Genomic DNA, 60,948 nt, shown 5'->3' on the forward strand with positions numbered 1-60,948 from the left:
ATGTTCAGAAAGGGATGAAAGACTATAGGGTGTCTCTGCAGCTGTCTTTGGGTTGACTGCGTGTGCCAACACATTCTGGGAGTGTTTTTCTGTGTATGTGAATCACTCTCCTGCCTGCCTTGTTCTAGGCCTACGCCTGTGTCGTCTTCGATCAGGCAATACGATGCCTTCGTCAATCACCTTGACCTTATTTTGAACTGCTTCCAACAGGCAAAGGCTCTGCTTACCAGAGTCTGTAGAGACAACAATGTGTGGTAAGAGTTCTGATGTCTCACAGGCTATTCAACATGGTCAGTGGATGAGATAAAGGAGACAGTACACCAAGTCAGTACACCAAAAGTACACCAAGTCAGAGTTTCTGTAACATTCAGGTTAGCAGGGGTGTATTTTCTATGGGCCTAATCATAGAATTCCATGTAGAACTGCTATTAATTCAATAGGATCTCTGTAGACCTAGTCGTAAAAATGTGTCATTTAACTTTTAAATGCAATCACTTCAAAGGAATCCTTTACTAGGCTAACCTCGCACATTCATCCACTCACAACATACAGTGCATTCGGAAAGTATTCAGACCCCTTGACTTTTTCCACATTCTGTTATGTTACAGCCTTATTCTGTAACATTAAATTGTTTTTTTTTACCTCATCAATCCACACACAATACCCCATAATAACAAAGCAAAAACAGGTTTTTAGGAATGTTTGTACATAACTGAACTATCAAATTTACATAAGTATTCAAACCCTTTACTCAGTACTTTGTTGAAGCATCTTTGGCAGCAATTACAGCCTCAAGTCTTCTTGGGTATGACGCTACAAGCTTGGCACACCTGTATTTGGGGAGTTTCTTCCATTCTTCTCTGCAGATCCTCTCAAACTCTATCAGGTTGGATGGGGAGGATCGCTGCACAGCTATTTTCAGGTCTCTAAAAAGATGGGTTCAAGTCCAGACTCTGGCTGGGCCACTCAAGGACGTTAAGAGACTTGTCCAGAAGCCACTCCTGCGGTGTCTTGGCTGTGTGCTTAGAGTTGTTGTCCTGTTGGAAGGTGAACCTTTGCCCCAGTCTGAGGTCCTGAGCGCTCTGGAGCAGGTTTTCATCAAGAATCTTTCTGTACTTTGCTTCATTCATCTTTCCCTCGATCCTTACTAGTCTCCCAGTCCCTGCCGCTGAAAAATATCCCCACAGCATGATGCTGCCACCACCATGCTTCACCGTAGGGATGGTGCCAGGTTTCATCCAGACGTAATGCTTGGCAATCAGACATTCAGGTTTTATCACACCAGAGAATCTTGTTTGTCATGGTCTGAGAGTCTTTAGGTGTCTTTTGGCAAACTCCAAGTGGGCTGTCATGTGCCTTTTACTGAGGAGTGGCTTCCGTCTGGTCACTCTACCATAAAGTCCTGATTGGTGGAGTGCTGCAGAGATGGTTGTCCTTCTGGAAGGTTCTCCCATCTCCACAGAGGAACTTTGTAGCTCTGTCAGAGTAGCCATCAGGTCCTTGGTCACCTCCCTGACCAAGGCCCTTTTCCTACGATTGCTCAGTTTGGATGGGCGGCCAGCTCTATGAAGGTTGTTGGTGGTTCCAAACTTCTTCCATTAAAGATTGATTTGAGGCCACTGTGTTCTTGGGGACCTTCAATGCTGCAGAAATGTTTTGGTACCCTTCCCCAGATCTGTGCCTCAACACAATCCTGTCTTGGAGCTGTACAGACAATTCCTTCAACCTCTTTCTGAATAGTGCATTCAGAAAGAGGTTGAAGGAATTGTCTGTACAGCTGTACATGCATTTCCAGCCTCCAAACAGTGGTGTATGGAAAGAGACAAATGAGTGAACTGAGAGTCGGGAAGCAAGTTCAGGGAGTAAGTATTTTAATAAATAAATGAACCAATAAACACGAAACACAAACAACGCACCGACATCAAAACAGAGTCAATAACACCTGAGGAAAGAACCAAGCGGAGTGACAGATATAGGGAAGATAATAAAGGAGATAATCAAGGAGGTGATGGAGTCCAGGTGAGTGTCATGAGGCGCAGGTGCGCGGGACGATGGTGACAGGTGTGCGGGATAATCAGCAGCCTGATGACCTAGAGGCCGGAGAGGGAGCATACGTGACAGAGACATCTGTTGCACAAAACACCAAAAAGTTGAATGAGGTTAGACTTATGAAGGTCAGTGTTTGCATATACTTTACACAGTAAGCATAATTAATGACATCATCCACATTGAATGTAATCGCCTCAATCCCATTTCTGAACGCTTTTCCCCTGATCTCCACATGCATCCATTTTATTCATGGTTGTTCTTTTTTCTCTCTTTAACGATGTTTCTTTCTTTGCAATTTCAGCTGACTCATGCTCTTGATTAATGTTCAGGTAGGGAAAAAAAATACATTTCAGCATTTGATTAGCGCCTCTGTTTGAACGGTCCTGGCTAATCAAATTAAACTATGTAGCGTGTCTAGCTCCCATCTGGTTTGCTGGTTTGGGATTCAACCACACATTCTGATGATTCAGCAATTCATCACACTATGTCGTGTGTGTGTGTGTGTGTGTGTGTGTGTGTGTGTGTGTGTGTGTGTGTGTGTGTGTGTGTGTGTGTGTGTGTGTGTGTGTGTACGAACCATATCGACCAGACGTCGATGGTGACTCCATGTTTGTGAACACTTACCTGATGATAAGAGAATAGAGAACGAGACTCCAACAGTCCAATGAACCCTCACATATGGTCCTGTTTTTAACTGTGGTTTGGCTAAGGTCACATGCTCCATACTTTGTGGTTTTAACATTTTATTTTCATTAGCTTGAGGCCTTTTTCAGAAATACTTTGAGGGTAATTCTAAAGGGGAACCTTTTAGGTATTTTCATACAGAAAGCCAAAACTGTCAGTGAGACACAAACCCACAGAGATTATTCCTGTAACTGTTGATAAAAGATCAGTTATAGATGAGGGTCGGGAGAGTTTGTACTGGGTGCTGTCCAATATTGTTGTAATCAAGGATTCCCCGGGAGAGATAGCCGACTACCCGTGTTAAACATTGGCAATTTTAGATGTTTTAAGCGAAGAAGCATATTTCAGTTTATTGTGTCCACTATATTCCAAGCAACAACAAATTCACAGTAGGGAATGAGAATCCATCAGCTGACTTGCTACATTATCAACATTCAGTATTGAGGACAAATGACTTGACAAAGGTGCAATTACATTTGTTTTTATTCTATCAGATAATTCATTTGTTTGCTTTTTCAATTTTATAGTGTATTTATATATTGTAACAACTCTAAGAAATTCACATTTACACAATGCATTTTACACTAATAGGTAAGTACATGTAACATTCAGCTTTTGGGGGGGAGGGGTCTGAAATTTCTGTGGGGATTTATTATATCTTGGATATTACCATAGAGAATCACAGTGAATCCTCCTCATACATGGCATGTCTGTCCACAACCTCTGGACAAACTGAACATGTAAAAACATACTGGTCATGCTCATCACATATTGCCACTTTTGCACTGTAGGTAGAGTATATTGTGGTCGGTAAAATAGAACCACAGCAGATGGCATGTACGTAGATGATGCTATATGGATTTCAACAACATTAGTAGTACGTTTTAACCTATGGCCTATACTTCCTGAAACCTTCATTAACACTCAAATGATGAAACAAAACACAGATCATACAACAAGTGAGAATAAAAACGGAAGAAGAACAACAGAAAGTGTTCTGAACATAACTCAAACACACCTGACTCTGTACACAGGCACTTGTATAGCACAGTCTTTAAGTGTGCCTATTACATCTAATAAGTGCTAAAACAAGAAACCGTTTACAAAAAAATACTGATTTCAAAAAAGAGAATAATATTCATAACAAAAACAATAGAAGAACATTGAATGTTTTGCATATTTATGTCTGTAACGTTATTCAGCTTTACATTCTTATATTATCGCCCTTCACTCTACCAGTGTCCCCTGCTGTGGAGGAACAGTACAGATTGAGTCATACTGTAGATTCTATATTGACACCTATATTCACCTGTGAGACAGCACAGTGTTAGATTGGGCCCGTGGGGCCGCCAGCCACAGTGAAAGGTTCAGTTGTTCACCAGTCGTTGATGACAGTCCCTCCTGTCAGTCAGTGGTATTATGCCAATCTGTTGGTCCACTGGGTCCTACTGCACTTCCATTGTGGAGCAATATGAATCACACTGCTGTCAATAATATTGTGTGAAACACTGTGTGTGTAAAGCCACTGGATATGTCACAAGCAGAAAGAGGCCCCCAGGGGGAATATAGTGTGGGTGTGTTTTCTATTCAAAAGCCTCAAAACTCACTACTATGAGAGCGTCTTCCCTACTGTATCTTTGCTACGCCAGATTATCTCTCTCTCGCTCACAACACACAAACGTATCTCTGCTAATATCTCTACTTTGCTATCTACCTACATCTAAATTCAAGCACCAAACCACACCAAAGGGACCCTGAGTAATCGCATGTCCCTGGGAATCAAACCTGGACTTCAAAGCAGTACAGTTACAGTAAGCGTAGCTACATTGCTAACATCTAATACCTACTGCGTGTTCAGTATGCTGCGTGCCAATATAGATACATACAAAAGTGATCCAAGGCAACACATACATACAGTTTATCATCAGAGAGACTGTGTGTGTGTGTGTGTCGGGGGGGGGGGGGGGGGTGTATAAGTGCTTCAGATCACTATTGTGATACAGTAAAATGTCACTGCTCTCTGACACATGAGAGGTGAGTAATGGTAATGTCACATTGTTGCCACTTTAAAAGCGTTCTGTATGTCTCTGTGCAGTACAGAACAGAGGGATTCAGATGAGAGCCAGCTGACTGAGTGAAGCTAAATGAACCTGAAACCCTGAGGTAATTATACCTGCCTGTCAGGAATGTCTCCCTAATGGCCCCTGTGTTTACACCCATACCCCTACCATACCATACCGCAGCAGACACATTAGCGCCACCGCACACTCTTTAGCACACACACATATCTGCACGTGAGTGTGTGTGTGCAAGTGCTTGTGTTTATTTCAGTGAGACGGAAGTCTCTGACGAGTGTCCCATGTCTCCACTCATTAGCAAGTACAATATAATGGATAATTAAGGGGAGTCTTGAGTATAGCCTACTATACAGTGTTTGTATATAAACTGTATACTATTTCTAGACAACTCTCGCCAGGCTACCATGGAACAGCCTCGAATACTGATACTGCAGAGCCTCTTTCTGATGATGTCACCAGTTCCATTTTTGGCAGTTGGACATCACATTACGCGTCAGGTCAATGAGTCAGCAATGTTCAACAGTCCAAAATTGCTCCTCACATTGCATATCACAGCTCCTGGGGTAATGGAGCTGCACTGCTGAGGAGGCCTTGTAACTCAAACCACTAAGAGAGGCGGATGTGCCACAAACAGACATGAGAGAAACATCTAGAATCTGTTACATTCAAAGCATGAATCATTCCAACAGAATCCTGGAGTCCATGTTGGATGGAGAAAAGGAGTCAAGTGTGTCAGAAAACAGAGGAGGGGTGGTGTATCATGTTGTGGTGACAGAATGATGGAATGATCCACAGCCAATGAGAATAGGAGAGCAGTAATCAGAGGCAACAGTATAACAACAACACAAATGTGTCCGTCCCTGTACACCTTAGGAATGTCTGTGTCTGTGGTAAAGAAAAAGGATAGGAGATTTTGGAATGGGTGACTAATGCTGCATTTAGACGAGGGACGCAGAAACCATCATACAAGAAGAAAGCAAGCCAGCAGGACGGTATGTGTTGCTATGGTGATTTCGGTAAACAAACAGTGCAAATCAACATCCGGTAGAAAACAACGCTACGACAGACAACAAAAGTTTAAATATTTTAACTCTGGTGGCATGTCCTGTCTACCGTGACCTCAACGGCATTTACCGTCGTGCTCTCATTGAAAACAATGACATCCGGACACCGTCTACCTCGTACCATCTAAACGCAGCAGTTGTGTTGAATAGATAACAGTGGGATACTATCAGACAGGATCCCATGGAGGATTACAACAGGCTGCTGCTGAGGTCTGAGAAGACAGTCTGGGGGTGTGAAGGAGAGACTACTGCAGGACTTGCCCTGAGAACACACTAGGATAGGATAGGTATAGATGGAGGGATGGAAAGAGGGACAAATAGTTACACGCTGAGAGAGAGAGAGTACAGACAAGGGGAGAGAGGGGACAGAAAGTTTATCTACCTCTGAGGCACAAACATTTGATGATGTGAGTGAGTAGGGGGGAATCGGGGGGTGGATGAATAATAATTTTAGCAAATGGTCAAAGGAAGTTGGCAGTGAACTTATGGGGACACAGGATGAAACTCCTTCATGGGATAACATACTAACACACTTTTCATAATGATTGGTCCTCACCAGCTGACAGAAAAGATGGAGACCAGGATATCTAACACAGTGATGCTTCTTGGATTATGGGTGGTAGTGATATTGCAACTTTAGTGACTTGAGACAGAGGGTTGGTGTTAGGGTTGGTGTTTGGCGTTTGGCGTTGGTGTTAGGGTTGGTACTGGCGGAGAGGTTTAGTGTTCAAAGACACACTGGCAGAGTTGAGTTCTGTGTAGAGATACTGGGTCAGCCTCTGATGCTCCAGTCTGTCTAATAAGGGTCCATACTGGGACAAGAGGCCAGTCAGAAACCAGTGGCCACACTTGGTGAAAAGGGGCGATAATGTCGTCAACTTCCTTGTTGTATCCAAGAAGCCCACTCAGTCTGTACTCTTATACTGTATGTCCATTCCCACATCAAGGTTTCCATGGCAACCCCACTTCCCCCTCTCCTCCTTTTCCTCCTTCCTGTCAGCGGCTTCTCCTCTTCCTCAGACCTGGGGGGGAGGTGAGTCAGGTCCCCCATCCACCCTCACCACTGAGAGAGAGAGAAACATGTTAAAAACATATATGATCAGTGGTGAAGCATGCAGATGTTCTCTGGTCGTATGAAGTAACACAGTATCAGTGGTCAGCGGTCTATGATGCTGTGTCCACTCTGACACACTTTGCCCTGTAGGGGGCCTTGTGAGGTCACAAACTCATCAACCCCTCAACTGTTTCACTGAACTCATTACTACAGGGAGGGAGGAAGTGGGACAAATGTCCCCTTTTCCCACAAGCCCTCACAACCTGTTGTCAGTTGAGGGGTGCCATGGAAACGCTTCCGGAATGCAGAGGCATTTTTTAGAGGAGCTCCGAGCTCACTGGTTGTTTTTTTGTCTTGATCAATGCACCCCTGTGCCAGCCAGAAGAGAGCTCTAATTCTAAAGGTTCACAAGAAGGGCTTTTTTGTATCAACCACGCTATGACATCATCAGGCCTGTTTAAGTGTATGTGGTGCACACAGAGGCGGAGCTTCTGCTACAGTCTATCTTCTCTCATTCTACACACATTCCATTTTTTTTCTGAAATACTCTCTTTTTTCTCTGGCTCTCCTTTAGCTCTCGTTATTCATGTTGATTCTCTCCAGAGCACGTCATGCAGTCTGTGACTTGTTCTCCTTCCTGTTTAGACAGCCATCCTGCAGGCATGACAGACACTGCAGACATGCTGAATCATTCTGTCTTTTCATGATAGCAGCAAAATACTTGTGTTCCTCTTCAGGATCTCCACTTTGAATGGTTCATGCAGCCCTCCCTAGACTGCAAATGTTAACCTACTGAGTCAGTTGGAGGCTTCCCTGATAAATATTGTTGACACAGAAAATCTAATGGTTGCTTTAAATGGGAACCACTGTTTCACCCATTCCAATTCTAAGCTATTGACCAGTCTTTATCAGATTAAATTCTACTGGGCATGTTCAGAATAGTCGATCTAACAGTCGATCTTCCATTAGCATGTTCAGCCGTTGCTGATTTAATTTCAGCCCACTCCTAAGCTTTAAAGATAGCTGATTAAGACTGAGATTGAGATCGGTAGTGAATAGGCAATCAACTGCTCTCCTCTTAATGGCAAGAATGGAATACAGGAGACATGCTGATTACTTTATGTTGCCCCAGGGTCATTTGACCAGCCCTGACCAGCCCTAACCAGACCCCTCATACACTATCTGTCAATCAGCCGGCAGTTACATGTATGTCATTGCCTCTGGCACCTTGAGGCGTCTCACATTCCTCCTCACATTCGATGACCCTCTCTGTGATGGGATTTTGCTTAAAGAGGGACTGTGATTTGTGGTTGTCTTACCTACCTTAATTGAATGCACTGACTTTAAGTCAGAGCATTGGCCCTAATTACCAAAGTGTACATGTAAAATGTAAATGTGACCTGGCCCTAGCTTCTCTGTCTGATTGTCACACTGTACCCCTCCCACCACTGCCATCCCTCTTTCTTTTAGAACTGAGTCAATACAGACTCAAGTTATTCTATTTTACTCAATACAGAGGTCCTCACTACAATATGTTACATTTATTCATGATTAATACCAATAATGGATTAGCATTTATACGTATAGCTCTTCATTTAGTCTCAAAGTGCTTTGGACAACGCAATACGTCAGTATTTGTCCTGCTCTCTTGCTGTCTACCTCATCCACATCCCAGGGCTGCCTCCTCAACAGAAAGGGCTTTACTCCCTACTACACCAGCTTTCTACTGCACTAACTACTCTCCTACCCCACTAGCTACTCTCCTACTCTACTAGCTACTCTTCTACTACACTAGCTACTCTTCTTCCCCACTAGCTACTCTCCTACCCCACTAACTACTATCCTACCCATCTAGCTACTCTTCTACCCTACTAGCTACTCTCCTACCCCACTAACTACTCTCCTACCCCACTAGCTACTCTCCTACTCCACTAGCTACTCTTCTACTATACTAGCTACTCTTCTTCCCCACTAGCTACTCTCCTACTCTACTAGCTACTCTTCTACTATACTAGCTACTCTTCTTCCCCACTAGCTACTCTCCTACCCCACTAACTACTATCCTACTCTACTAGCTAATCTTCTACCCCACTAGCTACTCTCCTACTCTACTAGCTACTCTTCTACCCCACTAGCTACTCTCCTACTCTACTAGCTACTCATCTACTATACTAGCTACTCTTCTTCCCCACTAGCTACTCTCCTACCCCACTAACTACTATCCTACCCATCTAGCTACTATTCTACCCTACTAGCTACTCTCCTACCCCACTAGCTACTCTCCTACTCTACTAGCTACTCTTCTACTATACTAGCTACTCTTCTTCCCCACTAGCTACTCTCCTACCCCACTAGCTACTCTCCTACTCTACTAGCTACTCTTCTACTATACTAGCTACTCTTCTTCCCCACTAGCTACTCTCCTACCCCACTAGCTACTCTCCTACTCTACTAGCTACTCTTCTACTACACTAGCTACTCTTCTTCCCCACTAGCTACTCTCCTACCCCACCAACTACTATCCTACCCATCTAGCTACTCTTCTATCCTACTAGCTACTCTCCTACCCCACTAGCTACTCTCCTACTCTACTAGCTACTCTTCTACTACACTAACTACTCTCCTACCCCACTAGCTACTCTCCTACTCTACTAGCTACTCTTCTACTATACTAGCTACTCTTCTTCCCCACTAGCTACTCTCCTACTCTACTAGCTACTCTTCTACTATACTAGCTACTCTTCTTCCCCACTAGCTACTCTCCTACCCCACTAGCTACTCTCCTACTACACTAGCTACTCTCCTACTCTACTAGCTACTCTCCCAATGCACTAGCTACTCTCCTAACCATCTAGCTACTCTTCTACCCTACTAGCTACTCTCCCACCCCACAAGCTACTCCCCTACTCTACTAGCAACTCTCCTACCCTACTAGCTACTCTCCTACCCCACCAGCTACTCTCTTATCCTACTATCTAGCTTCTCTCCTACCCCACTAGCTAGCTACTCTCCTACCACACTAGCTACTCTCCCAATGCACTAGCTACTCTCCTAACCATCTAGCTACTCTTCTACGCTACTAGTTACTCTCCTACCCCACTGGCTACTCTCCTAATCTACTAGCTTCTCTCCTACCCTACTGTCTACTCTCCTACCCCTCTAGCTACTCTCCTACCCCACTAGCTACTCTCCTACCCCACTAACTACTATCCTACCCATCTAGCTACTCTCATACCCATCTAGCTACTCTTCTACCCCACTAGCTACTCTCCTACCCATCTAGCTACTCTCCTACCCCACAAACTACTATCCTACCCATCTAGCTCCTCTCCTACCCTACTAGCTACTCTCCTACCATCTATCTACTCTCCAACCCATCTAGCTCCTCTCCTACCCCACTAACTATTATCCTACCCATCTAGCTCCTCTCCTACCCTACTAGCTACTCTCCTACCATCTATCTACTCTCCTACCCCACTAGCTACTCTCCTACCCTACTAGCTACACTCCTACCCTACTAGTTACTCCCCTACCCCATTAGCTACTCTCCTACTATGCTAGCTCCTCTCCTACTGCACTAGCTACTCTCCCAATGCACTAGCTACTCTCCTACCCCTCTAGCTACTCTTCTACCCTACTAGTTACTCTCCTACCCCACTAGCTACTCTCCTACCCCACTAGCTACTCTCATACCCTACCAGCTACTCCTCTACCCCACTAGCTACTCTCCTACCCCACTAGCTACTCTCCTACCCCACTAGCTACTCTTCTATCTTACTAGCTACTCTCATACTGCACTAGCTACTCTCCTACCCCTAATAGTTACTTTCCTACTACACTAGCTACTCTCCTACTACACTAGCGTTGTACTACACTAGCATTAGCCCACTGCCCCTCTAACCTGGGACGAGCAGACTTTGATTGACAGTTTCCGAGACTATTGTTCAGGTAGAGAATGGGATCAGATTAAGGACAGAGGCACGATGATGAGAGATGAGTGAGAGGTTTGAGTCTCATTTAAATTTTAAACATCCCTCTGCCCCTTGAGGAAGGAATACTCCAGCGTAAAGGGGAAGGGGCCTCAGAAGGAAAAGACAGATTGCTATTTAAAAGATCACCAGATTGCACTGGAGAGTAGAGAAGACTTATTATAGATGTCTGTAAGTCTTTTGGGAGTTCTTACCCCAAGGCAGGGAGTCCTTTTGAGCTTGTCAATCAAAGCACAGGGTATCTTTTATAGATTTTCATATTTCACTTGAAATCTTAATTGACTTGTTTTGACTGGGTATGACACCGTCTACCAAGACTGCTGTGGGCTTTCAGTCATACTGTATGTGTAAAATATGGTTCATTTGAAAACGGAAATCCATATGATTTATTGTACATATTCTCACCCCCTTGGGTGTTTTTATATTTTAACAAGTCCCCATTTACTAGTGGAGTAGCCGCCCAGCCCACAGCATGCTGTGTGCAGTACTGTATTTTAATGGCTTCTGCGCCAGAAGACAGTGCTGACGCTAATTAGCAGACATTAAACACTGTTGCTGGATCAGATTTAAACAGGCAGGGGGATCGGGCCTGGCCTCCATCACACAACACCTGCTAATGAGCCAATCACACAAAGAGACAAGGGTTAAAGGGGCGGGCATCTACTCAATGACCCAATCACATGCTAATCCCCAGGAAAAGATGCCCCCTTTTCTCCATTATACTGAGGCTTTGCATTTCTGAGTGGGGGGAAATGAATAGAATTCCCACAACACAAAACAAAACAATAGCAGCATTTCCCAGGCTTCCCAGACATCACATGGGCATGGGTATGCATTTAGGTTGTGGGTAAGATCCAAAACAGCAGAGGTCCCGGGTCAGATCAGGTAATGGTGCATAAGTTAACTCACGATTCACGAACATAACTTTATAATTGTCTTCTGAACTACCTCATTACTACTTCATAACTTCTTCAGTTATGCATTCATAACTGCATAGAGAGAGATGCTGAGTCACTGGATGTGTGGGGCCCCTTAGGCTCTGGCTCAGCACTTAGGAGGTTGACGACAAAGCTCTCTCTATCACTCCTCTGAGTGGATAGAAACTGTGCCACGCCACTGAGACTCCAGAGAGAGAGATAAAGAAAAGGGGAGATAGAAAGGGAGGGAGAAAGAGTAGATATGTAGAGAGACACAGAAAGAGAGAGATAAGTTGAAAGAGCTAAAGAGATGGAGAGAGGAGTAAGTAGAGCATGGTTCTCCTCAGTATAAGAGGACTGACTGTGTCTCTGCCATGGATTTTTAAATGAAAGGAAGATAGGTTGCTCCAGGCTCTATAGAGAGACCACTTCACCTTCCTGAAGCTCTTGCTTTTGTTTTCACTTGTTCCGTTTAAAAAGTTGCTCTGCTCCTTCACGACCATTCATCATGTATTTCCCACAAGGCAGTGGTGCTGTCTCCCACCGAATACTGGACCACCCTGTCCTCTCTCTCTCTCTCTCTCTCTCTCTCTCTCTCTCTCTCTCTCTCTCTCTCTCTCTCTCTCTCTCTCAAATATCAAAGGCTGGGTCACATGTAGCATAGGTAAAGGGGTATACTGTACATTGGTAAAACACAGATATCAGATGTAAATTGTGTAGACTACTCATCCTTCCCACCTTCATAACCTCCCATGTTAAGACTTCTTTGGTGACATTTCCAAAGTCGTATCTAAGTATGTACACACAACGGGATAATATCTGAGACTCGCTATGTACAATAATAAAATATGTATCCTAAATTCACTTTGTTACCACTTTCATCTCTATATGCCTAGTCCAGCTAGCATAGAATCTCCATACAGACCCAACAGGTGAACACACAGACATACAGACTTCCATTACAGCATCTAGCTAAGTGTACAATGTGTGTTGTAGAGCTCACCTATCTGTTCCTGTCTGTGTGTCTGTGTCTGGGCCTGGGCTGCATGCTGCTGCTCCTGCAGACTCTGGCTGTCCACTGAGATGCCGCTGTCGCTGTGCAGCTTCTCCCCCTCCGGCGTCACCGTTTGATTGGCTGCTGTGACTTGGTGGTTGTTAGCCGGCTGTTTGTTCTGCTTGCAGCTGTTCCACCTGGGAAGGTGTGAACGGAGAAGAAGTGAGTCAAGCCCACAACACTGTGTTCCCAGAAGTGGTTTAATTGATGTGATACAAGTAATGGACGTTTTGTGATTGGGATGGTCATCAGGAAACGTGGAAGGGACGAGGAGAGATCAGTCATCAAACATCTCTGAAAGTCTTCCAGTAAACATGAAGGACCAGCAGGGAAACAAGCCTTCTGGCTTCATAGTGGTTTTATCCTCAGTCATTTTTACTGTAATGTTGTCTCTGGCTGGAACAGCCTCCTAGTCGTAATGATCCAATCTAATCAATCAGTCAATCAAGGCCTTTTAACAGACCGTGTTGGACCTGTTTATACAGTGGAAGGAGACAGATATTAAAGTAGCCCCGTAACTGTTTGTGTTGACGAAGTAGCCACTCGGATTTCAACTGGACTGCACTTTACAATCGATACTGGATTTGATGATGAGCTTGTTTACTTGGTACATGGTGTGTCTGAATTGGCGTGTATGTGTTGTGTGCAAATGCTTGTGTGTGTGAATGTGTGCGTGCATCTGTGTGCGTAATTTCTAATGTTAAATATGTCACTCACCTCTGTCAATCTTTTTACTTTGAGTGTGTGACCTTTGAAATGCATTATTGTGTGTGTGTGTGTGTGTGTGTGTGTGTGTGTGTGTGTGTGTGTGTGTGTGTGTGTGTGTGTCTGTGTGTGTGTGTGTGTGTGTGTGTGTGTGTGTGTGTGTGTGTGTGTGTGTGTGTGTGTGCGTGCGTGCGTGCGTGCGTGCATGTGTGTGTAATCATGTGGTGTAACTGGGTCAATATCTTGCCATTCCACAACAGGCCTGAATATTTTGGGCTCCCTGACTTTCTTTAGCCATGGGCTACATCACTCAAACACCATCCTGCCTGTCATTCCCCTTCCCTGACAAGTCAACCTCTCTGTCCTAGTTCACTCTCTCTCCCTCCTCCAGCCTGAGCCCACTGTCTGCATACATGTATCATCCTCCCTGCTTTGTCTCTGGTCCTATCTGTGTGATAGCTGCTTCTATCTGTGTGATAGCTGCTTCTACCTGTGCTCATATCCTATCTCCCTGATTTGTCTATGCTCCCACTCCATGGCCCCTCACCTTTTGAAGACGATGTAGGCCACCAGCCCCACCACCACAGCAGCCAGGATGGAGCAGTAGATGGGGATGAGGTTCTCGTTGAAGCCCGGTCTGATGAAGTGAGGGCTGGGCTGGGCCGTGGTGCTCTCTCCCCCCGGGGAGGGGCTGCTGGAGCTGTCTGGTGGGAAGATGTCTGTGAAAGAGGGGGAAGACCGGTCCACGGGAGTGGTGGGAGACGTGTAGGACGGGAGGAGAGGATCTAAGGAGAGTGAAGGAAGAGAGGAAAAAGGAGAGAATGCTATTATATAAGACAGGACACATGTGAATGCTTGTTCTTATTAATTGGAATGGCCGATTTCAAGTTTTCATAACAATCGCAAATCTGTATTTTTGGACACAGATTTGGCCGGACACAGATTTTTTCTAACACCTTTATTTAATATTTATTTAACTAGGCAAGTCAGTTAAGAACACATTCTTATTTTCAATGATGGCCTAGGAACGGTGGGTTAACTTTCTCATTCAGGGGTAGAACGACAGATTTTTACCTTGTCAGCTCGGGGGACACAATCTTGCAACCTTACAGTTAACTAGTCCACTAGTTCTAGTTCTCTTGCGTTCATTGCACACAGAGTCAGTATATGCAACAGTTTGGGCCACCTAATTTGCCAGAATTTTATATAATAACATTGAAGGTTGTGCAATGTAACAGGAATATTTAGACTTATGGATGCCACCCGTTAGATAAAATACGTAACGGTTCCCTATTTCACTGAAAGAATAAACGTTTTATTTTCTAGATAACAGTTTCCGGATTTGGCCATATTAATGACCTAAGGCTCGTATTTCTGTGTGTTATCATGTTATAACTAAGTCTATGATTTGATAGAGCAGTCTGACTGAGCGATGGTAGGCAGCAGCAGCCTCGTAAGCGTTCATTCAAACAGTATTTTCCTGAGTTTGCCAGCAGCTGTTTATGGCTTCAAGCCTATCAACTCCCGAGATTAGGCTAGTGTAACCGATGTGAAATGGCTAGCTAGTTAGCGGGGTGCGCGCTAATAGCGTTTCAAACATCACTCTCTCTGAGACTTGGAGTAGTTGTTCCCCTTGCCCTGCCAGGGCCGCGGCTTTTGTGGAGCGATGGGTAATGCTGCTTCGAGGGTGGCTGTTGTCGTTGTGTTCCTGGCTCGAGCCCAGGTAGGAGCGAGGAGAGGGACGGAAGCTATACTGTTACACTGGCAATACTAAAGTGCCTATAAGAACATCCAATAGTGAAAGGTTAATGAAATACAAATGGTATAGAGAGAAATTGTCCTATAATTCCTATAATAACTACAACCTAAAACTTCTTACCTGGGAATATTGAAGACTCATGTTAAAAGGAACCACCAGCTTTCATATGTTCTCATGTTCTGAGCAAGGAACTTAAACGTTAGCTTTCTCTCATGGCACATATTGCACTTTTACTTTCTTCTCCAACACTTTGTTTTTGCATTATTTAAACCAAATTGAACATGTTTCATTATTTATTTGAGGCTACATTTATTTTATTGATGTATTATATTAAGTTAAAATAAGTGTTCATTCAGTATTGTTGTAATTGTTATTATTACAAATAAATAAATACAAATCGGCCGATTAATCGGTAGCGGCTTTTTTGGTCCTCCAATAATCGGTATCGGCGTTGAAAAATCAGAATCGGTCGACCTCTAGTTCTTATAGGCAGATGGGCTCCGGCTAAGATGCTACCTGGAGAAAAAGGGGGAATGCTTCTAGAGGAGGAGGAAATGGGAGGCAAACTGTCACTCACCCACATAATAACCCAAGCCCAGCAGCACCATGACTCTCTCACCAGGGCCGCATCCCAAAGGGCACCCTATTTCCTACATAGTGCATTACTTTTGACCAGAACTCAGAGGGCTCTGGTCAAAAGTAGTGCACTATTATATAGGGAATAGGGTGCCATTAGGGACGCACTCCAAGTTCTTCTCTATATGGGACCATGACTGTGATCTCTGTACATAACATGACACACACCATGTGGAGTACCCGCAGTACAAAGTCAAGGGCTTTAGAGGGTCAGTGTGTTCAGCTTAACCTCTGGTGCTGCAGGCCAGGCCTGGGAGGGCAGCAGTAGGAACTCTCTCTCTCTCTCTCTCTCTCTCTCTCTCTCTCTCTCTCTCTCTCTCTCTCTCTCTCTCTCTCTGTGCTACTGGAGGGGTCTGGTTTTCATCAGGCTTAACTCACTAAAGAGGAGACATTTTTATAAATTGTCCCATTTCCTCTCTCTCTTTCTGTTTCTCTGTAAATTGCATTAATGAACAACTGCTATTTTCCAGTGTGCCAGCAGCACCATTCACCATGGCTGCCCAGAGGCCTTCTTGCTTCTGCATCCCTTGGCAACGTACATACAGCACAGGACAACTCAGTCATGTTCTTTGTAGTGGTTACCCTGTTATCTGCTGTGTCACGCACTCCTACTGTGTGTGTTGTGTAATAAAACTGTTATGCTTCAAGCATTAGATGTAGTTACAGAATGTCTGCCAGTATCCACACCCCGAGGGGAGTGTGGTGGATGGTGGAGATGGGCCTTGTCTCTCTCTGTGGTGGTGTGATTATGAAGGAGTAATCCCCAACAGAACAGAACCCCATGCAGGCTTCCTCAACCCTCAAATAATATGTCAGAAACATTCCACAGGGATGTTGGTCTGTTGACACCAGGCAGGATGTTGGTCTGTTGACACCAGGCAGGATGTTGGTCTGTTGACACCAGGCAGGATGTTGGTCTGTTGACACCAGGCAGGATGTTGGTCTGTTGACACCAGGCAGGATGTTGGTCTGTTGACACCAGGCAGGATGTTGGTCTGTTGACACCAGGCAAGATGTTGGTCTGTTGACACCAGGCAGGATGTTGGTCTGTTGACACCAGGCAGGATGGGTCCATGGACTCATGCTGCTTACGTCAAATCCTGACTCTGCCATCAGCATAAAGCAACAAGAACCGGGATTTGTCGGACCAGGGAACATTTTTCTACTCCTCAATTGTCCAGTGTTGGTGATCGCGTGCCCACTGGAGCCGCTTCTTCTTGTTTTTAACTGATAGGAGAGGAACCCAGTTTGGTGGTTTTCTGCAATAGTCCATCCGTGACAAGGACCGACGAGTTGTGCGTTCCCGAGATGTCGTTCTGCACACTGTTATACTGCGCCGTTATTTGTCTGTTTGTGGTACTCCTGTTAGCTTGCCCGATTCTTGTAATTCTCCTTCGCCGTTGCTTATCCACAAGTTGTTGTCCCCCACAGGACTGCCGTTGACTGGATTTTGTGTTTGTTGCACCATTCTCTTCGTGAAAAGCCCAGGAGGCCAGCTGTTTCTGAGATACTGGATCCGGCGCGCCTGGCACCGACGATCAAACCAGACTCAAAGTCACTTAGGTCACTCGTTATGCCCATTCTAACATTCAATCGAACAGGAACTGAATGCCTCGATGCCTGGCTGCCTGCTTTAGATAGCAAGCCATGGCCAAGTGACTCACTGTCTGTAAGAGTGATCCATTTTTATGAAACGTGGTGGTGTACCTAATAAACTGGCTGGTGAGTGGATATTTCCACACTATGAGTGAGGTTGGTATAACACTGTGAAATTGGGAAAATTATGATAATGCCATTTTAGTGAAAGAACTGTTTGAAAATACTGCCTGAAATTTCTGCCTGTTTTGGTGGGATGGAGTATTGACATCACCAGGCTGTAAATTAGTTAATAGACCAATAAGAAAGAGTTCCAAACCTCTCTGCCAATAACAGCTAGTTTTCAGTTTTCCCCACCCCACTTGAGAAATTGCTCTTTGCTAAGAAGCTATTTTTCTTTATTTTTGACCATTTTAATTCAAAACAATCACTGTAAAGTACTTAATCGTTACACAGAAATGATTTGATATTGAGATAAAAATGTCTGCAATGGAACTTTAAGAACACAGTGAAGTATGAAATGGCAGTCTTGGTCAGTGATGTGGTCTCTTGACAGTTTGACACAATGTTAAGCAGTGGACCATCACAATAATAACGAACTGTCAAAATTCAGCCCTTCTTTTTATTACTGACAAGGCTATTTTTCAAAAAAAAAATCCACATTGATTGAATGCATATTTATTTACGCTCCCCAGGGACACTGATGGGAGTCTTAGGGTACATTTGTTAAATTCTGCAGCTTGTTAAGACTTTGATATCTCCTGGCTGTTTCCTTGGCGATGACAGGACATTCCTTTGTCCGTAGGTTTACTGAAACTGTAGAGAATACCGTTCCACACTGGACACTCCCTGCTCACAGCCACGTCACACCAAGACACAAAAATAAAACTCAACCTATTTAAAGGCATGGTATCGATTCCAGGGAATTATTTTAGGCCAAGGTCAGGTCACAAGTGATGTTGCCAGTAGGAATGGTAGTCACGTTTCCAGTCTGTCAGTCCCAGTGCAGGTGTAACAGAACATGCTTGAACTTTCAGGAAGTGCGCTTCTCCTTCCATCTCTATTCACCAATCAGTTACAGTCAGTTTAGCATTATGGTGGTAAAACAAGAGGATCCCAAAGATGAGATTTCCACAATCACTTCAAATTCCCCTCTTTCCACTTTTTCCACTGTGTGAGTCATACAGTGCATGCAGCGACAGCGTCAGCCATATAATTCTACAATGACCACAGACACACACACACCATTTATTCACACCTTTGGAGACGGTGTGTGTGAGTTCTGATAGCCGTGTCCATTTCATCCGGTACCCTACGGATGGCAATCTGGGGTGATCACAGTGAGTCAGAGTGACTCAACACTCACTGTCACCAACACAAACCTTCTGTATCTCTTTTTCTCTTTTCTCTTTCTTTCTATATTCCTCTGAAACCCTTGCCTTCTTTCTCTCTCTTTCTCCCTATTCTATTTCTCTCTGTTTTTCTCTCATATCTCATGCTTACCTGCATGTATGCATCAGCCCTGTGCTGATCTAGAAAGTAAGGCAGTTAACCGGGAAATAAACCTGCGGCTCCAGTGCCTGTCTCGGTCGGCTAAGCGTGTTACCCAAAGGCAGCCGTGGTTTAACTGTTTTATTTCAGCTTCAATGGATTTTAAACGTCTCTGAAACAAATAAAACTTCCCTGAGCTTTTATGAGCCCAGGCTGGTGAATAACTGTTTATTAGGGGGAGTGGAGGAGGATAGAGAAATGCTATTCAATTGTATTTTATTTGGCATTCTAGGTTTTGTATTGTAAAGTTAACCCTGTACAGTGCCTTCAGAAAGCATTCATACGCCTTGACTTACTCCACATTTAGTTGTTACAGCCTGAATTCAAAATGGATTAAGTAGATGTTTTCCTCACCCATCTACACACAAATATGACAAAGTGAACACGTTTTTTTTATTGTTTTTGCAAATGTATTAGGACATGAAATGCAGAAATATCTCACTTACATAAGTATTCACACCCCTGAGTCAACACTTTGTAGAAGCACCCTTGGCAGCAATCTTCAAGTAGATTTAAGTCAAAACTGTAACTAGGCCACTCAGGAACATTTATTGTCTTCTTGGTAAGCAACTGTAGTGTAAATGTGGCCTTGTGTTTTAGTTTATTGTCCTGCTGAAAGGCAAATTCATCTCCAAATGTCTGGTGGAAAGCAGACTGAAGTTTCCTCTAGGATTTTGCCTGTGCTTCGTCCATTCCATATATTTTTTATCCTGAAAAACTCCCCAGTCCTTAATGATTACAAGCATACCCATAACATGATGCAGCCACCACTATACTTGAAAATATGGAGAGTGGTACAGGTGATGTATTGATTTGCCACAAATATAACACTTTATATTAAGGATGTCTGTATCTTTGTAGCGATTGGGTGTATTAATACACCATCCAAAGTGTAGTTAATAACTTCCCCATGCTCAAAGGGATATTCAATGGGATATTTAACCCATCTGCCAATAGGTGCCCTTCTTTTTGAGAGGCATTCGATAACCTCCCTGGTCTTTGTGGTTGAATCTGTATTTGAAATTGACTGCTCAACTGAGGGACATTACAGATAATTGTATGTGTGGGGTACAGAGATGAGGTAGTCATTCAAAAATCATCTTAAACACTATTATTGCGAACAGAGTGAGTCCATGCAACTTATTATGGGACTTGTTAAGCATATTTGTAGGCTTCCCATAACAAAGGGGTTGACTACGTATTGACTCAAATACATTTCAGCTTTTCATTTTTAATTAATTTGTCCAACAACAAAAAAAGTATAGAAACATAATTCCACTTTGACATTATGGGGTATTGTGTGTAGGCCAGTGACACAACATCTCAATTGAATACATGTTAAATTCAGGCGGTAACACAACAAAATGTAGAAAAAGACAAGGCACTGTACTCCCTCCTTGGTTCCTTGCAGTCAAGTTGGGGTGGAGGACAGTTATCAAACACACCACACGCACAATGACCTCTTTATCTATCAGAGAACACTCTCCCACTGTCTCATTACGGCCTATCTCTATCTGCCTAGGCCTCTTGTAAACACCACACACACACACACACACACACACGCACACAGACACTTCTCTCTCCGGATGAAATGATTCAAGTTGGCGTTCTGCTTTCCATAGAGAGTGAGAGTTCATAGGGAGAGTGGGGGTAGAGAGAGTCAGAAAGGGACAGTATTAGGAGAGTGTATGGGAGCGAGGGGGAGAGTGGGGGAGAGAGGAGGGGAGGGGGAGAGAGGAGGTGAGAGGATGGAGGAGAAGAGGAACAGAAGCACTGCTGTAAAGTGCTCTGATTAGCAGGAGTAATTACACTGCAGCAGTGAAGCACTGAATGACCCACTCCTCCCCTCATCCCTTTTCCCCCTCTATTCCCTCGGCCTAACCACTCAAGGCTGCTCGGGGAGAAAGGGAGAAAGGAGAGAGGGGAGGAGAAGAGAGGCTGAGAAAGAGAGAGTGGGGAAGAGATAAGAATAAGAAATTCTCCCTCTTTATCTAAGAAGGGTCTGTAGGTGATAAACTGAGTCATGAAAAGCTCAACTCTAGTGTTTAAGGAATTGTGCAATAACCCTGTCACACACACAGTCTGCACACTCACCGACACACACAACTAACCGCATGGTGGAGGAGAGAGACCGCTGAGCTGAGAGATGAAGAGATGAACAGAGAGGGAAGGAGAGAGAGAGAGATGTGATCTGAGAGAGGATGAGAGAGGGAGAGATGTGAGCTGAGAAAGAGAGAGATAAAGAGATGTGAGCTGAGAGAGGATGAGAGAGCGAGATGTGAGCTGAGAGAGAGAGAGAGAGAGAGAGAGAGAGATATGTGAGCTGAGAGAGGATGAGAGAGAGAGATGTGAGCTGAGAGAGATGTGAGCTGAGAGAGAGATGTGAGCTGAGCGAGAGAGAGAGATGTAAGCTGAGAGAGTGTCTAAGTCTGTGTGGGTTCTGCTGCAGTGTTCGGTGCTCATAAAGGTCACCCAGCGAAACCTGAGTGTGAGCAGTAGAAACCCCAGCACTCTTATCGACCCTCCAGTCCACACAGAACAGCACAGCACATCTGATGCACCCCCCCCCTCTCTCTAATCATTCTCTCATTGTGAGTGATTGCCACTTGGAAACAGCTGGATATGAAGGGAGTATGTGAAAATGCCTGCCGCAGCTACTTAAACACATATGTGCGTGCACACACACACACAAGCGCAAACACAAGCACACACACACACACACACACACACACACACACACACACACACACACACACACACACTGTGTCAGCAAGATTTAAATCTAGTATCACACACATTGACTGAGTTAGGCCTAGATTCAATCAGATCAAGAGTTAACCGCCGAAATCTGGATAATTTTTTATTGCAAAAACGGTTTGAATGGTCCACTGGCTCCCAGAGGCAAGATTTTGATTGGATGTTACATTTCAAGAACCCTCCCCCACACACCGGTAGAAGGGGTGCTGTGTGTTATGTGCGTCACTGATATCCCTCCAGTAGTTGTGGCCTATGCTAGTTTCAAGTTATGAAAGGTGGCCGACAGTCTGCAATTTATTTTCATTGAAATTGAAAGTGGATTATACCACTCTAGTGACAGACTTTTTTCCCTGTCTCCATTCATCGACATGGCTGCTTGCTGCACTTTGTTACCACTGCAAATATCGTGAAGATTGCCCATTATATTTGTTTTTGTAAGGACCCAAAAAACTGAGGCAGTGGGAGAACCTAGAAAGTAAATACAAAAACAATGTATTATTAGCTAGCTAGCTGGCTACAGTAGGCCACTTGTAGGGTAATGCCAGGTGTGCACTACATGACTTTCAAAATCCTAACATGGCTGAGCCTCTCACACGAAACCACCGTCTTTCCTGTAGTATTTTGTTGTCTTGCCAACGTAGTGGTGCCACACTAAACCATGTAGCACAGACAGGGCTCACACACTAAACCATGTGGCACAGACAGGGCTCACACGCTAAACCATGTAGCACAGACAGGGCTCACACACTAAACCATGTGGCACAGACAGGGCTCACACACTAAACCATGTGGCACAGACAGGGCTCACACACTAAACCATGTGGCACAGACAGGGCTCACACACTAAACCATGTGGCACAGACAGGGCTCACACGCTAAACCATGTGGCACAGACAGGGCTCACACACTAAACCATGTGGCACAGACAGGGCTCACACACTAAACCATGTGGCACAGACAGGGCTCACACACTAAACCATGTGGCACAGACAGGGCTCACACACTAAACCATGTGGCACAGACAGGGCTCACACGCTAAACCATGTGGCACAGACAGGGCTCACACGCTAAACCATGTGGCACAGACAGGGCTCACACACTAAACCATGTGGCACAGACAGGGCTCACACACTAAACCATGTAGCACAGACAGGGCTCACACAGTAGACCATGTGGCACAGACAGGGCTCACACACTAAACCATGTGGCACAGACAGGGCTCACACACTAAACCATGTGGCACAGACAGGGCTCACACACTAAACCATGTAGCACAGACAGGGCTCACACAGTAGACCATGTGGCACAGACAGGGCTCACACACTAAACCATGTGGCACAGACAGGGCTCACACACTAAACCATGTGGCACAGACAGGGCTCACACGCTAAACCATGTGGCACAGACAGGGCTCACACACTAAACCATGTGGCACAGACAGGGCTCACACACTAAACCATGTAGCACAGACAGGGCTCACGCACTAAACCATGTGGCACAGACAGGGCTCACACAGTAGACCATGTGGCACAGACAGGGCTCACACAGTAGACCATGTGGCACAGACAGGGCTCACACACTAAACCATGTGGCACAGACAGGGCTCACACACTAAACCATGTGGCACAGACAGGGCTCACACACTAAACCATGTGGCACAGACAGGGCTCACACACTAAACCATGTAGCACAGACAGGGCTCACACAGTAGACCATGTGGCACAGACAGGGCTCACACACTAAACCATGTGGCACAGACAGGGCTCACACACTAAACCATGTGGCACAGACAGGGCTCACACACAAAACCATGTGGCACAGACAGGGCTCACACACTAAACCATGTGGCACAGACAGGGCTCACACACTAAACCATGTGGCACAGACAGGGCTCACACAGTAGACCATGTGGCACAGACAGGGCTCACACACTAAACCATGTGGCACAGACAGGGCTCACACAGTAGACCATGTGGCACAGACAGGGCTCACGCACTAAACCATGTGGCACAGACAGGGCTCACACAGTAGACCATGTGGCACAGACAGGGCTCACACACTAAACCATGTGGCACAGACAGGGCTCACACACTAAACCATGTGGCACAGACAGGGCTCACACACTAAACCATGTGGCACAGACAGGGCTCACACACTAAACCATGTAGCACAGACAGGGCTCACACAGTAGACCATGTGGCACAGACAGGGCTCACACACTAAACCATGTGGCACAGACAGGGCTCACACACTAAACCATGTAGCACAGACAGGGCTCACACACTAAACCATGTGGCACAGACAGGGCTCACACAGTAGACCATGTGGCACAGACAGGGCTCACACACTAAACCATGTGGCACAGACAGGGCTCACACAGTAGACCATGTGGCACAGACAGGGCTCACACACTAAACCATGTGGCACAGACAGGGCTCACACACTAAACCATGTAGCACAGACAGGGCTCACACAGTAGACCATGTGGCACAGACAGGGCTCACACACTAAACCATGTGGCACAGACAGGGCTCACACACTAAACCATGTGGCACAGACAGGGCTCACACACTAAACCATGTGGCACAGACAGGGCTCACACACAAAACCATGTGGCACAGACAGGGCTCACACACTAAACCATGTGGCACAGACAGGGGTCACACACTAAACCATGTGGCACAGACAGGGCTCACACAGTAGACCATGTGGCACAGACAGGGGTCACACACTACAAGATTCCTCACTTGGTCGTGAGGATTGTTGATTGCACGTTCTATGGTATATTGGTGATCACACAATTGAATGTGCATCCCGCCACCTACTATGCTGGAGGGAAACAGGATTCCCCAAAAAACTGAACAAACTACCCAAAAATAAATAAAATAAAATAAATCAAAACTTTTTTGATAAAATATAAAAACAGATCTCATCCCTACACAGGCTCAAGGGGAACCTGGAAGGGTAGGTCTTCCGGCGCCAGTACCCCTTGAAAGTCTTCAGATGTAAAATCCTTAAGTCAGTTTGTCCAGTTTCCTAGACTTCTTTGAGACTTGTGCTGTATACCTCATAACTGTGGAAATGAATGCAACAAATTCCACCCTTTTAACACACAGGGTATATTTTGTCTCGCAGAAAACATTTACTACAGGCTGTGGTGTATCCAGTACCATATCTTCACTTATGCTGCTCAGGTCAATACAATTCTGGTCTGACCAATCGGATTCCACGCTTCAAGATTGCTTCGATCACGTGGACTGGGATATGTCCCGGATAGCCTCAGACAATAACATTGACGTATACGCTGACTCGGTGAGCGAGTTTATTAACAAGTGCATCGGAGATGTCATTCCCTCTCTGACCATTAAAACCTTCCCTAACCAAAAACCGTGGATTGATGGCAGCATTCGCACGAAACTGAAAGCGCGAACCACCGCTTTTAATCATGGCAAGGTGACCGGAAACACGACCGAATACAAACAGTGCAGTTATTCCCTCCTCAAGGCAATCAAACAGGCTTCCTCACCTTCACAGGACACTCCAGGAACTCAGGGTCATGATCCCCACCACAATTGCAACACCATCTTTCTACACAACATTCTTCAGAATATTCTGTTCATCTGCACACACTTGAAACGTCTGCACACACTTGACAAGTCTGCACACGCTTGATACGTCTGCACACGCTTGACAAGTCTGCACACGCTTGAAACGTCTGCACACGCTTGAAACGTCTCCACACACTTGAAACGTCTGCACACGCTTGAAACGTCTCCACACACTTGAAACGTCTGCACACGCTTGAAACGTCTGCACACACTTGAAACGTCTGCACACACTTGAAACGTCTGCACACACTTGACAAGTCTGCACACGCTTGACAAGTCTGCACACGCTTGACAAGTCTGCACACGCTTGAAACGTCTGCACACGCTTGAAACATCTGCACACGCTTGAAACGTCTGCACACGCTTGAAACGTCTGCACACACTTGAAACGTCTGCACACGCTTGAAACGTCTGCACACGCTTGAAACGTCTGCACACGCTTGAAACGTCTGCACACGCTTGAAACGTCTGCACACGCTTGAAACGTCTGCACACGCTTGAAACGTCTGCACACGCTTGAAACGTCTGCACACACTTGAAACGTCTGCACACACTTGACAAGTCTGCACACGCTTGACAAGTCTGCACACACTTGACAAGTCTGCACACACTTGAAACGTCTGCACACACTTGAAACGTCTGCACACGCTTGAAACGTCTCCACACGCTTGACAAGTCTGCACACGCTTGAAACGTCTCCACACGCTTGACAAGTCTCCACACGCTTGACAAGTCTGCACACGCTTGAAACGTCTCCACACGCTTGACAAGTCTCCACACGCTTGACAAGTCTCCACACGCTTGAAACGTCTCCACACGCTTGAAACGTCTCCACACGCTTGACAAGTCTCCACACGCTTGAAACGTCTCCACACGCTTGAAACGTCTGCACACACTTGACAAGTCTGCACACGCTTGAAACGTGGCCAAATCCTTTAATATTCTTACACTGCAGTGGTTTGGGGACAAAAGCTTCCTACATAACCAAGCTTCACATGCGTAGGTATTTGGTCTTTATCAAAAACCAACAGAACTGACAGACTTTCTTCTATTTCTCCATTCCTCCAGCGGTTCAGACGCCGGGCACCAACCACACCAGGAATTCTCTTCAGGTATTCAACCTGAACATCCGTCGTCGCCCCTGAGATGACTCTTTTAACGGGTGCTCTACTCTGAAGTTCAAAACATAAAACTTCTGTTGTCCGGATTCGTTTGAGTCCCACTGAAATCTTCCTCTGCTCTTCACAAATACAATTAATCAAAATACACCATTTTAGACACCTCAAACGGGTTTCCCACATATGCATCCTTACTCAACAAACGCATCCCAACAAGATTCATTATCATTCACACACGTATCCTCCACTCCAATTTGAGACAATTTCAACTACTGTTCTCCATTCAGCACATTTGTCTTCACCAAATTTGCTCGACGCGCTGCTTGATTCCAACTCAGCATCCACTTCCGCCGTCTTCCCACACTCTAGTCGACACATTGAAATGAAAGTGGACATGTAAACGTTGCATCATCTGCTCAGATGACAGATAAACCAACACATGTATTGACCCAAATTACTTATTGATATTGGTATGAGTGGGTTCATGTTGTTTTATAGATCTACACACAAGATCGGGGTTTGCTATTTAGAGTTGATGAACTAGACTTTCCATTGCAACAATTATGTAATTTCATTTAACGTAGCTATAACACGCTTTGGCTCAAAGCAGCCTCATAAATGTTTTCAGTCAGACATTCATTCTTGCCACACACAGTTGAAATGTCTAGCCAACATTTTGAATTGAATAACATTGCTTGTGCACTTCAGAGCTGTAACGATTTAACGTTTTGGTTAAAGGCAAGTATAAACGCATACTAGTAGTAGTTATCGTTCCTGCTGGAGAGTCTACACATTCTGGGTGATGCGAAACAATGTCAACATCTCACTGGCTTCTTCTCTGGCGAGCTCTCATTGGCTATTGCTGATCACAGTTCTGAAAGTTTGTTGTTGCACATTTCACACTACAAGAGCATTGCAGATTTTGCTCCGATAAAATCCAACATGTTTGAAAATATCGGGATGTCTGGGACTGCTCGAAGACGAGATCGGTAGCCCTCAGATTGCGTCTCTGACCTGTTCAAGTTAAATGAGCATTGGTGTCGGCCGCGCGCCCTGAGTAGGCAACGGCATGGGGGTTTTGTATCAGATTTCAGGTACAGCTAAAATTGTGTAGAGTACACCCGGCATAACTCAATTGAACTGCTAATTAGCTGACTTTACACACTGTTAAGCTAAGTGAATTAAATGTCATCAGCTAGCAAACGTCCTATTAGCTAGCTATCTTGATATAATCATTGTTAATTAAAAACACAGTCTCCAAATGCCATGGAAGAGGGTGAAATTGAATCTCCAGCTGTCATTAAAGGGAGAGTGTCGGCTACTGGACAGGGCAGGTCATTTTGTGCCAGGACATTATGAAAAAATTGTCCAGTTCCAGTACCTAGAGGGGAAAAGTTTGAGGACAGCGAGATAATAGCAACATAATATTCTGTGCTGTGTAATTGAAGTATAATGAAGCCTGTATCTTTATAATGTTTTCTGTCTTCAGATATGGAATGCTGTGAAAGCCTGTTTGTGTTACACCCTGATCTGTTTCACCTGTCTTTGTGATGGTCTCCACCCCCCTCCAGGTGTCGCCCATCTTCCCCATTAACCCCTGTGTATTTATACCTGTGTTCTCTGTTTGTCTGTTGCTAGTTCGTTTTGTTCATAAAACCTACCAGCATTTGTTTCGCTGCTCCTGCCTGTTTTCTTGCTCCTGTTTTCTAGTCCTTCCCGGTGTTGACCGTTCTGCCTGCCCTGACCCTGAGACTGCCTGCCGTTTTGTACCTTACCCCACCGTTCTGGATTATTGACCCTCATTAAAATGCAAATCAATTTATAAACATTTTTACATATGTTTTTCTGGATTTTTTTGTTGTTATTCTGTCTCTCACTGTTCAAATAAACCTACCATTAAAATTATAGACTGATAATTTCTTTGTCAGTGGGCAAACGTACAAATCAGCAGGGGATCAAATAATTTTTTCCTCACTGTATATGCCATGGGTCATTGTGGCTAGCTACTTCTTGTCCCTCATCCTAGCCTTTACAACCAAATATCACTTCAGAAATGTCAACATTTTAAATATTGACATGGCCAGCATTGTAGACCATTTCTCCCATTTTGCTGCAGATTTAACTGATCTAGAAATAACAGAGAAATGCTGGTAAAACCAGCATGCTGTAAATGTTCTCAACATGTTTGTCACCACTGCTTGTTTTGTAGATGTTGTCCTCATGCACTGCTGCTACTTTTATTTTTTATTTATTTCACCTTTATTTAACCAGGTAGGCAAGTTGAGAACAAGTTCTCATTTACAATTGTGACCTGGCCAAGATAAAGCAAAGCAGTTCGACACATTCAAACAACACAGAGTTACACATGGAGTAAACAAACATACATTCAATAATACAATAGAAAAATAAGTCTATATACAATGTGAGCAAATGCGGTGAGTTGGGAGGTAAAGGCAAAAAAAAGGCCATAGTGGCAAAGTAAATACAATATAGAAAGTAAAACACTGGAATGGTAGATTTGCAGTGGAAGAATGTGCAAAGTAGAAATAGAAATAATGGGGTGCAAAGGAGCAAAATAAATTATAGATGGGCTATGTACAGGTGCAGTAATCTGTGAGCTGCTCTGACAACTGGTGCTTAAAGCTAGTGAGGGAGATAAGTGTTTCCAGTTTCAGAGATTTTTGTAGTTCATTCCAGTCATTGGCAGCAGAGAACTGGAAGGAGAGGCGGCCAAAGGAGGAATTGGTTTTGGGGGTGACCAGAGAGTGAGCACCAGATTTGTCCTCATAGACCACCGGGGTGTCTTGGGAACAGAACAGTCATGGCAATGGTTCGATGGCATCCACATGTTTCTGTGTGACCTTATGGGTGTATGACTGTGGCTCCTTTCACATGCCAGAGTCCCCCTGACACACCACACAGGGCAAGGTCACCCAGAGCCACCCCATACTGCCACTACTGTCCCTAGCACTGTCCCTAGTCCTGTCCGTGGCCAGCGGAACACAACACAGGGTCACAGAGAAGAAGACAGAGCCCCGAGGTCAGAGGTGAGAGGCGCTCTGGTTGTGTGCTGTCTTTATCTCCACTGCTGGTGGTCCTCTATATGGTACAGCACAAGGCTGCATTGTACCCTACTGTACATCACTCATAATAGAAGGCCTGACATAGATGTTCACTCACTGTATGAGGCACACATGGTGCGGTTTGACTGGATTTCTGCAGTCCATATGACTCTCTGACTCTCACACAACTTATGAGTGATATAAGTGATATTCCCAATTCTCATATTTACTACTTTATTTTTTAGAGTCAGTGAGAAAGAGAAAGAACACTGTATATAGACATAATATGACATTTGAAATGTCTTTATTATTTTGGAACTTCTGTGAGTGTAATGTTTACTGTACATTTTTATTGCTTATTTAACTTTTGTTTATTATCTACTTCACTTGCTTTAGCAATGTTAACATATGTTTCCCATGCCAATAAAGCCCTTGAATTTAATTGAATTGAGATAGAGAGAGAGAAGAAGGTAGTGAGGAAAACAGAGAAGGGAAGAGAGGACACAATTTCTGGACTAGTTCATGTGACTTTGAATTGGGAAGGTTCTGGACTGGTTCATGTGACTATGAATTGGGAAGGTTCTGGACTGGTTCATGTGACTATGAATTGGGAAGGTTCTGGACTGGTTCATGTGATTATGAATTGGGAAGGTTCTGGACTTGTTCATGTGACTATGAATTGGGAAGGTTCTGGACTTGTTCATGTGATTATGAATTGGGAAGGTTCTGGACTTGTTCATGTGATTATGAATTGGGAAGGTTCTGGATTTGTTCATGTGATTATGAATTGGGAAGGTTCTGGTCTGGTTCATGTGATTATGAATTGGAAAGGTTCTGGACTTGTTCATGTGATTATTAATTGGTAAGGTTCTGGACTTGTTCATGTGATTATGAATTGGGACGGTTCTGGACTGGTTCATGTGATTATGAATTGGGAAGGTTCTGGACTTGTTCATGTGATTATTAATTGGGACGGTTCTGGACTGGTTCATGTGATTATGAATTGGGAAGGTTCTGGACTTGTTCATGTGATTATTAATTCGGACGGTTCTGGACTGGTTCATGTGATTATGAATTGGGAAGGTTCTGGACTTGTTCATGTGACTATAAATTGGGAAGGTTCTGGACTTGTTCATGTGATTATGAATTGGGAAGGTTCTGGACTTGTTCATGTGATTATTAATTGGTAAGGTTATGGACTTGTTCATGTGATTATGAATTGGGACGGTACTGGACTGGTTCATGTGATTATGAATTGGGAAGGTTCTGGACTTGTTCATGTGATTATTAATTGGGAAGGTTCTGGACTGGTTCATGTGATTATGAATTGGGAAGGTTCTGGACTTGTTCATGTGATTATTAATTGGGAAGTTTCTGGACTGGTTCATGTGATTATGAATTGGGAAGGTTCTGGACTGGTTCATGTGATTATTAATTGGGACGGTTCTAGACTGGTTCATGTGATTATTAATTGGGACGGTTCTGGACTTGTTCATGTGATTATGGTGCTGGGACGTGTCCTCTTTTGTCCTCACTACCTTCTACTCTCTCTCTGTCTCTCTCTCTCTCTTTCGATATCTTTCTATCTCTTTCTGTCTGTCTCTCTCTCTCTCTCTTTCGATATCTTTCTATCTCTTTCTGTCTGTCTATCTCTCTCTCTTTCGATATCTTTCTATCTCTTTCTGTCTGTCTATCTCTCTCTCTCTCTCTCTCTCTTCTCTCATTTTAATCTCCCTCTCTCTGAACAGAGATGTCCCTGGTTGATCAGAAGCAGGTGTTTCTGCCTTTTTGAGAACCCAGAAACAGCTGTCAGTTTGCCTCCTAAATGACACTTTACTCACTATGTAGTGTACTACTTTTGACCAGGACATGCTACAGGCTCTGGTTAAAAGCAATTCACTATATTGGGAATAGAGTGCCATTTTGGACATAGCCTATGTGTGGGTGAGAGAGTGTTTCCTCCTCTCCTGATCTTTCCTCCTCTTTGGATCTTTTCTCAGTCTGTTTCACAACTAACTGAGAACTTCCAGCCGCGGCCAAGAGATGACAGAACATTAAAAGAAGAGCGATTTATGACCCCCATCTGCCTGACAAGCATCTCCAGCACAGTGCAGCAGGTGTCCACGGATAACCCACTTGCATTTGCAACGTGGCATTTCTGGCCCAGGCAGCATCCAAGCCTAGCACACAAACCTCACCCAAGTCCCCCATCCAAAAAGTAACTAATCCTAGTAAGTGTGCAAGTTCCACACATTAATAAAAACCTAACCCAGCCTGTGGAGCCAACACATTACTATAAACCTAACCCAGCCTGTGGAGCCAACACATTACTATAAACCTAACCCAGCCTGTGGAGCCAACCCGGGCCCCATAAACCTAACCCAGCCTGTGGAGCCAACACATTACTATAAACCTAACCCAGTCTGCTACTAAAGCAGGGAGCTCCATATCTATCGCAGAGGGAATTCCTGGCCTCTAGTTAGAGCGTTTGGAGATTATGCACTGTCTCTGTGTTGACACTCCACCACTTCTTGACCTCTGTGACCGCTGTTCTGTTTTTTCTGCCGTCTGACAATTTGGCCTGCATGGCCCTCTGACCCTGACTGTAGAACAGACACATGTGGAAGTCACCCCTGTTGACCTCCTAAATTCACATGAGAAAGAAAACATTGTGATAGAGACATACAGGACTTTACTATACGACCCTGATAGGACAGGAGGGAAAAGATTACCATAAGTTCCCAGACGTTACTGCTACTGGCTAGCTTGCAGGTTGTGTGTGTGTATGTTGCTGTGAGTGTGCGTTGGTTCTCTTACTATGGCAGAGGGAGTCGCTGACGGGGGTGCAGGCGCTCAGCTCCACCTCGATGCCCTCATCACATATGGTGCAGGGCAGGCAGGGGTCCAGGGAGCTGTCCCGGTCAGAGTAGGTGTCGTCTATACACTCCTCACACACCGTGTCGTGGTTGTGCTCGCAGTGTGCCAACACGCCCTGGCCCGCCGGGCACACCGTGCAGGGCTCACAGCGCCCAGACACCTCATTCAGGTAGTAGTTGTAGTCACACACGCAGATGGCATTGTTGGAGTCAGTGCAGGGCGTCTGCATGCGCATCAGACCTGTACACATGGTGCAGGGGATACAGGTGTCTATGTGGCTGTAGGTCTCTGAGTAGGTCTCACCTGGAGGAGAAGAAAGAAGAGGGGGATAGAGAACAATGAGGGGAGGATGAGACAGAGGGGAGAGGGGGATGGAGGGAGGAGAGAGAGACAGTCAGTCTAATGACATGAATCATGTTTACTGCTGTGTTCATCGAGAGGGGGGACACAGTGATCCAGTGGGCTCTGGATGATTAGTGTTCTGAGACATGAAAGGTGCTCTTGTTAAGGAAGGAGTCTGAAGCCCCCCGCGCTCATTACTAGATTGATCTCTGTGTGGACTGTACCGACTGTACTGTAATGATATAGCTCTCTACTGCTCTGAACAGACGATGAGATGGCCTGTATTCAAAGTTAATCAAGCTGGGTTTGGCACAAATGATCACTGATTATTTGATGCTTGGCCACTCTTCATCATTTTAAATTATGCTTCAAGCTATTTCTGAAAATAATACATATGTCTAACAATATTGAGATGTATAAACGTAGCGCACGCCATACGCATGTTTCCCATTGTAAATAAGACTTGCCAGGAAAACGCCCTCCATTCACCTGACTATAACACCCTTCAACACACTTTATTTGCTGTATGATGTGGAACTATTGGAATTAGACAATGGGACGGCAGTTTCTAAAAGAAAGAGCAATGGCCAATTTGATCACATTTCTGTAGAGGTGTGGGCAGAATGTTTTAGTCTTTTAAAAGTGACTTTTTCAAACTAAACATGCATGCTGTGTCACGCCCTGACCTCAGAGAGCCTTTTTATGTCTCTATTTGGTTAAGTCAGGGTGTGATTTCAGTGGGCATTCTAGTTTTCTATTTCTTTGTTGGCCGGGTAGGGTTCCCAATCAGAGGCAGCTGTCTATCGCTGTCTCTGATTGAGAATCATACTTAGGCAGCCTGTTTTCCACACTAGTTTGTGAGATCTTGTTTTTGCGTAGTTGCTGTGGAGCCTGCAGAAATGTACGTTTGTTTGTATTTTGTTGTTTTTTGGTGACATTTGAAAATAAAAGTAAGAAAAAGTAAAATGGACGCCTACCACGCTGCACCTTGACCTCCTTCTAACGACAGACGTAACATGCTGCCTATACCGAGTGCCAAACACTTTATTGATTGTATATTCAAAAATGTTTTCATTAAAATGCAACAGCCCACACTTCTTGGCAAAAGACTAATTGTTTTGTTTATCAATAGATTATTGTGTTTCTTCAGCATCTGCTGCCTTGGGTCTCTGAGATGTCGCGCTCCTATCGCACAGCAATACTGTAGACTATACCCATACTGTCAAGTCTTTTACACAAGCTAACGGTATATTTACTGTGTAGGAAAAATGTATTATTTTTTTTCAGTAATGTATGCTGTATCTGGCTGTAAAGGACAGTAATTTATGCTGTATCTGGCTGTAAATGACAATAATTTATGCTGTATCTGGCTGTAAAGGGCAGTAATTTATCATTTATGCTGTGTCTGGCTGTAAAGGGCAATAATTTATGATGTATCTGGCTGTAAAGGACAGTAATTTATGCTGTATCTGGCTGTAAAGGACAGTAATTTATGCTGTATCTGGCTGTAAAGGACAATAATTTATGCTGTATCTGGCTGTAAAGGACAGTAATTTATGCTGTATCTGGCTGTAAATGACAATAATTTATGCTGTATCTGGCTGTAAAGGGCAGTAATTTATGCTGTATCTGGCTATAAAGGACAGTAATTTATGCTGTATCTGGCTGTAAATGACAATAATTTATGCTGTATCTGGCTGTAAAGGACAATAATTTATGCTGTAGCTGGCTGTAAAGGACAATCATTTATGCTGTATCTGGCTGTAAAGGACAATCATTTATGCTGTATCTGGCTGTAAAGGGCAGTCATTTATGCTGTGTCTGGCTGTAAAGGACAGTAATTTATGCTGCATCTGGCTGTATAGGACAATAATTTATGCTGTATCTGGCTGTAAAGGACAATAATTTATGCTGTATCTGGCTGTAAAGGACAATAATTTATGCTGTGTCTGGCTGTAAAGGGCAATAATTTATGCTGTATCTGGCTGTAAAGGACAGTAATTTATGCTGTATCTGGCTGTAAATGACAATAATTTATGCTGTATCTGGCTGTAAAGGACAGTCATTTATGCTGTATCTGGCTGTAAAGGACAATAATTGATGCTTTATATGGCTGTAAAGGACAGTAATTTATGCTGTATCTGGCTGTAAAGGACAATAATTGATGCTGTATCTGGCTGTAAAGGGCAGTAATTTATGCTGTATCTGGCTGAAAAAGGACAGTAATTTATGCTGTATCTGGCTGTAAAGGACAATAATTTACGCTGTATCTGGCTGTAAAGGACAGTAATTTATGCTGTATGTTGCTGTAAAGGACAATAATTTATCCTGTATCTGGCTGTAAATGACAATAATGTATGCTGTATCTGGCTGTAAAGGACAGTAATTTATGCTGTATCTGGCTATAAATGACAAATATTTATGCTGTATCTGGCTGTAAAGGGCAGTAATTTATGCTGTATCAAGCTGTATAAGGCAGTAATTTATGCTGTATCTGGATGTAAAGGGCAGTAATTTATGCTGTATCTGGCTGTAAAGGACAATAATTTATGCTGTATCTGGCTGTAAAGGACAATAATTTATGCTGTATCTGGCTGTAAAGGACAATAATGTAAGCTGTATCTGGCTGTAAAGGACAATAATTTATGCTGTATCTGGCTGTAAAGGACAATAATTTATGCTGTATCTGGCTGTAACGGGCAGACATTTTTGCTGTATCTGGCTGTACAGGGCAGTAATTAATGCTGTATCTGGCTGTAAAGGGCAGTAATTTATGCTGTATCTGGCTGTAAACGGCAATAATTTATGCTGCATCTGGCTGTAAACGACAGTAATTAATGCTGTATCTGGCTGTAAAGGACAGTAATTTATGCTGTATCTGGCTGTAAAGAACAATAATTTATGCTGTATCTGGCTGTAAAGGACAATAATTTATGCTGTATCTGGCTGTAAAGGACAGTAATTTATTCGGTATCTGGCTGTAAAGGAAAATAATTTATGCTGTATCTGGCTGTAAAGGACAATAATTTATGCTGTATCTGGTTGTAAAGGGCAGTCATTTATGCTGTATCTGGCTGTAAAGGACAATAATTTAATGCTGTATCTGGCTGTAAAGGACAATAATTTATGCTGTATCTGGCTGTAAAGGACAATAATTTATGCTGTATCTGGCTGTAAAGGACAATAATTTATTCTGTATCTGACTGTAAAGGACAATAATTTATGCTGTATCTGGCTGTAAAGGACAATAATTTATGCTGTATCGGGCTGTAAAGGTAAATAATTTATGCTGTATCTGGCTGTAAAGGACAATAATTTATGCTGTATCTGGCTGTAAAGGACAATAATTTATGCTGTATCTGGCTGTAAAGGACAATAATTTATGCTGTATCTGACTGTAAAGGACAATAATTTATGCTGTATCTGGCTGTAAAGGACAATAATTTATGCTGTATCTGACTGTAAAGGACAATAATTTATGCTGTATCTGGCTGTAAAGGACAATAATTTATGCTGTATCGGGCTGTAAAGGTAAATAATTTATGCTGTATCTGGCTGTAAAGGACAATAATTGATGCTGTATCTGGCTGTAAAGGACAATCATTTATGCTGTATCTGGCTGTAAAGGGCAGTAATTTATGCTGTATCTGGCTGTAAAGGACAATAATTTATGCTGTATCTGGCTGTAAAGGACAATAATTTATGCTGTATCTGGCTGTAAAGGACAATAATGTATGCTGTATCTGGCTGTAAAGGACAGTAATTTATGCTGTATCTGGCTGTACAGGACAGTAATTGATGCTGTATCCTGCTGTAAAGGACAATAATTTATGCTGTATCTGGCTGTAAAGGACAATAATTTATGCAGTATCTGGCTGTAAAGGACTGTGACACTTTCTGACAGAGAAAACAGTGGCCAATTGTTGGGGACTTGTCAACAATGTTTTGATTTCAAGTACAAAAATAAAACACATTGAGTTTCGTTCTTCTCACTAACAGCAAATGGTTGCATCTTGTTATTATGTTTTTATGAATAAGCGTGTCTTCATATCCCCCATTTGCACAACATACTTACTTGCCTGCTTGCAATACAATACTACAACTAACAGAAAATGTGCGTGGAGGAAAGCACATTCTCAAGCCAAGTTCACTTTTTATAAATTACTACTTTTGCATCCAAACTGGCGCACGCATGTTTTGTGGTATATTTTGTAGCTACGCAATGTTTATAAAGGAGGCCCCTGATGACTATTTGCTGAGCCAGTTGTAGTTGTCTTTATGAAGTTCCATTAGTAGAATGTGCTCTTCAGGAATGTTGGTGCTAGAAGTTGAGCCATGAAGGTGTTGACCCAAACTGGGTTATTCTCATGCTGAGAGTTCTTAGCGGTACAAAGTCATCCATTAATATTGCATGTTCTTATAGAATTTTTTCAGATATAATTGGAACCCTGCTGAATTATTCATAGAGTCTGTTATTTTCGTGGCTGTAGGAGATGAGAGTGACGTTTGGCGGGAGAGGAGGGGAGACGAGGAGAGGGAGGATGAGGGAAGAGATGAGGAGAGGGTGGAGAGGAGGAGAGGAGAGGATAAGAGAGGAGAGGAGAGGATAAGAGAGGAAAGTAGGAGACGGTGGAGAGGAGGAGGAGAGGATAAGAGAGGAGAGGAGGAGATGGTGGAGAGGAGGAGAGGATAAGAGAAGAGGAGACGGTGGAGAGGAGGGGCAGGCTGGTTTGAATAATAGAACACCGGGTTCCCCACCGGATATAGGGTTCCCCAAATCCCTCTGTACTCCTGTGTGATGCTCTTCTAAATGGGGAACAGGAGAGAGGAGGCATCTTCTGCAATCTATTCAATGTAGAGCTTAAGAGGCTTCCCTTGCTATTAGAAACAGCAAGTGATGCATGTTTGTTGTGTGTGTGTGTGTGTGTGTGTGTGTGTGTGTGTGTGTGTGTGTGTGTGTGTGTGTGTGTGTGTGTGTGTGTGTGTGTGTGTGTGTGTGTGTGTGTGTGTGTATGTGTGTGTGTGTGTGTGTGTGTGTGTGTGTGTGTGTGTGTGTGTGTGTGTGTGTGTGTGTGTGTGTGCACGTGTCTGTGTGTGCACCTGTCTGTGTGTGCACGTGTCTGTGTCAGCAGTGAGAAGTGTTGGATGGCAGTTGTTGTGTTCAGTAAGAGAGAGAGAGCGTATTGCTGGTGTGAAAAGCCCTGCAGAAATGTCCCAGCACTTGCCTTGCCTTGTAAGCTCCTCCAGCATGTAAACACAAGCACAGGCTGAGCCTAATATCTCTAACACCTTGTAAACAGCAGCACAGCTTACTACCTGACAACACAGGGTGTCATCTCCCTTACTTTAAACACACTGGAAACAGAGAATGTGAGTGGTAACGGCATTGAAACATTAGTGGAGGATAAACAGAACAGGATTGGATAAAACAGGCTCATACTGTGAGAACAGGATTGGATAAAACAGGCTCATACTGTGAGAACAGGATTGGATAAAACAGGCTCATACTGTGAGAACAGGATTGGATAAAACAGGCTCATAATGTGAGAACAGGATTGGATAAAACAGGCTCATACTGTGAGAACAGGATTGGATAAAACATGCTAATACTGTGACAACAGGATTGGATAAAACAGGCTCATACCGTGAGAACAGGATGTTGGAAACAGGAGTTTCCTACACCAACCATTTGAGGTAACACAGTGAAAAACATTGATGATGGTCCAAAATTGGATGATCCAAACATGACAATATGTTACAGACCATCAAATAGTAAATATAAATGAATATGATTCATAAGAATCAGGGAACATGTGACAGGGCAATGGAGAGACCTGAGGTTGAGCTCCCTTCACTGACAGGTGGTAGCCCTGGTCCAGTGTTATTGTTCTCTTACATTTCTCTCAGCAGGCATTTGGCAGTGAGTGGTTCAGATGGTGGTCTGGTCTCTTTATATGGCTCTGGCTAGAGGTAGCAGAGCAGCTCTGACATTGACTGAGTGAGTGGGGCCTTCGATCTGGTGGATAAATAACTGACCTTAGGGTAAATAATGATTTGAAGTAGGACTCAGAGCCTTTGTTTTCTTTTCAGTCAGGCTTGACGGTTCAACCTTTCCTCAACCTCCCCAATTATCCCGCAGTGCAACAGGCCTCTACCTAATTTTAGCTTGCATGCATAGACCCCTATGCAGTCATTGTATATAAACATGTCTAAATGTGACTGTATGCTCCAGAACCATGCACATGTGTGAGAGAGAGAGAGAGAGAGAGAGAGAGAGAGAGAGAGAGAGAGAGAGAGAGAGAGAGAGAGAGAGAGAGAGAGAGTTACCATGCCTGAGACCATGCAGAGCATTAAGGTTAGCAACATCTTTCCTCTCCTCCTGAATATGATCCTCATGGTCCCTGTCAACCTGACCACCCTCCTCTAGATATCTAGCAGTATGATCCTCATGGTTCCTCTCAACCTGACCACCCTCCTCTAGATATCTAGCAGTATGATCCTCATGGTCCCTGTCAACCTGACCACCCTCCTCTAGATATCTAGCAGTATGATCCTCATGGTCCCTGTCAACCTGACCACCCTCCTCTAGATATCTAGCAGTATAATCCTCATGGTTCCTCTCAACCTGACCACCCTCCTCTAGATATCTAGCAGTATGATCCTCATGGTTCCTGTCAACCTGACCACCCTCCTCTAGATATCTAGCAGTATGATCCTCATGGTTCCTGTCAACCTGACCACCCTCCTCTAGATATCTAGCAGTATGATCCTCATGGTTCCTGTCAACCTGACCACCCTCCTCTAGATATCTAGCAGTATGATCCTCATGGTTCCTCTCAACCTGACCACCCTCCTCTAGATATCTAGCAGTATGATCCTCATGGTTCCTGTCAACCTGACCACCCTCCTCTAGATATCTAGCAGTATGATCCTCATGGTTCCTGTCAACCTGACCACCCTCCTCTAGATATCTAGCAGTATGATCCTCATGGTTCCTGTCAACCTGACCACCCTCCTCTAGATATCTAGCAGTATGATCCTCATGGTTACTCTCAACCTGACCACCCTCCTCTAGATATCTAGCAGTATGATCCTCATGGTTCCTCTCAACCTGACCACCCTCCTCTAGATATCTAGCAGTATGATCCTCATGGTTCCTCTCAACCTGACCACCCTCCTCTAGATATCTAGCAGTATGATCCTCATGGTTCCTGTCAACCTGACCACCCTCCTCTAGATATCTAGCAGTATGATCCTCATGGTTCCTGTCAACCTGACCACCCTCCTCTAGATATCTAGCAGTATGATCCTCATGGTTCCTGTCAACCTAACCACCCTCCTCTAGATATCTAGCAGTATGATCCTCATGGTTCCTCTCAACCTGACCACCCTCCTCTAGATATCTAGCAGTATGATCCTCATGGTTCCTGTCAACCTGACCACCCTCCTCTAGATATCCAGCAGTATGATCCTCATGGTTCCTGTAAACCTGACTGCCCTCCTCTAGATATCTAGCAGTATGATCCCTTCAGCAGTTAGTGATTGAAGGCTGATGGATGTAGTGTAAATGTGCCAATTCAGCCTGAGAAGGCTCCTCCTCTCACATCAAAGTGTTTCGACCCCATTAGATTAGCATCATTAATAATGCAGCTCTGGACATCCTTAAGTTTCTCCTGTGTCTATCCTCTTTCATCTTCTCCATTGTCAGCACTATCCTGCTGTGTTATTCTAGGGGACTGTGGCCAATGGCCATTTCCCCACTAATGTCAGACAGCTTTCCTTCCTTAACTCTTTTCTGTCTTTCTGCTATGCTAACATAACATAACTGACCTTTCACTGGCTCTTGTTTCTCTGTAGGGCTATACGTTAAACGTTCTGAAACCTGCATGCCGGTTTCTATTTGTCTTTTAAAACTTGAAACATTTATTTAACATTGTGTAATTATCGCCACGCTTCTGCTTGGCTCGACCCCAAGGTTTACAACATCTGTTTAGGGTATTATTAACATTCCTATAATGCTATTATTAGGATGTTAAAAAGAGAAGTCATATCTGGTGACAGTTATGTGTTATCCCTCATTAGCTCACCTAGTGTTGTTCTGGGGTCAGTGGAGTAATGCAGTAGTTTCCGCTGTAGGAGCCACAGAGGACTCTCAAACTAATTTCTACTCATTCCCCCATTACCCACTGATCCACAATCAGTCAGTCCTCTTTTACACACTCCATTGACTAAGGAAGCTGTGGTTCTCCTCTCTCTATGTCCTTCTCTGTCTCTCTCTCTTTCCCTCTCTCTCTCTCCAAATCCCCAACTGAACCCCATTCAGTCAGAGGACTTTCTAAACGCTTCATTGACTGGCCTTTTCTCTCTCCATCCCCACTGATCCCCAGTCAGTTTCAGCCCCTTTGTGATGCTTCACTGAGAAGCAGCTCTGGATGTGCTGTGTCCCATGACAGGCAGAGAGAGAGAAAGTGGAAAGGACTGATAAATATTTTAGCGGTGCTGACGTTGGCAGGCGTCTAGACCTGAAAGGATAGGGCAATGAGGAGGGGAGGTGTTAGCGGGACAGGAAGTAGAGTATCCAGAGAGGAAGAAGAGGTAAATAAAGATGCACCCATATTTACCATGAAACAGGAAATGGATGCTCTGAATGTTTTTTCACCTTTTAAAATATTAATACCTGCGCTTTATGAAATACTGCTTCTATCTACGTATATAGCTTTTGTTATTCAGGATTAAGCTCCGTGCTTTCAGCCACTGACATCCATTTATAACACTCTCAGGCCCTATTTTTGTTAGTGTTTCAGGGATGCATCAAGCACAATAAGATTTTATTTGGACTAACAAAAATGGACAGGAAGAGAACAATTGTAAATTGACTCAAATTGTCACAAACTAATGCAATTTTGCTAAATTGTGGAAGGTTTACCACATTATTGATACCATGTCTGTATCGTGGCTCACGATAATAGTTTTCTAGGGCTTCCCGAATGCAGCGGTCTAAGGCACTGCATCTCAGTACTAGAGGTGTCACTACAGATCCGGATTCGATCCCGGGCTGTGTAGCAGCTGGCCGCGACCGGGAGACCCATGAGGTGCGGCTGACTTCCGGGTTAAGCGAGCAGTGTGTCAAGAAGCAGTGCGACTTGGTGGCGTCGTGTTCCGGAGGACAAATGGCTCTCGACCTTCATCTCCCCTGAGTCCGTACAGGAGTGGCAGCGATGGGACAACACTGACAACATTGTTTTCTGCATCCCTGTGTAGGATATGAAATGGGCGTGGCGCACTGGTATAATTAGTCTGTTTAAATGTGTAAAGATGCAGTCATATAACATCATGCAAGATGAATGAGCAGACCCTGCTCTTTGGTGCCTGATGCTCCCTCAGACCAGTTTTTGTCCCCGTTACAGCCGATGAGTCACATAAAGACTGGTAGGGAATGAGAGTGGAGCGTTCAGTAGTGGTTTATTATTTCCCATGAAAAGAAGTGACAGCATTTATACATTTTAATTTATAAATTAAGGACTCCTAGGGCAGGGTTCAGTAAAACCTTAGAATACAAGTCCATATTAGGATGTCTCTGCTGCTTTTGCAGAGAAGCCAAGCGGCTCCAGTTTCCTGCTGTAATCCATCACTTTGTGTAATTTGCTGATAATAATGATTAATTAGTCTCCATTCCTCATCCCTCCTCTTCCATTTCCATTTCCCCTCCCTTCCCGTTGTTCTTTTACCTCTCCATGTACACTGTCTGGTTGGCTGTTCCCCAACTGACCAGCTGCTGTGGATGAGACTTTGATCTTAAACTGCCAAGCTCCAGGAATGTTTGGAGGTTACATTAAATAATATGTGCATACCATGTCTTTACACATTGTTGGGCAGCAGTTCACAGGCATCACAGGCCAGTGTTGTGTCTGTAGGAGCTTGTTATGGTAATACTATATCAAGCAGCAACACAGGCCATCTTCTGACTAAATTACTTAATTGATCTAATTTTAGACCTCGTCTGTTCTGTGTCCTGCTCAAATAGTGTTGGAAGACACTGGCATTCCTGGGATTTGTAAAGGACCTCAACTGAAGAATACTTTGTCTGTGAATTGTCACAATTGTGAAAGAAGATCCTATTTGTACGACTCAGTCAATAGAGCAGACCTGACACCAGTCATGAGTCACAATGCACTCAGACAATCTGCTCATCCACCACAACCATGCAGTGACCTTTGAGAACTACATTTTGACTTATAGAAGTGCTGTAGAATCCAGCTGACTCTCTCTCTCTCTGGATTCTATTTCTATGCTACGCAGTGACCTGTGAGAACTACACTTTAACTTCTACCATGCATCTTAACTACTGTAAAGGACAACAACAGAAAGAGAGTGAAATAGAAAGAGAGGGAAAATGGTGAAACAAACCCTAAGATGAAGTGCATATGTATGTTTGCATAAAGGCTCTTCCTCTCTGTAGGACGTTGTAGCACAACATTGGCACCTCTCCCGTCCCGTTTTATCCGTCCCGTTTTATAATCAGTGCTTATGGGTTTCAGCCTGAGTTGTAAGTGAACACATTTGGCCCCACTTACAGCCATCAAACATAGGAATCCCTGCTTGTTTCTAAAGAACACTTTGTTATTAAAGCAGGGACAGAAGGGTTTTTGTTGTTATGTGCAAATTGGACAGTCACATTTTTGTTCAGGCTTTTTTCTGTTTTGATTGGATGGTTTTAGACGGTGGGGTATTAATGTGTAAATTCCTGTTGATGGTGTAAATGAGTGCATATAAGGTGAATTGTATAGTTCAGGGATTTTTCTGCCATTGAAATCATTGAGGTGGCTAAGTCCAAACAGTGTAAAAAAAGTTATAATATACTGTATATATATACTTTTTTAAATACATTTTCGGGATATAAAAACACTTTCAGTGTGTACTTAAATGACTAAAACCAGACATAAAGTGTGTAAAAAAGATAATGGACCTATATATTTATAGACAGATATATAGACAGACAGGGAGAATTGAAAATTCTAAAAACAATGAATTTACCATTATAGATGTTGTTATTATGTTTGAGCAAAAGAACACAACATTAGCCATTCTTTACCCCGCCAAGATGGGGGCTTCTAAAATTATGACACGCCAACGAGCCAACCGCGCCCCCTGCCATGCCCATCACCTAAGCCCCTTTTTGATCCAGAAGAAAACCTCTATTTGTGCATTTGAAAATAGCTGTGTGTTCGTGCCTGTGTGCATGTGCATAATACAGTATGCCTGTATAGATGTGTACTTGTACATTTGAAGGATGAACTCACTGTCTAGGCACTGGGCGCAGACGGTCTGGTTGGCACCACACCTCCTCACCACCCCCTCTCCAGGTGGGCACACCTCGCAGCACTCTCCACCCTTGGTGTACTGGCCTGACTCACAGGGCACCTGCACCGCCCGCTCCATCTTAGAAGCCACCAATACCCCAACCTGGCACAGACAGAGGAACAGACAGAAGGGTGTTAAAGCAGAGGTCACCCATAATACTGGCTCATAGAGGGGAATGTTTTGAAGGCAAAAATGACAGCCAGGTGCGTATTACAATCATGTTCCTAATCTAACCTCGTATCATGATTCACAATAAATAATTTTGTCTACATCTAAATCAGAGACAAATTCTTCTACAGAGCAATACATTGTCCCACCCTCAGAGAGCCTTTAAAGGCACATAAAGGCAAGCCTCAAAGTGCTCACCCATGACTGGTCCAAGTAACACCTATAAGCATATGTGCCTAATGCACAACCTCATATTGCATGTTAGCACTTCAATATATCCTCCCCATACACACACACACAGACACACATGCATGCACACACTCGTGCACACACACACACTTCCCCCCCAGAATTCCTGTTCCGATCATCCATGTCCAGCCCACTGCCCTTCGCACTGAAGCTGTCAATCTGCAGGGTGTTTACAAAGACTCCTGAACCCATTCATTTATAAGATCTACCTTTGTTTTTCTAATACTTGATTTGTGTTTTCTTCACCATAGGGGTTACTCTCCTCCTTATTTATTCGCTTGTAGTGCAAATGTTAGTTGAATGCTGCTGGCTGGAGCATACTGCAAGTCCAGGCGGGACTGCTTGGGGAAGTAAAGCATTTGAGGAGCTTAACTTTTTCTTTAAGGCCAAGACAAACGGAGCTGTCTACGGGGCTATTGGTCAGACTCAGTACTGTTGATGGAGGGCCTGGGAGAGTTAACGTCCTTGTTTTTCTCTCTAATTGCTAGGTGTGGTAAAAGACAGATTCCTCTCTGGAATTTGCATAACAAGTCCTCATATTGCGCAACTTAAAACTATAAATTCACACACGCACGCAAAGGCATACACACATGCTGCTTCCTGCTACACACAATCTTCTCTCTGTCTCTTTATTTCCAGTCTTTTTCTCACTGCCTCTCTCCACTCTCCCTTCTCTGTCACTTCCTTTCTCTCACTCTGATACAAATGCCAAACAGCTTCACAGGCACAAGACTAAAGCATGTTTTCATACATACAATACATTTAAATAAGGAAACAATCATGTGAAGCACATTCTGAAGTCATAATCATCAAAACCATTAGACTGAAACGCTTTAATGTTTAATGCCTCACATTTTACTAAGAAACACTGCTGGTCTCACTCTCACTGAGATGCCTTCTCTCTCTCTTTAACTGTCTCCCTCTCTCCCCCTCCCTCAGCCCCTGCTTTCATTCAGAAACAGATGCACTGAGAGCAGCCGCCAGCACAGCTCTCTCTCTCACTCTCCGTCGATCGACTAATCCGCTCTGTACATTTCTCCCTCTCTCTATCTGCTCTGTGTGTGCGTGCGTGCGTGTCTGTCTGTGTGTGCGTGCCCCCCCAGTGATATCCCCCACATAATCTCAAACCCTCTCAAGGGCGCAACTTTGGTTTTAGAAGTGGGGGGACATAACTATTTTATTACATTTTTATCCAGTCGGATAAACACTCCAAACAGTCTACCCGACTGCTTGGAGGCATCTGCATGGTCCTAAAGCACACCATTGCCTCATTTTGTACCACAATCCAATGATAAAACTGGGGAGGACTAAAGTGCAATTTCAGAATCCCCCCACTCTTGGCATGTCTCCCTCTGTTGGAGAATTGCCCAAAGCATTGTTAAACCACACATAAGCATATTTTCTTATCCTTACTAATTTATGCAAACTTTGGCTCTAAACCTCTGTTTTTATTTGAATATGGTCTTACAATGTAATCATGAATGTGAACTTGGAATGCCGCCCAACCCCCCAAGTTTATCTGTATCTGTGTGCATCTTGTCAGTGAAATAAACTGGCATTTACCAGCTTCCCCTCTGATAAGGAGCCTGCTACTCTCAACATGATCTGAGTGACTGAAATGGTGCTGCATGGTCAATCTGACGTCTGCATTGGCCGTGCAGCATTTAGGGTGATATGGCCTCTGCAGAAGTCAGGGTATTCATACTTCTTGAGCTTAGAGGAGCAGCGCAGAACTGTTGTGAAGGAAGTTGTCAAGGAAGTGGATTTGTGTTTATACAGGACCTCCTGACCTACAGTTGAAATCGGAAGTTTACATGCACTCATGTTGGAGTCATTAAAACTCGTTTTCAACCACTCCACAAATTTCTTGTTAACAAACTATAGTTTTGTCAAGTCGGTTAGGACATCTACTTTGTGCATGACACACTTAATTTTTACAACAATTGTTTACATACAGATTATTTCACTTATAATTCACTGTATCAATATTCCAGTGGGTCAGAAGTTTACATACACTAAGTTGACTGTACCTTTAAACAGCTTGGAAAATTGCTAAAATGATGTCATGGCTTTAGAAGCTTCTGATAGGCTTATTGACATCATTTGAGTCAACTGGAGGTGTACCTGTGTATGTATTTCAAGGCCTACCTTCAAACTCAGTGCTTCTTTGCTTGACATCATGGGAAAATCAAGAGAAATCAGCCAAGACCTCAGAAAAACTATTGTAGACCTCCACAAGTCTGGTTCATCCTTGGGAGCAATTTCCAAACGCCTGAAGGTACCATGTTCATCTGTACAAACAATAGTAGGCAAGTATAAACACCACAGGACCACGCAGCCATCATACCGCTCAGGAAGGAGATGCGTTCTGTCTCCTAGAGATGAACGTACTTTGGTGCGAAAAGTGCAAATCAATTCCAGAACAACATCAAAGGACCTTGTGAAGATGCTGTAGGAAACAGATACAAATGTATCTATATCCACAGTAAAACGAGTCCTATATCGACATAACCTGAAAGGCCACTCAGCAAGGAAGAAGCCACTGCTCCAAAACCGCCATATAAAAGCCAGACTACGGTTTGCAACTGCACATGGGGACAAAGATCGTACTTTTTGGAGAAATGTCCTCTGGTCTGATGAAACAAAAATAGAACTGTTTGGCCATAATAACCATTGTTATGTTTGGAGGGAAAAGGGTGAGGCTTGCAAGCCGAAGAACACCATCCCAACCGTGAATTAAGGGGGTGGCAGCATCATGTTGTGGGGGTGCTTTGCTGCAGGAGGGACTGGTGCAGTTCACAAAATAGATGGCATCACGAGGGAGGAAAATTATGTGGATATATTGAAGCAACATCTCAAGACATCAGTCATGAAGTTAAAGCTTGGACGCAAATGGGTCTTCCAAATGGACAATGACCCCAAGCATAGTTCCAAAGTTGTGGCAAAATGGCTTAAGGACAGCAAAGCCAAGGTATTGGAGTGGCCATCACAAAGCCCTGACCTCAATCCTATAGAACATTTGTGGGCAGAACTGAAAAAGTGTGTGTGAGCAAGGAGGCCTACAAACCTGACTCAGTTACACCAGCTCTGTCAGGAGGAATGGGCCAAAATTCACCCCTTATTATGGGAAGCTTGTGGAAGACTACCCAAAACGTTTGAACCAAGTTAAACAATTTAAAGGCAATGCTACCAAATACTAATTGAATGTATGTAAACATCTGACCCACTGGGATTGTGATGAAAGAAATAAAAGCTGAAATAAATCATTCTCTCTACTATTATTCTGATATTTAAAGTTCTTAAAATAAAGTGTTGATCCTAACTGACCTAAGACAGGGAATTTTAAATGTCAGGAATTGTGAAAAACTGAGTTTATGTATATGGCTAAGGTGTATGTAAACTTCCGACATCAACTGTACCTATCATGTCAATGAGGAGCTATACGGAGCCCTCCGCATTGTCACAAAATTAGAGCCGCGCACAGCGACTTCCCTCCGTAGACTACGCAATAGCATCACACCATCCATACGGAGCCTCCGACCACATTGTCGGATCAAGCATAAATTGGCTTTAAGTCTTTAACTCAAGCGTGTAGAATAAGGTAATGCCCTCACACACACACACACACACACGCACACACGCACACACGCACACACGCACACACACACAAACACACACACACATACACACACCAGGTCACATCCCCAGCCTTGAGATGCCTGCTTTGCACTCTCCCCGATTTCATAGTCAATTAGAGACTATTTCTGAATCTAATTCTACAAACATGCTCTATACTAACACAATGTTATAAAGAAGATGTGAAAACAGACTACTCCTGAGTAATGTAGAGGGCCGTTCACATGGTGAGTGAGTGAACAAGCCTTATTAGACCAGCAGGTCTTGAAATATCAGGAGGATTAGCCTATGACAGCCACTCACCAAATAATAGCAAATAGTTTGTAATCCTCCCCATCACCATTATCATCACCCAACTATCGAAAGTTCACACTCATGTCATGAATTGTTCAAAACTTTCTGAACTTCAGATAAGTCACTACCTCCACTTCAACAGAAGCCTACTTCCATAAAAAGAGAAAATATGGGTATTTTAGGATTTCATAACAGATTCATGCATAAAAACTGTTATTAGATCATGTATGGACTGAAATGTTAAGGGTTTGATCAGTCATCAGTAAATGGCACAGATCTGTTTCATGTATGCATACTCAGTGTTGGGGAAGCTACTCTGAAAATATAGTTTACCAAGCTACCAATTACTTCACACTGGAAGAAGTTAAACTGGGTATATGAGCGAAGTAGGCAATCATTTTCTTTTTTTCAGCATTAGACCTGCCTAATTCTCACTTGAAACATTCGTTTTTTTTGTTTCTTAGGCTAAATTACACATTCTGTTAACATATGACCTCAATTGCAATTTGTTATCTATGGCATTTCAGGTGCACATATAAACGTTTTTTTAAGAACTAGTTTGGATATGGTGAACTACTTTTTCAAAGTAACTTTAGTACAGTAAACTATATTTGTCTTATGGGTAGCTTTAATGTAGCTTAAATTCTTCCAGTGTGAAGTAATTGGTAGCTTGGTAAACTATATTTTCTGAGTAGCTTCCCCAACACTGAGTATGCATATTTACCGATGACTGAGCAAGCCTTTCATTTCAGTCCGTATGTGATCTTACCACAGTTTTAAATGGATGGACCTGCTATGAAATCCTACCTTGGGCTCTGGCACCTGCCTATGAAAACCGTCTAGGATGGTTGTTCTATAAAGGATTCAGATGAAGAGCATGGGGAACTATAACTGTTATTATAAAACACACATTCGGGTTTATTATGCTTAGTTCTGAGAAGTGTGTGTGTGGGGGGTGGGGGGGAATAAACACCTTCCCTCCAGCAGCTCCTCAGATTAGTATCGTGACTAATTTGCCAGCATTAGATGGGGAAATACGAGGGACAGTGCAGGGATCCCCAGTCTAATACAACTACAGTGTTATAACGCAAAGTAATAAAATGAAAACAATGAACATGTTTCTCCCATGCTACCTATTCAATCAAATGAAATATATATTTTTGAAATCAGAGTTATAAATCATGCCACTACTCACCACTCCAAACAACATCACCAATGATAAGGTACCCGCCATGCTTCGGTTTCCTACAGTGTCATAAACAAATAGACTATACTAAATGGATACTGCAAAGGAACATACAGGACGAATTGTTCATTTTAATTCCAGTGGCAATTCTTTATCAATGAGTCCGCAGTGAATTCCCCATGCTCTTCGCTGCCGTGTAGCGTTCGAGACCTTTTGAGAGTGAGATGCGTCGCATTGGCAGGTCACTGGTGCGTGCGTGAAACGTCCCGGCGCAGACTGACTGTACTGAGCGCTATCCAGCAGTGCACTGCGGAGGCAAGAGTCGTGCACGAACTGAAGAGAGGCACGTCCACTCCTTCCCGATTTACCCTGTGACTTCTGCAGTAGTCGACTTGCACGACCTACACCTGGTATCATCAACTAGATTCAGACGTGCGTCAATTTTTTCTTGAGTGGATGGTTGGGGGGCAAGAACATAGTTACAAATCATTTGTAGACTTCAAATTGACCGCATTAAGCCCAAACAGATATCATATTTGACTAACACATAATACTTCCAAACCTTGCTTGCATTTGTATATGGTAATGCGTGTCTATATTATGCATGGAAATACTTGGGAACAGATATTCCAAATTAAAACTTGGAGCTGATTTACATTGTTTTATGTCCAACAATGAAAATGCAACCACACAAAAACACCTGCAGTACAAATTCGTCACTCTGGCCGCCAGTTGGGGGACCCTGATCTACACAGACAAGAGACAAGGATAAACTGGAGCCACTTTTCTGACACTTCATCTATATCTCGCTCTCTCTCTCTCTCTCTCTCTCTATCGCTCTCTCTCTTTCTCTCTATTGCTCTCTCTTTCTCTCTATCGCTCTCTCTCTTTCTCTCCCTCCCTCCCTCTCTCTCTCTCTCTTTCTCTCTATCGCTCTCTCTCCAAAGCGTTGGATTGCATGTTGTTTGCTAAAGAATGCATCCCCGGAAATCTACTTGAAATCTACTGGGTAGCTGCTTTTTTCACATGCATTTTCATTGACCATTTCTCATTTATGTGGTCTGTATTATTGCGTCAACTGTATATTAATGGTTGAATTTCATGAGCTGGTGCACACCCCAAAAGTTGGTAGAGGTGCTGACCAATGGCGAGCAAACTATGTAAAAAAAAAAAGGAAATAAAAAAATAAGAGAGAGTCGCATACTCTATATACAAGCTCCCAGTAATGTACTGGGTAAACCACCAACGTTTTGGCATTACTGTGCCTTCTTCAGGGTCTGGTGTCAAGCACATCATCATTCTAGGCACAGCTTGATTCTTGCGCTTTCTACATGGTCACGTAGTAGGCCTATAGCCTACAATATTTACCAGCCGCACCCAAAAAAATAATATATATACAGTATATGTAGCGAACAAAAGAAGTGGGAAGCAAATCCAGGCGTGAAAGGCAAACACGCATCGCGCCAATAGGGTTAACCCACTTGGTGGGGATTGTAAAGTGGCTCATACAGCGAGGACCGCAATTCTGCCCCTTTCGAACCAGTAGGCACGTCGACTTTCTTTCAAACCCCTTCACAAGTATCTCTGTGCCTTTCGATGACACAACGGCCTCCATCCGACTTGACACCAACGTAGCGAACAGAGGGAATGGCAAGCGAATCCTGGTCTCCGGCGTGAAAGGCAGACACCCTATGCATCGCGATAAATCAAATTTTATTTGTCACATACACATGGTTAGCAGATGTTAATGCGAGTGTAGCGAAATGCTTAGGGATAACCCACTTGGAGGGAATTGTAAACATGGCTCAAAGAGCTAGGCTTTTTACCAGCCACACCACAGCCTCTTACACAATATAATGATACACCACAAGAGGGAGACTACTTCCCTTGCATAGTTGGTCATCCCTGAAGTAACACTACTGTGAATAATCAGGCTATCAAGGTAAGACAGTTCAATGAGGGATGTGCACTTTCAAGAAAGAAACAACTGAATTCATATTGACTCATGTTTTACAATCCATTTTATAACATCATTTCGTGTCATGGAATTTCATACCAAGGCTTACAACCGTTAACCTACCACTTGTACTTATGGTACCATGACACAACGCCATATGGTAAGTGAATAGAGTGAGAGAGAGTGTGAATTTTCAATTGAGCCATTATGCTCATTACACACACCTCTGGGATATGCTCTGTATTGAACCTGTCCATCAAAGCAGATCACATGGTCCATTATGTGGAGTTTTTGGACAGGCTCCACAGTCCTTGATGATACACTAAATTTGTGAAGGCCACTGAAAGACCACTAATGCACGTCTGAGTTCTATAATTGTGTTTACTGCTCATTGAGGTATTTACACTTACAGGCAAACCAGTGTTGATGGCTATTGAGCTCGGACAATTTGGCCAGCAGAAGCCACCAATCAGGTTGCAGCACACTGAACCTGCTACCGTCACGTCCCACCTCCACTATAACCTTATTGTCCCCCTGACCCTGTCTGGCTCCACCCCTCCTGTACCTACAGCTGAGGGGGTCTGCTCTACTCTATGGGCTGAAGCCCTCTTGTATTGGCAGGCTGGTTGGGTTTCACTGTTGAGATCTGAATACTTTCCTTTATTGATCTCTGGACACATCAATGATCCCACATCCTCCATCCTCCCAGAAGACCAGCCCCCACTCCTCCCACCCCCATGTCCCCCATCCAGAGGACACGGTCGCTTTAATCTAAAACATTGCATAGGAAATACACAAGTAAGAAAGTCTTCTACTGTGTCACTGACCTTTCCAGATGATGTCACTCAAGTAGTTTTTTGTTTGTATGCATGTAGCCACAATATGACTCTTCAGACTATATTATTATCCATTATGGTAGGTGGCAGGCCTACCACAGTTTGTTGTCATACACTTGGTTGGTTTGTTAAGATGGTTGTCATGGCAACTTGCTAATGGATAAACAGCCCATTGAAAGAGGTGATGATGAATATGATGGTGATTACATGGTTTTGGAGGTGAATAGAACATCTTGCTGAAATGTATCTATCCAACTGGCCATAGATAGCAAATAGCCAGTGAATGAGAGCTCTTTAAGTAGTGTTATGTATATGCTGCTGGTGTGCTGACAAGGCCGTCTATGAGTCATACATTATTCTCTCCCCACATATCATGTTCCTGTCCTTGTGATTAGTCAGCATACTGTAAGCCAATGTCATTCCACTCGGCAAGGTCACTCATAAAATATAGTCTTGATAAAGATTTGATGAGGCTGAACATTTTAAAGGTTTGAATTGGTAAAGTAGCTGAATGTCCTATTCATTAGAATAAGTAATGAAACATGATACGTTACCTTACTCATGACTTTGCCTCATACAGTCTGTTACAGTTTGGTATGGTAACATGGACAGTCTCACTAAGAAGAGACTAGAGAGGGTTGTGCTGAAAGCCTCAAAGATTACTGGCTGTCCTGGGACCTTCCCTCTGTGAGCTTTCTGTACACCAAGCGCACCTCCAAATGTGCAGAAAAAAATAATCAACGACCCCTCCTATCCATCCAATTACTTCTTTCAGTGTTTTTCCAGCAGCAGTCAGAACATTGAACTCCCTTCGATAATATAGACCTACACTAGATGGCCAAATGTGGACAACCCTTCAAGTTAGTGGATTCACCTATTTCAGCCACACCCGTTGCTGACAGATGTATAAAATCGAGCACACAGCCATGCAATCTCCATAAAAAGACAGTGGCAGTAGGATGGCCGGTACTAAAGAGCTTAGTGACTTTCAACGTGGCACCGTCATAGGTTGGGACCTTTCCAACATGTCAGTTTGTCAAATTTCTGCCCTGCTAGAGCTGCCTCAATCAACTGTAAGTGCTGTTATTGTGAAGTGGAAACATCTAGGACCAACAATGGCTCAGCCGTGAAGTGGTAGTCCACACAAGCTCACAGAACAGGACCCCCGAACGCTGAAGCGCGTAACTCCTAAAAATCATCTGTCCTCAGTTGAAACACTCACTACGACATTCCAAACTGCCACTGGCAGCAACATCAGCACAATAACTGTTCGTCGGGAGCTTCATGAAGTGGGTTTCCATGTCCCAGCAGCCTCAAACAAGCCTAAGATCACCATGCGCTATGCCAAGCGTTGGCTGGAGTGGTGTAAGCTTGCCGCCATTGGACTCTGGAGCCGTGGAAACGTGCTCTGTGGAGTGATAAATCCCGCTTCACATCTGGCAGTCCGACAGATGAATCTGGCATTGGCGGATGTTAGGAGAACGCTACCTGCCCCAATGCGTAGTGCCAACTGTAAAATACGGTGGAGGAGGAATAATGGTCTGGGGCTGTTTATCATGGTTCGGGCTAGGCCCCTTAATGCTATAGAATACGATGGCATTCTAGGCAATTCTGTGCTTCCAACTTTGTGGCAACAGTTTGGGGAAGGCCCTATCCTGTTTCTGCCTGACAATGTGGTGTTCCTCAAGGTTCCGTTTTAGGACCACTATTGTTTTCACTATATATTTTACCTCTTAGGGATGTCATTCGAAAACATAATGCTATGCGGATGACACACAGCTGTACATTTCAATGAAACATGGTGAAGCCCCAAAATTGCCCTCGCTAGAAGCCTGTGTTTCAGACATAAGGAAGTGGATGGCTGCAAACTTTCTACTTTTAAACTCGGACAAAACAGAGATGCTTGTTCTAGGTCCCAAGAAACAAAGACATCTTCTGTTGAATCTGACAATTAATCTTGATGGTTGTGCAGTCGTCTCAAATAAAACTGTGAAGGACCTCTGCGTTACTCTGGACCCTGATCTCTCTTTTGACGAACATATCAAGACTGTTTCAAGGACAGATTTTCCCATCTACGTAACATTGCAAAAATCAGAAACTTTCTGTCCAAAAATGATGCAGAAAAATGAATCCATGCTTTTGTTACTTCTAGGTTAGACTACTCCAATGCTCTACTTTCCAGATACCCGGATAAAGCACTAAATAAACTTCAGTTAGTGCTAAATACGGCTGCTAGAATCTTGACTAGAACCAAACAATTTGATCATATTACTCCAGTGCTAGCCTCCCTACACTGGCTTCCTGTTAAGGCAATGGCTGATTTCAAGGTTTTACTGCTAACATACAAAGCATTACATGGGCTTGCTCCTACCTATCTTTCTGATTTGGTCCTGCCGTACATACCTACACGTACGCTACGGTCACAAGACGCAGGCCTCCTAATTGTCCCTAGAATTTCTAAGCAAACAGCTGGAGGAAGGGCTTTCTCCTATAGAGCTCCATTTTTATGGAATGGTCTGCCTACCCATGTGAGAGACGCAGACTCGGTCTCAACCTTTAAGTCTTTACTGAAGACTCATCTCTTCAGTGGGTCATATGATTGAGTGTAGTCTGGCCCAGGAGTGTGAAAGTGAACGGAAAGGCTCTTGGAGCAACGAACCGCCCTTGCTGTCTCTGTCTGGCCGGTTCCACTCTCTCCACTGGGATTCTCTTCCTCTAACCCTATTACAGGGGCTGAGTCACTGGCTTACTGGTGCTCTTTCATGTCGTCCCTAGGAGGGGTGCGTCACTTGAGTGGGTTGAGTCACTGACGTGAACTTCCTGTCTGGGTTGGCGCCCCCCCTTGGGTTCTGCCGTGGCGAAGATCTTTGTGGGCTATACTCAGCCTTGTCTCAGGATGGTAAGTTGGTGGTTGAAGATATCCCTCAAGTGGTGTGGGGGCTGTGCTTTGGCAAAGTGGGTGGGCTTATATCCTTCCTGTTTGACCCTGTCCGGGGATATCATCGGATGGAGCCACAGTGTCTCCTGACCCCTCCTGTCTCAGCCTCCAGTATTTATGCTGCAGTAGTTTATGTGTCGGGGGGCTAGTGTCAGTTTGTTATATCTGGAGTACTTCTCCTGTCTTATCCGTTGTCCTGTGTGAATTTAAGTATGCTCTCTCTAATTGTATCTTTCTCTCAGAGGACCTGAGCCCTAGGACCATGCCTCAGGACTACCTGGCATGATGACTCCTTGCTCTCCCCAGTCCACCTAGCCGTGCTGCTGCTCCAGTTTCAACTGTTCTGCATGCGGCTATGGAATCCTGACCTGTTCACCGGACGTGCTACCTGGCCCAGACCTTCTGTTTTCAACTCTCTAGAGACAGCAGGAGTGGTAGAGATACTCATAATGATCAGCTCTGAAAAGCCATCTGACATTTACTCCTGAGGTGCTGACTTGCTGCACCATTGACAACTACTGTGATTATTATTATTTGACCATGCTGGTCATTTATGAACATTTGAACATCTTGGCCTGTTATAATCTCCACCCGGCACAGCCAGAAGAGAACTGGCCACCCCTCATAACCTGGTTCCTCTCTAGGTTTCTTCCTAGGTTTTGGCCTTTCTAGGGAGTTTTTCCTAGCCACCGTGCTTCTACACCTGCATTGCTTGCTGTTTGGGGTTTTAGGCTGGGTTTCTGTACAGCACTTTGAGATATCAGCTGATGTACGAAGGGCTATATAAATACATTTGATTTGATTTGAATGCCCCCGTGCAGAAATGGCTTGAAGAGATCAGTGTGGAAGATCTTGACTGGCCTGCGCAGAGCCCTGACATCAACCCCATCTAACAACTTTGGGATGAATTGGAACGCCGACTGTGAGCCAGACCTAATCACCAAACATCAGTGACCGACCACACTAATGGTCTTGTGGCTGAATGGAAGCAAGTCCCCGTTCCAACATCTAGTGGATTTAGAGCCTATCAGCACAGTGTCCTGGAGATAGAGCCTATCAGCACAGTGTACTAGAGTTAGAGTCTATCAGCACAGTGTACTGGAGTTAGAGCCTATCAGCACGGTGCACTGGAGTTAGAGCCTATCAGCACAGTGTACTGGAGTTAGAGCCTATCAGCACAGTGTACTGGAGTTAGAGCCTATCAGCACAGTGTACTGGAGTTAGAGCCTATCAGCACAGTGTACTGGAGTTAGAGTCTATCAGCACAGTGTACTGGAGTTAGAGCCTATCAGCACAGTGTACTGGAGTTAGAGCCTATCAGCACAGTGTACTGGAGTTAGAGCCTATCAGCACAGTGTACTGGAGTTAGAGCCTATCAGCACAGTGTACTGGAGTTAGAGTCTATCAGTACAGTGTACTGGAGTTAGAGCCTATCAGCACAGTGTACTGGAGTTAGAGCCTATCAGCACAGTGTACTGGAGTTAGAGCCTATCAGCACAGTGTACTGGAGTTAGGGCCTATCAGCACGGTGCACTGGAGTTAGGGCCTATCAGCACAGTGTACTGGAGTTAGAGCCTATCAGCACAGTGTACTAGAGTTAGAGTCTATCAGTACAGTGTACTGGAGTTAGGGCCTATCAGCACAGTGTACTAGAGTTAGAGTCTATCAGTACAGTGTACTGGAGTTAGGGCCTATCAGCACAGTGTACTAGAGTTAGAGTCTATCAGTACAGTGTACTGGAGTTAGGGCCTATCAGCACAGTGTACTAGAGTTAGAGTCTATCAGTACAGTGTACTGGAGTTAGAGCCTATCAGCACAGTGTACTGGAGTTAGAGTCTATCAGTACAGTGTACTGGAGTTAGGGCCTATCAGCACAGTGTACTGGAGTTAGAGCCTATCAGCACAGTGTACTAGAGTTAGAGCCTATCAGTACAGTGTACTGGAGTTAGGGCCTATCAGCACAGTATTTAGTATTTTTTATATTTTATTAGATTCCCCATTAGCTGTTGAGAAAGCAGCAGCTACTCTTCCTGGGGTCCACACAAAACATGAAACATGACATAACACAGAACCTTAACAGACAAATGATGATCCCATCAGGACCATTATATAAATGCCCCCTCTCTTTGGGATGAATTGGAACGCCGACTGTGAGCTCCCCCTCAATCATAATGTGATGCTAAGTGCATTAGTTATGTGTTAATTAGCCCTCTCGTTAATGGGCTGACTAATGATATCCATTCTGTTTTGGGGCCTGCGGTCAACAAGTCCAAAATCACAGATGACTGTAATCTCTCCCTGTTTCTTTTAGGGAACAATCCTTTGTTCTAGTTATGTGTGCATGCATAACTCTCCCCTGTGAGTATTTTTGCTAGATTGAGTCATGTTTACTATGTTTTGTACTATGCTGAATTCCTCTAACTGACATGGACAGTGATTTCAAATGACAGCTCTGTATAAAATCAAAGGGAAAAAGCTAAACGCATGTTATACAGCACCCCTCGTCATGCATTGTGTGGCTATACTGTATCTTCAAAGTGTAAACTCATACCTCATGTCTCGAGTCACAGTCCTCCTCTGTCATCTGTGAGACCAGTGGGAGGTGGGCTGGGGCTGGTAGGAGACACTAACCATGACCAGACATTGACCCAATCTACCCCTTGACTCTGTGGCTCAGAAGAAGCCAAACAGAATCAGTGGTCAGGGTTGTGGCAAGGTGCACTGAGGCTGGGGAGACCAGGTTGTAAAGCACCTGACCTGTTAGAGGGGATGATCCTGAGGATGTCACAGGGAAGTAGCCATGGCTCCCTGTATTTGTACAGGTGATAGAGACAGACCTGTCTATTACAGTATGGTCTATCTGGCCATGAGAGCATTGAGGAGTGAGAGGGTGTCAGACAAATACAGACATGGTGGTCCTCTATTGGCCCTGAGGATGTGGTCTGAGAATTCAGCAAACAGGATGGAAGTCCAGTGTGCCCCTGACATCCCCCAGATGTGAGAAGGATGTTGTCTGTAAGCATGCAGGTCAGCTAATAAACACAGCATCCCGTTTCCACTGGTGGGATAGGTTAGGTTGTTCATGTTGTGTGTGTAGACTAGAATGGAAAACTCCCCACTGGGAACACGCTGGTTGAATCAACGTTGTTTCCATGTCATTAAAATAGAATTACTTTGAACCAACGTGGAATAGATGTTGATTTGACATCTGTGCCCAGTGGGTCCTGCCTCCCTTCTCCTACTGATTGTGCAGATTGTCGTAGAGCACATGGGGGCACATGTAGGAACCCAACCTGGTGGATGGATGCATAGCAGTATTTTGCAACTGGACACTCACCACCACATACTGGCCACAGAAAAGAGAGGAGTGATTCTCTTTAGTCTCCCTCCTGCTCTCCCCTCCCATTCTAATCAGTCTGGTTGAGCTACTAGCTCTAATCAGCTAAATGGATGGTCTGCTCTGGGTGAATATTGATGATGTTGGGAGTTGGGGACCCCCCTGGGTTCTTCTCGGGGGGAGAGAGATTATTATTGCATATTGTTGTGGCAGAATTAGAATTTTCCGCAACAATACTGTTATTATTGTATTGTGTAAAATGGTGTGTATAACATTAAAGAACATATCAGTGATGTATTTTATTATGAGTATATCAGTATCAGTAGTTTGCTATTTGCACTAAGATATGGTTTAATTTATATATCTCAATACATACAATATGTATTGAGGGGAGGGGGGGGGGTTAAGGCATCGCAGCTATTTTGTTCTGGACACACGCAGCTAGTCATGTATTCAGCATATCAAACAGTGGAATGATCAAAGTGTCTTAGTGTATGTGAGAGTGCATGGGAACTAAGCCAGGAGACCATCGTTTAAACCTCTCATCCTCTGTATGAGTGTCCTGGGATCCTTAACAACCACTGAGACCAAGACCTCCACTGGATGTCTTCATCTTATCTGTTAAATGGACAGCACCAGGGAGGAGAGGAGAGGAGAGGAGAGGGGAGGGGAGAAGAGGAGAGGAGAGGAGAGGAGAGGAGAGGAGAGGAGAGGAGAGGAGAGGAGAGGAGCTGAAAGAAAAAGAAAACGAGGGAAGGAGGAAAGGAGAAGTGTTAACACAGACGATCTTAGTGATGAGTATTGACAGCCAGGCACAGTGAGGGTCTAATCTGATTGGTTGATGGCCTGGTATTGAATAGCCATCAGTGATAACCTGCTCTCCTTTCTCTTCCTCCCTGCTTCCTTCCCTTCCACAATGTGATCTGAGCTCAGGCTCTCATTGAACTCTGCAGGCACTGGACTTCCTCAGCTCCATTCTATTGAATAATATTTACTCATGAATTATGACATTTAATAGGATAATCAAAGTGTGTGCCTGATCCAATGAAATGAACCATATAAATAAATAATACACCAATTGTGAAATGGCAATCCAAAGAATGCTTACTTATGAATCCAAAACATCCAAACACAATTGTAGGCTTACATACATGTCTGTCTGTCTGTCTGTCTGTCTGTCTGTCTGTCTGTCTGTGTTGTGCATATGCTTATTTGCACTGGTCAGTCTGACCATATTGTTTGCCTCATTGGCAGTGATCAAAGCCTTTAACCTTGTGTGGCTGGGACAGGTTCAGTCAAGCAGCACACATGGCTTCAAGCTAATGTCCTGGAAATCCCCAACAAGCAAACAAGGAGAAAATAAATGTTCTGTGTGTGTGTGTGCGTTTGCATTGGTGTGTGTGTGTTTGTGTGCGTGTGCATGTGTTTGCGTGAGTGTGTACAGTACGTGCTATGCAAGTGTGTATACAGGATGTTTTTGTGGCAGTGTGTGTGGCATGCTTATGTCTCTATGTTTTTGCAAATGGATGCTAGAATTTGCACTTGAACTCTTTCCCCTTTCTCCTCCTCCTTTTCTCCTCCTCTCTCTAACTTGCTGTATTTTCATCAACTCTCTCTCCAATCAGCAGCCCAATAAACCTCATCATAGACAACCTTACATGCTGAATCCATACAGGCTATATTTTTTTCTTTTTTTTATCTCTACCTTTATTTAACCAGGTAGGCTAGTTGAGAACAAGTTCTCATTTACAACTGCGACCTGGCCAAGATAAAGCATAGCAGTGTGAACATATACTGCTCTTTGTGTCCCTTATCATTCCAGCCACAAAGCAATAGCCTTGCTGTTATATAATCACAGTGTCCACTCTATACAAACCCCATCCGTATCAGAATTGTTTACAGGTGAAAAAGACCGTCCAACAACAATCACAGAAATATCCAGACATGCCATTTCATAACAGGAAGGAATATATATTAAGTTAGGTTATTATTTGCGACCAAGCTTTAACTTCATGACTGATGTCTTGAGATGTTGCTTCAATATATCCACATAATTTTCCTCCCTTGTGATGCCATCTATTTTGTG

The 60,948-nt window shown here is 44.0% G+C and overlaps 1 protein-coding gene across 2 annotated transcripts; it reads right to left on the reverse strand.

Annotated features, from left to right (window-relative positions):
* Window positions 1-3,198: 3,198 nt before the first annotated feature.
* On the reverse strand, window positions 3,199-50,078 carry LOC139421516 (tumor necrosis factor receptor superfamily member 16-like). 2 transcript variants are annotated; one of them, XM_071172479.1, is made up of 7 exons: window positions 50,005-50,045; window positions 49,804-49,853; window positions 44,201-44,363; window positions 32,499-32,861; window positions 14,142-14,379; window positions 12,839-13,026; window positions 3,199-6,938 (listed from the first exon to the last, which is right to left on the reverse strand). In XM_071172479.1, exons 1-7 carry the CDS (start codon window positions 50,027-50,029, stop codon window positions 6,892-6,894), a joined length of 1,074 nt encoding a protein of 357 aa, XP_071028580.1. In that variant the 5' UTR covers window positions 50,030-50,045; the 3' UTR covers window positions 3,199-6,891. The 2 variants fall into 2 exon arrangements, with proteins under 2 accessions (XP_071028580.1, XP_071028581.1); XM_071172480.1 differs by having other exon boundaries at window positions 49,804-50,078.
* Window positions 50,079-60,948: the final 10,870 nt, after the last annotated feature.

Source organism: Oncorhynchus clarkii, chromosome 12 (assembly GCF_045791955.1).
Source record: "Oncorhynchus clarkii lewisi isolate Uvic-CL-2024 chromosome 12, UVic_Ocla_1.0, whole genome shotgun sequence".
NCBI classification, from domain to species: domain Eukaryota; kingdom Metazoa; phylum Chordata; class Actinopteri; order Salmoniformes; family Salmonidae; genus Oncorhynchus; species Oncorhynchus clarkii.

What these genes read in the sequence shown, in the direction of transcription:
- LOC139421516 (XM_071172479.1), bottom strand. Translation starts at nt 50,029, where the DNA reads ATGCGACGCATCTCACTCTCAAAAG. An exon ending in TGGTGATGTTGTTTGGAGTG is followed by an intron (nt 44,364 to 49,803) that starts GTGAGTAGTGGC and finishes TGTCTGTGCCAG; the next exon opens with GTTGGGGTATTGGTGGCTTC. An exon ending in ACACAGACAGGAACAGATAG is followed by an intron (nt 6,939 to 12,838) that starts GTGAGCTCTACA and finishes TCTCTCTCTCAG; the next exon opens with TGGTGAGGGTGGATGGGGGA.